The 72,089-nt window shown below is 43.2% G+C and overlaps 1 long non-coding RNA gene across 2 annotated transcripts; it reads right to left on the bottom strand.

Annotated features, from left to right (window-relative positions):
- Positions 1-16,881: 16,881 nt before the first annotated feature.
- Positions 16,882-66,811, bottom strand: LOC142486989 (uncharacterized). 2 transcript variants are annotated; one of them, XR_012799102.1, is made up of 7 exons: positions 64,767-66,811; positions 49,633-49,820; positions 48,878-49,006; positions 27,310-27,495; positions 26,924-26,985; positions 25,584-25,667; positions 16,882-18,355 (listed from the first exon to the last, which is right to left on the bottom strand). It is a non-coding gene; the product is annotated as an uncharacterized LOC142486989 (long non-coding RNA). The 2 variants fall into 2 exon arrangements; XR_012799103.1 differs by lacking the exon at positions 25,584-25,667.
- Positions 66,812-72,089: the final 5,278 nt, after the last annotated feature.

Below are 72,089 nucleotides of genomic sequence, written 5' to 3'. Positions count from 1 at the left end.
GCTCCTAAGCTGAAGCGGGGCTCTCCTGACTACCTGTTGCCGAACTCCTGCTTGAACAACGTTTACCCTGATGTCTCCAGTCCTGACCCTGGCGTGTCCACCGACGATGCTGTCTTCTCCTATCCTGATCCTGCTACGTACGACTACGAACTGCGCAATCCGGATCAGCCTGCGCGGTCTAAGGTCGGTGCTTTTACAACCCCACCTCAGCCACGCGGTCCGACCCAGGTTTGTGGTGAGCACAGTCGTGACACTTTCAGACTCCACTGAACCACTTTCCAACAACTAACTTTTGAGCAGTGCTGTGCCTTATGTATCCTCTGTGGGCAGGCACAACTCTGACATCACTAATCATGGATTCAGAGTATATGGCCACTCCCATCCATACATAGGGCACCTCACCAGGGTGTGAGGGCAAACCTCCATAATTACTGCTGGCATGCCCATAACTTACCAGGCCTTACTGTCAGCAGGAGAGATGACTGTAATCCATTTTACAGCATGGTTACATATGTAATACCCTTCCCCCCCTCTCACGGGAGACGTGCCTGTTACGTGTACTCTGGTGCTGTGTAGTTCACCTGCTCTAGGCCAGGAAGCCTGAGTCTCTGTGGTGGTAGTGGGAATAGCAATGGGACATATAGGTGATTCCTCGGTGCAGTGCCTCCATCCTGCAGGTTAGGCCCTGAAGGGCAGATAGTATTCCCTGCAGGAACTCCCTTTCACAATAACGATACAGACATGGAACCGTTCACTATTTATTTGGCAGGCCAGGTACCCATCTCTTGAAAGAGGGGTACTTCTCACATGACCATCATATTACATCTTCCCTCGCATCTTGCATCTCGGTCATTCCATGACTAGGCACCCCAAGGTCTTAAGGCCCCTGAGGCTAGTCACCACCCGCTTAGCCCCTGATTGGGTAAGGCAGACACCCGCCTCACTCACTGGGATGCAGGCTACATCCTGGAATTGTCTTAGTAAATTTGGGTTAGGAGCCTCTTATATGCCTGGGGAGGAGTTAGTGACTCTGCCCCAAACTGGCATGTTAATGAGTGCCTTACCACACAGATGTCTCTCTCTGTATTTATTTTCAATATATTTCAATTGGATTTAAAAAATGCCTATTGTGTTTATATTGGTTAACAGCTCTGTTAGCCACATAGCCTCATACTGATGAGCGCTTGGTATCACATGCCAGTTCAATATACTGTATATTTCTGTGTTGCACCTGTCTCTCGATTTTCTTAGCAACATCTGCATTCCAAAGAACCCACTTACAATAATCAAAAATAACACGTTTAGAACCTAAGCTATTATATCATGTTATAATTATGCATACAGCCAGCTTTTTAAAAATAGTTGTAATTCATTATATCAAAAAACACTCAGTTGACCATCTTCCTACAAGAGTTTCCAGTGTTTCCTACACTCTTAACTATTTTTTGGCCCAGGCAAAGACAAAACATATTCTGACATGTCATAAAGATATACATATTCCATTCTGATCTACAGACATCAAATTTTGTTAATATTTCATTTAATGTGCTGAGATATTCCAAGTACAGAACAGAACCACATAAGAAAATATTCTAAAGTGTGTCAGCTTACTGGAAAGAAGTTTTATTCTGATTTATCAACCAGTTGCACGAAATGTGAACCAATTCGGTAATGAATTACTGCTACAAATATGATCAGCTATTGTAAGTTGTAATAATCTTTGCAAATACAGTGTAAGATATAGTGCTAAACGTTTCAGATTTCTCTAGCTTTTCTTTAATTTTTTACAAAATAATGATGAGGAACCTAATAGCAAACCTTACAAAGATTGTGATGTACAGTAAGTACATATACAGGTGTAGTGAGTGTAGTGAGTTAGGATCCAGATGAGTAGAGTAGATAGATAGGTGGACCAAGTACATCTCACCCTGCTTAGGGGGTGAGGGAAGAGCTAGTCCCACTCTGGGTGCCCCTGAGGCCCAGAGTGGAGGCAGGGACATCCTGAAGGAGTACAGCTGGCTGGCTGTATACTGTCGGTACCTGATTGTATGCTGATGAGAGAAGCCAATAAAGAGCTGCTGCTAATTGAAAAAGACCTTGTGTGGAGACTGGAATCTCTCATCCCTGGGATGGGATTCTGCAGTAGGGATTCCACCCCGTATCCCTGGGGCCTACTACAGATGGAGGCGCTGCACTATTTAGAAGGAGAACGAAGGCATCCACCCCAGAAACCTGTCCTGTTGTCCCCCATGTCATTGCGGGAGACTCAGGCCCTCCTGTTGCCAGCAGGTATGCACCACACTCAGACATGTAGCCAGACCTTGAGACACCCTAGGGTACCCGATATGAGATTGGGTGGGGGTACATGGGCTACACAGGTATATATCGAAATGTGTTATTCTCATCTAGACATATGCAATTACAGTTGAGCATGTTTGTGCTGCAGAACATATTCTGCTCATTGAATGTTATGAATGAATAATCCTCGCTGAGCTTGTTCATGGAAATGACAAATTCAACAGAAGTGACTTACAGATGCAGTCCAAAATCAATTACAACAACGCACGTGCTATTTATTCCCTTCCTTTCCTATGTGAACCTGAAGGTGGTACTGTGTATCAGGATGTGTGCAATCTAAATACTTCGTTTTTCATTTTGTTTGAGTTTGCCCCTATATAGAGATGAATAAATAGTTATTCTGAAAGGCCTTTGAAGGTGCATGACAATGTGGATGCCCATGGTATGAAGTACCACTTCTTTTTAATTCTCATTCCGAGTACCACTACTTCCTAAAGCCCACATTTACAATCCCAACATTCTTTTTAAAGAAAAAAAATAAAGGATTTATTTGAGAAAATCTCTCCCCCTTTCTATTTTTACACCATAGAGATTACTAACAATTTTTCTAGAATGCACAATAAAAATAGCTTTATTTTAAGCCACTTTGTCCACTGATTGTTTGCAATTTCTCCTTAAAAGAGAGATGACGTTTGTTAGTGAGAAAAGCTGTGGGTAGGAAGCAATGAGACAAAGTATATGTTGTTTGAGTAACATCCCATACTATTCCCCCCAAAAGGAGTTAAGTAAATAAAAGAACATAAAGATCCTTAAGACGATTTAGTCATTTTATTATTTATCATTAAAACATACAAATAAAAAAAGATTATTATAATTAAAGGAGGTAATTACTTACACACAATCCATGAAACATATCAATGCCCTTTGGTTCCAAGATGCACTGCCCCTTTAATGTATCACATGATACAGTATGTTACACACTAAGTTGCTTGTAACTTAATCTTCTTACAGAATTACTTAAGTTAAAAGAATGAAGCATTCTCAAGTAAATGTGTTTTTGTTTTAGTGCTGCTTGGGGGAAAACATGGCAACATATATTTGTTGTAACAGACTCCCATGATGAATAAAATAATAATGCCTTTCAATTACATATGAAGAATACACGCCAAGTTCTCGTGCGGAAAATTCCAGGAAACTGTTATTATTGTGTTTGTGCCTGTTTTTGGTGTCGTTGGCATTGTTTGTCAACTTGTCATTTAAATTTCCCTATGTTTCAATGTTTAGGCACAATAAAATATTGCCAGTGTTAATTCAGCAATTTGGTCGTGGTCGTCTCGCTGCCACAAGTCTCCGCTGGCGTCCAGCTGCAGAGGGACCCTCCATCTAGGCTGCTCCGCAGCAAGGACACTCAACCGCCGGCTGCTTCGCCAAGGGAAATACTTTAAAGCTGCAGTCCAAGCAATATCCTACACGTGTGTGTTTTTTCTAAATAAATCACTTCTGCACTATAAGCAAATATTTGTAGCATTTTTTTTAAACAACTCTAAATTATATTTTTGATGTATTATAATGTAACAAGCATTTTTTTCTTTCTATAGCAACCATTTACAAAGTCACTTCCCCTTCTTCTTCTGAAACAGGCTCTGGCACACCCCTTTTTGAGCTCTGCCTCTCTCTAGCAGTACAGCAATCTAGTGGCTGCCTGGTCACATTATCTTTCCTACAGAACTTTGCATCCTGGGCCGCGCTTATAGTCCCAGCGACGGCGAGCCGCGTCAAAACAAGTTGATGTAATCCATCGCGTGCGCCTATAGTGGGCGCGACCGCGACGGCACAAAGGTGCGACACAGTGACCAAAATCGCTGAAGTCAATAGAATTTGATTTTTTCGCCGATCGCTGTATGACGTCAGCCAATGAGGGAGAACCGCTCACGGCCACGCCTCCGGTCACCCTCTCTTGTCTCTTGTACTATAAGCAAGAATTGCTATTGCAACAACGACGGCTGACGTCACGCGGTCGCGTCGCCAGGACTATAAGCACAGCCTTAGTTGCTCTTCTGCTACACTGACAGCAATTTAGCGAACCCCTGAGCCGATTCTTCTCCGATTAATCACGGGAGAACGGATCAATTGGCAACTTGGCTAATTACTTATCATTGTGTGGATTGTATTGCTGCACATAGTAAAGGGAAAAAGAAATTCATTAAAAAAAAACCTGCAGCTTGGTGAAGACGTCTGATCCATGTTTTGGGGTTCAGGAGTGTCAGCTCTTGGACCCAACTGTTGTAAAAGCATTACCTGTAATCATGCGACATTAAATAATGTTTGTGTTTTTACCTTTCCAGGGATGCCAGCAAGCAGGGATTGCTGTGGTATGAGTTTCAGGGTGGGGTTTTGTGGAGAAACTGTTGTCAGAATGTGCCTAGCTAGTCAGGGCCCAGAGTTGCTGGTTCCCCTAAAAATGTACCCAGGAATCAGGTCGGATATCTGGATACATGTAGACACATTGTCTCTGTAATATCTCCTCTTGAAAATGCTTGCGCGACTCACCATTAGGGGTTCCCTGCTTCAGCACAGACCAGAAAGGTAAAAGGGGCATAGGGATGTGAGGTGTCTCTGAACTAGTCAAGGGGTCACTAGGTTAATGGGGATACCCAGTAAATGCCCAGGTCTCCCAGAACCTGTATAGGGGTTCATGGGTTGGTTCCCTGCTTCAGCACAGCCCAGAAAGTTAAATGGTGCAAAGGGATGTTAAGTATCCTTTTAACTATAAGGGTTTCCCAGGGTAGGGGGGATACCCAGTTACTGCACAGGTAACACAGAACCTGCTTAGAAGTTCTGGGGCGTACTCAAATCATCTATAACAGGCCTGCACAACATACGGCCCGCGGGCCGCATGCGGCCCGTCTGGCCTCTCTGTGCGGCCCGCGATGACTCTGGCCGAACGCCAGTTAATTAAATAAATTTAAAAAAAAAAAAAAAGTTTAAAAAAATGGCGGCGATTCATCCCTCCTCCCTCCTTCTCCCTCCCAGCCCCCAAGTTTTGCGGTGCGCGGGGGCAGCAGCAGCATGAGGAGGATGCGGCAGCCGTGAGTATTTTTTTCTTCAATAGCAGGCTGCCGGGGAGGTCAGAGCATGCCGGGAGCGGGGCTTAGTACCGGGGAGAGAGGATGTGCTGAGCTGATCTAAGAGAGTGGTGTGTGTGTGTGTGTGGTGTGTGTGTGTGTGTGTGTGTGAGAAAAACGGGCTGGTGGGGGGGGGGGGGGGGGGAGGGGTGGGTGTGAAAAACGGGCTGGTGGGGGGGTGGGTGTGAAAAACGGGCTGGTGGGGGGGGGGGGGTGGGTGTGAAAAACGGGCTGGTGGGGGGGTGACATGTGAGGGGGGGTGGGCTGCTGACATGTGAGGGGGGGTGGGCTGCTGACATGTGAGGGGTTGGGCTGCTGACATGTGAGGGGGGGGGAGCTGCTGACAAGTGAGGGGGGGGTTGGGCTGCTGACATGTGAGGGGCAGGGGGGGAAGTGATGCGAGGTGCAGGGGGGGAGATACTGATGTGAGTTGCAGGGGGGGGTGAGAGTGATGTGAGTTGCAGGGGGGGGAGAGAGTGTCATATTGAGGGGAGGGGGAAAGAGTGTCATATTGAGGGGAGGGGGAAAGAGTGTCATATTGAGGGGAGGGGGAGAGTGTCATATTGAGGGGAGGGGGAAAGAGTGTCATATTGAGGGGAGGGGGAAAGAGTGTCATATTGAGGGGAGGGGGAGAGTGTCATATTGAGGGGAGGGGGAGAGTGTCATATTGAGGGGAGGGGGAGAGTGTCATATTGAGGGGTGGGGGAGAGTCATATTGAGGGGAGGGGGAGAGTGTGTCATATTGAGTGGAGGGGGAGAGTGTCATATTGAGGGGAGGGGGAGAGTGTCATATTGAGGGAAGAGAGACATGGGGGGATGCTGACTTGTGGGGGGGGGTGTTGACATGGAATGGGCTGGGGGGATGTGGAGGGGGGTATTGTGTGTTTGATGTGGAGGGGGGTATTGTGTGTTTGATGTGGAGGGGGGTATTGTGTGGGTGAGAGGGAGAGATGGGGATATGAGAGATAGATGGGGAGTATCGTAAAGAGTGATAGTGAGGGGTTCTGGAGGAGATATGAGGATGATGATGATGATGAGAGGTGCTGGAGGAGAGATGATGATGATGATGATGATGATTTAACCCGTGCGGCCCACATTTTTTTTCCTTGGAGCAGTTTGGCCCTTCTCACTTTACGAGTTGGGCAGGCCTGATCTATAAGTTTGTGAGGGGACTTTTAAAAGTCCAGCCTTAAGTTTATTGTATAGAGTGTGGGGAATAAGGCTAGTAAGAAATAACGTGTCTATTTCCCATAACCCACAGACTTAGGATATATTTAGAGTGTATATTGTATTAAACTGTGTGTTTTAAAACATACAGTATGCTTGTGCACAGAGGATGTGTCTGAGGTGGCAAGACCATTTGGACAGGAGGGAAGGACACGTATCCACGTCCTGAGATCAATGAACGCTATCTGCATTTCTATTGATCCCACCAGACTGGCAGGAGCCTGTCACCGCAGGTGGCATTGTGGGAACCAGGGCCAGAGGTGCTAAATTGCCCATGCCCCTTGGTTCATTCAGATTTCCAGGTAACCCTGTTGTCTCTGTAGCCCTGTTTTGCCCTGAACACAGAAAGCTACCGGTGCTGCCCTTTTACCTGTTGGCTCCCAGGAGCCTAAGCCTTTGCCTAGGAGAGTCTGGGGTGATTTACTTACAATACAGTGCAGCGCCTCCACCTGTGAGGGATCCCAATGGAGTGGGAGGAGCCCCTCACAGGACCCAATCTCAATGAACACACACTTGTAAAATGAAACGGACTTTACTGTACATAAACTCTTAATGCGCTATACTCTATTATGACTAAGAGTACGACTGTCCGCGCACTATGCAAGGCGTATCCCAGTATCCCACCACCGTGTATCCCATACCGTGTCCACAGCACAACCCGTCCCTCCCTGTCCTGTGGTCAGCGCTGCCATTATGTGTGTGTATACTTTTTGGTGCACTTCTTAATGATACCTGCCGGACGCTCCAGCACCCAGGCCCGCAGATATCTTCACAAAGGATCTGCCGATCCACGATCTCCTCTGCGATGTCCTAGACTCTGCTGGGGCTGTCGTCCCTTAGGGTGGTCCCACCCAGAAGACCGTCTCTCTTGCCACTAAGTAGGCCTGGTCCCAGACCTCTCACCGGGGTATTTAGCTTCCACTGTGTCCCTCACTCTTCCTTCAGCACTAAAGGGACAGGGTCCCTATCTTAGGGTCTTTCCCTGTAGCAGCCACAAGCTAAGTACTTGAGTTGGGGCCTAGCTGGGGCCTAGGAGTTTTCTGGCCTAATGCAGAGGCTACTTGCCTCTCTGCACCTGTATCTCCTTCCCCTATCCTCTCCTGACACCTACAGACTAGCGTGCTTCCTTGTCAGCTTCCTACTTCCCTTCTGCAGAGAACCCTAGAGCCCTATTGGCTGGCATGGTCAGATGGCCCATTGCTAAGACTCATGGGAATCGTAGTCCCGGCTGAGAGCCTCCTCTGATTGTCCCTGTTTCGCGTGCTGTGTACTGCGCATGCGCGAGGTGTCTGAGGGCTGCCGCGACTCCTGCACTACGGCGCATGCGTGAACCTCACGCAAAATGGCGGTGCCCTGCATCTGATACCGCTGGGAGCCCCATGCGAAGCACCCACCCCCGCAGCTTCCCGACACTCAGCAGAGGTGAGGGGGGGACCGGAGGACTAAGGGGGGAACCGGAGGACCTGGCTACACGTCTACCAGCTTCTTTCTGATTGGCGGCGGATACATTTCTCACACTTTGGATTGGGCTATAGTTTTTTTTTAATGAAAGTCAGAGGTATAATAACCCATATTGCGCCCATTAGATAGAGGGATTTCCAGTGTTCTCCAAGGTCTCTCAAAGTTTTCTAAGATTCTAAGCACCAAGTGAATTCCAGCCCTTTGGAGAGAGAGGGGAGCTGTGGCATTTGGAACTGCAGGTTGATTTCAGTTCCAAGACTTTTTAGGGTAAGCTCTGGATTGATACGCCCCTACACCTAGGAAAGTATAGTTTTTCAACCCCATGTGTCTTTTTGCTGTAGTTTGTGTAACATTGTGTGTTTACCTTTTCCTGTGAATAAATTTACAATTGATTTTATTAACTTGTTTTGCTCAAAGCATGATCCTGGTAAAAAGGTGTAAATGGTCTGGTCTCCCGTGACACTTGGACTGCTACTTTAAGGGCTAATTTAGTGGTTACGGCTGGGGGTTAAGGATAGTGGTTTTATGGTAGGGGTAAGGTGATTTGGGTAAGAGGTTAAGATTTTTAGAGTAGGGGGTTAGGGACTTACCTTGGTGGTGAAGCGGTCAGCGGCAAGATGTCCATGCGGCAAGGTGAGTAACAGCTAAACTCTGGCAGAGATTTGGCTGTGGAAGTCATTGGCAATCCCCCAGGACGTGAACAGACATGTAGGATATTCCACTTCCATTCTGAACATATTTACTGCTCCATTGGAGCAATAAACATGATCTCCACCTAGAAAATTAGCATTTAATGCCCCTATAGTGCAGGGCCTCATGACATGAAGAGTATGTCTTGGAGCACTCAAAGGGTTGAGAAACATAAATTCCATGGACAAAACAGAAGTGCTCGTCTCACCCAACTACAGTACTTGGTCATTTAAGAACTGATGTACAACATTAAATAAGCACAGGCTCTTAGATGCGACAGATTTGGTGTGCCTCATATAAGTGTCAATCAAAATGCTTTTGCACTCAGAATCATAGAAATACTTGCGGGTTCTTAGCTCAAAAGGAAGAATTCCAAATGTCCAAATGCAAAAAAAAAGCAGCACTTCAGGAACTTGAATAAGCAGTATCAGCTTTATTACATCTCCAACATTTCGGTTCAACACAGTGAACCTTCTCAAGGTGAACAAACCATGCAAAAGTGTCTTTTTTATACCCTCTCTGGGTCCCACCACCATAACATAAGGTGAAAATAATCAGTGATAATTGCAACAAAAACAAAGACAAAAACTCTGTTATAATCCATAGTACAAAAATGTATACCTTACCTAGACAGAGGAGTCAATCTGTTGGGAAGAGTTTTTGGGTAGTATAATTAAAATATCTGATGTGCAAACAACATCTATAACATAGCTTTCTTGATTCCGTGTCAAGCCTCAATCTCATATTGCATGTCATCACTGTGTGTCAAGCCTCACTATAACATTGCACGAACTGAAATAAACGTCCCCAAGAAAAATGGCGCTGTGTGTGTCATAATACGTTACACCGATATCTCCATATTTTAAAGCACGGTACGCAATTAATTAGGCAACCTCAACACCATGTTTAACTGTTAATCAACATCATGTCAAAACCCACTCCGATTGACCAACTCATCCATCACCCCATATATAAAATTAGTGGCACACGGCTGGAACAGTTATTCCCCACATTAACGGCTATAAGGCTCTCAGCCTAAGCTGCAAGCCTATAGATTTGGTGCCTCAAAGTGGAGTCACTGACGTCACTGGGGCACGCCAAGATTGCTGCCAGGAATTCTACACGTTTCGTAGACTACCATCTACTTCATCAGTCCCTGATGTAGATGTTGGTTTACGAAACGCGTAGGATTAGTGTTACGGTTTGCTGTGTGACTTTGTTCCCGATATCACTGCCTCCAAGCTTCAATCAGTAGCCTGCATGAGATTCAGTGCTGCTTGCTGGTTGTCGCTCAATCGTGGAGCGCCCCAGTGACGTCAGTGAAGCTGCTTTGAGGCACCGAAGCTACAAGCTTGCAGCTTAGGCTGAGAGAGCCTTATAGCCGTCAGTGTGGGGAATAACTGTTCCAGCCGTGTGCCGCTTATTGGATACTGACCCGTGGACAATATCTCAAGTGAAGGATCCTCTGGATATCAAAAGTGACTGAGTGGAAAGACGTTTCTATCTGGACCGAAGGTTGATGACTGCAGCTGGTATCCACGAAGCAAACAATCTGTATCCACGAGCGGTAACATGTACCCTAAGCAAGCCCTGCCTGTTTAACTGATATTTCTGTACGTGCATCTATTACCACAAATTTGTGTTATATTAATCATTTAACTATTTACACTATGGGAGACGTGCGTTGTGTCTTTTTTTTTATTTTTCATGTTCATCTGTGTGAGGCCGAGCCATCCACTTTGACAAGCAGCAAACCCTTATTTCTTTGTTGAAGGTTATTGTATGTATTTGACACAATTTATTCTGACATTCACATTAGTAACACATTTGTGTTCTAATTACTTTCAACACAGGGGCACTTATTTAGAGAAAGATCTTGGTTATTAAGATTTTTTTGTTCTTTATACTCTAAGTTGAGTAATATTATATGTTTAAGTAGATGATTATTTGTATCATTTTGAACACAGTCGGTGCGCTGTTTTTTTTCTTTTCTGTGTCATCGGCATTACTGGACAATACCACCAGATATGTGCCAAATCTCCTATTTGTCCACAGCCCCTCCAACATCTATCCGAGGTCCCCGGGAATATCTGCTTTAATCTTTTGGGGTGCAATACCAACGTAACAAAATGTTATATATATTCTCTTTTGTTACCATACATATGGAGGTTTTACCCGCATTCTCCCATATATCTTCCCAGTCCTCCCTTATTATTTCAGTCTGGAAATCCAGATCCCACTGATCCATGTATTTATGGTTTGGGGTATCCTTTTATAGGGTCAGACCCTGGCACAAAGAAGATATCAAACCTCTATGATATTTTTTGTTAAAGACGATTTGAAGATCTATGTAAAGCTAGGAAATTTCTCATCATAGAAGCCCTGACACACAAAATGCTGGACCTGCCTATACATAAACAGCTCAATTTGGGGCAGACCATACTTTATCATCAATTCCTCGAAAGACATTAGCTTGTCTTTTCTAACAAATCTCCCACCTCCAGAATTCCTCTATGTCTCCAAATTTCAAAACTCTGACAGCCTGGGGTAAACCCTGAGTTACCGAACAGGGGTGCGAGTCTATAAGGGGTCGACATAACCATATACTTCTTTTTTGCCATCTGCCAAATTTTCAAAGTCAATCCAATTACTCGCAAAAGAGAAAATTGGGGGAACCCGCTCAACCAACAATGTCACATATACAGACAGGTACACTAGGGCAATTGATTACAAGAGAAAGAAAACACCCGTGGAGCATAGGCACTACCAACCGGATAAGTCCCTATAGCGTGCACTCAATATCTGTATAAGCGAAAGTACCTAAACAAAAGTAGGGGAAGCCAAAGAAATCAGTGGTACTGGTCCAGGATGTATTGCGTAATTAAAGAGTTAAAAGCACTATTTCTTGGAATGCATTAAAATAATTGGACCAGACTGGATAAATGAGTACAATAAAAACGTATTAAATAATAGCACAGTGTGCTAATTACTCATAGAGGCAATGGGTAACCAATGCAAATTAGCTAGGTCAATGAATACCACTATATGCCTCTAGAGAGGTCACGCGAGCCAAAATATGCTAAGGTTGTAGTGACCTAGCATGCCAAAAATTGGCTGAAGGCATAGTAGCCCAAAGTGTTAAAACAGCAACCATACGCAAGCAGACAGTGACAATGTTGTGCCAGCTGAGACCGCAATTTCTTCACTAAATAACAGCAAGCCCTGTAATTGTGAGATCACATAAGCACATAGTGTAATGTTAAAACAAAATGTGACAAGTGGGTGTCTGTGTAGAGACCCCGCTTGGAGCTGACCCTCAAAGCAGTAATTAGCTACACACAGCGAAGGGAGAGAAAAACAGACATCCCTATACACCAATCTAAACTGACCCTGCGGGGATATAGCCTATATATATGGCTACCTACTGAGGGAATCACATAAACCCGCTTGCACTATCCCTCAATAACATACCCCTGCGTCACTGGTGGGGGGGGGGGGGGGGGAAGGGATGGGGAGAGGACAGAAAGAGGGAGAGAAGACCCTAATCACTTAGCTGTACTGTCTCTGTGGGAAAAACTAGGGTTAGGGAGTGATCACAAAACCACACCAATTGAAGCAAATAATGAGTGAATAAATGGTAATCCAAAAAAGTGGGTGCAAACTGTGAACTGAAAAGTGAATCAGAAAGGGGGGGAAGGAAAACACAAAATGGATGTGTCTCCTAAAAGAATTCACTATACTGCACTCCTACTTAATTTAAAATTTAACTTTTAATATATTTTCATAAAACATATGTTACCAAAACGTCGTGTATTGTGCATTAAAAATAAATTAAATTGTCTCTGTGGGCATGCATTCTGAAACAGCTGTGTTATTTGCTGCTAGTGAAGCTGCGTGGCTGCTGTGCGCGATGCTCTGTCAGGCTTGCATTCTGTCTCACTCAATAGGCAGTCGCGTGATGCGTGACGTCATGGCGCTACCCTCTGACGCACGTTTCGCTTAGGCTTCTTCGTGAGAGGATAGGTCCCTCTCAGGGTGAGGGAGACAGAATGCAAGCCTGACAGAGCATCGCTATATATATATATATGTAGGTCTAAGAAGTCACTTGATCACAATTCAACTCTGCCCAGAAACAGGTCAATTAACGCATGAGAGGCACAGAAGACAAATGTTATGTGAATTGTAATTAGACAGTTTTCATACCTACAGTAGGATGATAGCAGTTGGTTTTGCTAATATTTTCAGCATGGAAGATGTTAATTTCAGAGACCTCAGTTGAGAGTGCATACCTGAGAAAAGAAAGATCTGAAAGATTAAGTTTGTTAGTGCCATAAAAGCTGAGGAGACCGCTAGCATTTCCTGCATAACTCCATATTGTATGGCACTTAAAATGTGCCGCTTTAAAGGAGCAGAACATGTTAGATTATTTTAAAAGGTGGGAAGCAGGGGGTCTCCGGAGCTGAACCACGTTCATTTCAGCTCTGGGGACTCACTGCTCCTTGAGATACTTAACTGCTTAGTGGGTGCCGGTAGCAGCTCCTGCGGCATAAGTCCTGCTCACGCGGGCTAATAGGAAGCTGCAAGGGATAACGTCTGGCTTCCTATTGGACCACGTTTTGTGGGACATTTAAGTTGCCAGGACTGCCGCTTTAAAAACCAGTACGTAACAATGGTAACTTCTCCAGTAAGTATCTCAGAAAACGGGGAGCACCTGGGGCTGACAATAGCGTTACGCAGCTCTGGAAAACCTCCCAATTCCCACCTTGTAAAAAAAAAGAAAAAAAGAAAGTGAGTAAAAATGGTGGGATTGCTGTGTTAAAGTTAAAAGCTAAATTGTTATAAAGTATACTGCAAACCCATCTGCTCTGTATTGTTTACCAGTACTTTTAATAAAAAGCACAATTATTGAGTTGCCACAGATGAAGAAATGCTGTGGTGGATTACACTGCCACGGAAGTGCAGCTGCCTCAGTCCTGTTTGCAATTTGATTAAGAAAAACACAAAAAAAAGCCTAATTTGTTGTATTACTGCCTAATAAAACCATTTGAAAAAAAAAAGCCTAATTTACCTAACTGACTCCTTGTCAATTTTCTGACAAACCTCACCCGAAAAGCTTTTGCGCAATCAATACAAAACCAATTCACGTGGTACTTTCGTAAAATGATTATGCTTTCAACCAATATGTAGCCCAATAGGTATGTGCTGGGGTAATGCACTCCAAAGTAATTACTTGCATGTTTAAAAATAGCAGTGTACATTTTAAGTTAATATGTTACAACATCATTGATATCAATGAGAGACTGGTAGTCATTTTATTACCAATTGGTGTTAATTGAATATGTTTATACTAACAACAATATAAATTAATCTAATACCCATTTCCAGTGGCATGACAACTGCAAATGTTAGTGTCGCAATGCTTTTTCTCATTGTTTACTGCCACTGTTATCAGTTTAACACGTATTCCCCATTAACTGAAATTCATCGAAGTGAGAGAGCTTTCTGACGTTTGCATGGTTATTACATTTTCGATACCATTCCCCAGTACAAGGTATTTAAGACATTTCACTAGCCAGTTGTTAGTAATTAATGGATGTTTTTTGTGTGTGACCACAATAATGAATGACACTCATATACCAAGTACAGCTCAACTCTGTTATAGCGTGATCCGCTTATAATGTAGTCTGAGCTGGCTCCCAAAAATCTCCTACCTTTCTTTCCCCCGGCACCACCATGTAGGCTGAGGACGCGACCCAGCTCCTCAAGCGGTCCTACGCGAATGACGTCAGCTGGGTTTTTTTGTTTTTTTTTAAAACATCTAGCTTTATTGGTAGCGGAGAAACACAGTAAAAAAACACGTTTGCCAATTTGGATAGGTTTGTCCCAGCTGGCTCCCTGTACCAGGATGATGTCACGGGGTGATGTGATCGGGGCAAGACTGGAGCCGTCGGCAGCAAAAGCTGTATGTGCTGAGAGTGAGTGCTGGGCTGGGCAGAGAGGCGGCCATTTTTCCCCGCGATCCCCGTTATAACACGGCTGCATTATGTGGACCCCAAGCACCTCGTTATAACGGGGATCAGCTGTACTGTATTTTTGTGATTTTAAGGTAATACATTTTGGAGACAAAGTAGCTTGTAATGATCAGATGGATAATATTTCACAAACCACCTGCTTTCATATCAATGTTAGTTCATTCCAGGCTTCATGCTGTGTGCTAAACGGTACATAGAAAAAGAAAACAGTTAATGATGTTTGTAATGTTATTATGGTGCATTTTGTTGATTTTGCATATGAACTTATAATTCGTACAGATATCCTTCGGATACTAAGACATTGTGGATTATGGTCGGTGAATTATGATCACCCATACAGGTTTACTTTTTTTTTTTTTATCCCAAAATTGATATATTGATCGGCTAGGAATAAAACATTTCCCAAGATTTAGAAGTCTGCAAGATGTTCTTTTTAACAATCATGGAGAAAAACCAAGGTTATAAAAACTCATAAACGCAATATGGATTTAAAGTTAGTAACTCTGGTGTGGAGGGCAGGTTTGTCATGTGACCAAACTATGTCATTAAAAAACCCAACAGATATGTATTATCAGGTGCTCTCTAAAGTAGACACTTGTATATGGGTAAAGGATAGATGAATACTGTACTGTAAGTTGCAAAAAAAACCGTTAAAGATGTTGATGAATTGCAGACTTTATTCAGAACGTTATAAAGAATTCAGAAATAGGAAAAATGTGCTGATTGGGGATTGTATACAGACATTTAAAGTTACAAAATAAAGGGCATGTTAAAGGAGCAATCCAAGCCGTGTTTTCTTCATTTTTAATACAGGTTTGAAGCAGGGGGGTCCCAGGAGCCCATTAATTTCAGCTCCGGGGACGCCTTGCTTCCCGAGATACAGACCTCCAAAGGGGGTGCCGGTATCTCTGCAGTATTCAGCTTCCTCGTCACATGGGCAAACAGGAAGCATCACCTGGTATGAGTGGCCTAGCTAGACATGCGCGGGCCCCCGGGCAAAAAAAAATGTTCGGGCCCCATTATAAGTGAACATATTACGTCAATTACGGAGAAAAAATTTGCCTCAATTTAAATTGGAGGATATCTCTCCTCATCCGCTCTCCACCGGACGCAGCTGATTGTGGCATAACAGTATTAGTACATTTATTCAATAAAAATAAATAAAAATCACAAACTGAGAGTTAGAAATAAAATCATATAAAGAAAGACAGTACATTTAAACTACCATAGTCAATATGTATACCATAGATAGTGAATCCATTGATATAATAGTTATGGATTCTAATCAAAAAGTCAATCCTAATTTTAATGCATCCATATATACTTATCTGTTCATACTATTAGTGATATGCCTATCTGTGGGACAGGGTGGTGATAGAGGCTTGCGGGGGAGGTGATGGTACGTGGCGACGGGCTGCCGGAGTTAAGCAGAGGAGCAGCTGGCAGAGGAGTTAGGCCTCGTTCAGGGTGCCAGCTGCAGGACTCGGAGGGAGGGCGTGAGGGAGGCAGTGCTGCAGTTTTCTGGGTGATCTGTGTTTATCCCCCAGCAGACTTTTCAGCGTTGGGGAGGGGGCGGGGTTACACACAGCAGGGTAAGTATCCAAGTTGCAGTCATGAAATCATTCTGAAGAATGATTTCATTGGCTGCCTAAGTCCCTGTGACGCTGCTGCAGCTCCAAAAAACGAAATTTTCGTTTATTGAAACTGTAGTCAGCTTCAACTCCTGGCTTCGGAGACAGGGCGGTTGCTACCCTGACAACCAGTATTCAAACCAATACTTTGTTTCTCACGGCAGCACGCACCGCAGCACGCCCTCCCTCCGAAGCCAGCACCCTGAACGAGGCCTTAGGAGTTGCACTGAGGCAGAGCAGGATGGCCAGGGAGGAGTGCACTGTAGCAGCATAGACACCGGAAGTAAGAAAGACTTCTGGGTCAGACCGCTGGGGCACGCTCCTCCCCGGCTGTCCTGCTCTGCCTCCGTGCAATTCTTAACTCCTTTTCCGGCTGCTCCTCACTTCACTCTTGCGGCCCGCCGCCACATACCGCCATCTTCACCCGTCTGCCTCTATCTGGGGGAGAAGAGAGAGAAATGGTTAGCAGGGCCGCCAACAGGGGGGGGGGAGGGAGAGAGCAGGCCCCCCGGGCTTTGTCTGGGCTATAGCTACACTCCTCCCTGCTTCAATCCTGTATTAAAAATAAAAGGCTTGCATTGCCTCTGGTGCTTTGATATAGTTTGTGTTTTATTTCTTATTTGGAATCATGGATTGAAATATTAGGCTGCAAAATATCTACCTGAGAGAAGACCAGCGGCAATGCAACCCCTGTTGAGCCCTGTTCAGTATTAAAGTCTCCTTCTGCAAAACTAGCGCAGAAGCAGCACTAGAATTATCAAAGAAAGGGAATCCAACTGCAAGCACTGGGAGGGAGCAATGGGGATGCAATTGACATATGTTTACCTGGAATTTTTACATAAAGTCACAGTGTTACTTAAACACCTTTACACCTCAACAAGATTCCGACAGAAATCATTCGGTAAGCAATCGGTGCAGACACGTAGAGCCCAGATCTGACCTTTAAAGTCATTCATTCGCTGCAAGCTGCGAGTCAGGAGCTCCATGCAATCTGAATCTTTCCATTATTTTCCAACATCATTTTCCTTTTCTCTTAAAGGTCCAATAGATCTGGCAAACTCTGTTACTCAAGATAGCATTGGCTGCAACACTAATTAGATAAGTAATAAGTCGTCTTCTGGAAATGCATATTCAAATATTTATACTAATTACCGTCGTAAATAAGCTGTGTTAACCCACACGGTGTGACCTTTGGCAAACATTTTTCCCTGTGTAAAAATGAGCTTCTGTGGCACATTCATTTCTGTCTGTAAAATTCTGTGTACAGGAATATAAAAATAAAATAAAAGAATACGACACTACTATTAATAGTTAAGCCACTTCTTCCATATGCCTTGCAACCAATAGGAGTTATGAGTGGCAATCCTGATAAAGTGCTCAGTAGTCTTTATCACAGGCAGAGAGCACTAGAGGGGGTCCTGAGCTGCTCTCATAGGTACTGTAGCTGTGTAGAGGAAGGGGAATAGTGTTTTTCACATGATTAATATTTTAGGAGCCTGTATCTTAAGATACTAATCGGCTATAAATACTGCACTTGGTATCGTTTTTAAAACTGCTGCTCACTGCAGTATTATGAAAAGTGGCTGAAAAAAATGACACAGACAATGACAGGAAAAAATTAACATCATAGACACACTGACCATACTTATATGCAACCAATGCAGCTTTTTAAATCATAAGAGCACAGTTTCTAGCTTCTACATTTCATAATGTCTCTAGTCTTATACAAACCTTTGGTGGCTTAAATCATCTTGCCATCTGTTCCATGACATTCATGTCACACTCAATTAAGATCCCCTACTTTCAAGCTGTCTTCATTGTTCAATGCGCAACTTCTTTCTAGTTACTTTGCAAGCACCACACGGGAGAAGCTTGCTATCCCTGCTGGAGTCTAGCGTGTATGAGAGAAGAGCATAATGACAGTGAGCTTTCCTAAGAGTTTCAGCATGACAAACGCACACAGTTACTGACTGCAATTATGAACGTGGAAGGAGAAAAAAGGTGCTGCCTTTGGGAGGCTCCTGTCAAATTGATAAGCTAAAGAAGTCACTCATCTCTGCTTAGCATTGTTAACACTGCTTGCAAGTCTAGTTCTAAGCATCGGACATGTTCTAACAAGCCTTTCAATTCTGTGTAAGATGTAATATATATATTCTACTGTGCTATTCAGATGCGAGCATGACGTTTATTTAGATAGGGAAAAACTATTGAGGGAATAAAGAGGCCAATGTGATTTTTTTTTTTTTACATTTACGACTCCTATGTTTACCCCAATTTCCAAGATGTTAATATAATAATTTCCTTTATTTCCTGTTTGCTTGTATGTGTCACAAAAACCAGCATTTAAAAGGGAACTTCCACACATAAGTTAGGGCTATGGTTTATACTGTAGAGCCACAGTGAATTAATGACAATGGCATGTCCAATAGTTAAATGTAGGAGATTGAGGCCTTAAAAGGAAAAAATTTTTTAAAAAAAGCTCACAGCTTTACATATTTTTGAATATTTGTAAAACGGTGTTTTCAATGTTTCCATGGTAACTAGATGCTTTGGAGTTGTTTTTGCAATCTTCACCTAAAAACTGTGTGTGGATGGCCGAATCGATAGGTAAAGTGTCCATCACTTTTTGTTTTTCTTTTACACGCCCGCATTATACGAGAGCTGCAAGTCAGGAAAACCATATCCATTTACGAAGGAATTAATCAAACTGAAAATGATTAAAGTTCGTTGTAGGAGCAGGAGAGGTGGCGGGTGGACTGCAACTGGAGGTAATGGAAGTGCAGTGCAGTGGTAATTGAGGGGCAAACAGGAAGAGTTAAAGACTAGTAAAGGACCAGCGGGTGGGATAGAAGGGCGTATAAAACTCCAAGGGAGTAGAACAGTGACTTTGAACCTTTTTTGCATGTGTAGCTATTCACAAAGCTTCGATAACATGGCAACAGCGCACTAAAGCAGCTTTTTACTGAGCTATAACACTTTGGCTATAACATGTACTATAGTGCGGTAGCTGAAAAAATGCCCAAACTCGTATTTTTTGCCAGCAAACTACCCCTATCCCCCACCCCCTCTACCCATTGATTGTCACAGTGGTAAACCATGCCCCCAATATGGGCATGGATTACCCCAATGGCAATGAATGGGCAAGCTAAACAAAAAGAGGCACAAAATAAAACACATGATATTTAAATATAAACAAGCATTTGACAATAAAGCCATTGATTGTGACCATGGTATACAAAACATTGCAATGAAATAACAACAAGCATTTGCCAAAAAGTGCAATGCTTGTCACTGTGATTATCTATAGGCAGAAATGGGCATAGATAAACACATTGGCAGTCAATGGGCAACCTAAAAAAATACGCAATTAAATAAAAGACAATCAATGTGTTTCTTACCTGTATGTATGTATGTATGTCTTTATTTATATAGCGCTGTGACAGGGTAAATAAAAGCCACCAGCTATATGCCTGGCAGACCTATGTCTAGTCTGCAGTGCAGCAGTGACTAGGTTAACTCAATTAGTTGGATCCCAGCTGCCTAACTATGCACGCAATGTCTTGTATATAATGTATACCCTGTTCATTTATGTAACTGTACTTGTAACCATGTATTATTTGTTTTACTCTGTGCCCAGGACATACTTGAAAACGAGAGGTAACTCTCAATGTATTACTTCCTGGTAAAATATTTTATAAATAAATAATAAATAATCAAGGTGTGTTAAAACCCCAGGCTGTAGACACATGGTGCTGGCTGTTGAGGAGAGAGGGGTAAGCTACTGAAGAGATTACTGATACAAGGTCTGTTAGCAAAGTACATGGTTTATGAACTGTCTGTCTCCTGCATAGAAAAGGGTAGCTGCCTTATTTTTACACTGTCTGCTAAAGAGAAACTGTTTTGTTTTGTCTGCTGAAGAAAAAGCCATTTTTCTTTTGTTTGCTGATGAAAAGCTATTTTTGTTTTGTGTGCTGTATATCTTTTAAGGCTAAATAAATAAGCCTTGTCAAGAAACCCGCGTGTGTAGTTGCATGTACCCTGCAACATATGGTGTTCAGAAGTCCTGGGATTTTCAAAAGGCTCCTGCAGTTAAAGGGCCACACACACACACACAAGAATGGAAGAAATTTTGAAAGCGTTTCTGTGCGAGCAGACCAGAAAGCAGGGACAGTTAATGCAGGAGCAGGCCCGGCTGCAAGCAGAGAGAGATGAAAGACTACAGGCAGCACAAGATGAGCAGATTGCCAAGCTGCTGACCCATTTCCAAGGGTCTGCCAGTCCAGAACTTGCAAACAGACCCCCGATACTCCTGAGGAAAATGGCGCCGAATGAGGATCCAGAGGCTTTTTTACTGACATTTGAAAGAGTTGCCGAAGCTCAGGGCTGGGCTACAGATCGCTGGGCAACTGCTTTGGCCCCGCTCCTCATAGGAGAAGCCCAGGCCTCATATCAGGGTCTCCCAGCAGATCAGGCAATGGACTACCGACAAGTAAAAGCCGCCATACTGGATCGCTTAGGTCTGACCCCAGAGACCTACCGGCAGCAGTTCCGGAACATGAAGTACACCACTAAGATGAGACCCCGGGTCCTCGCTCAGCGATTATTGGACTTGTGTACACGCTGGATACAACCCGAGGAGTGCACTAAGGAGGCAATTCTTGAGCAGGTGGTTTTGGAACAATTTCCACAAATAATACCCCCTTCCGCACGCTCGTGGGTAAAACGCCACGCTGCTGAAACCCTAGCTTTGGCGGTCCGACTCGTGGAGAACTTCCTTGGGGCTGAGCAGCAGCCGAGTGTCCTGGACCCGACTCCACCGGCACTTGCGGACGCCCAAAGAGGGAGGTCGGATCAACGGGGAACCTACGGCCCGTCCATACGCAACCGCCAAGTCCAACGGAAGGAGCAGTCGTTCCAGCAAGGACGGAGTCCAAATGCTGGTCCCCGCCGAGACCCTCATCTCCTTCCAGATGTTGGCTCGTCGCAAAATGAGAGGAACTTCTGAGGACGTCGCCCACAGGACCCACCAGATGCCTGATCTCCAGTATCCGGTCCAGCGGAGCGCTATCCACAGCCCCCTCCTGTGAGGGAACCCTCTCCATGTTCCACCTGCGGAGAACAAGGCCACCGGTATGTGGACTGTCCACAGATGGATTGTTCATTCAGCAGGACCGTCGCCTCGGCCTTCACTGGAGAAAATTACAAGCCCTGGCTACTTCCAGCCCTGATTGGGGGAAAAACCGTCCAGGCCCTTGGAGATTCGGGCTCTGGGAAAACTCTGGTCCTCCAGGAACTGTTACCGCCTAACGTGTGTTCTTTTGACTCCCCATGGAGTATAGAATGTATACACTGTGATGTAAAACGCTATCCGACGGCCAAAATCCGGCTACAGGTAAAAGGTCAGGAGGCTTACCTTGAAGTAGGAGTCGCTCCTTGGTTCCCTGCCCCCGTTGTGCTCGGCCGGGACTGGCCTTTCTTTTTGGACCTAATGGTCCCAGTCTTTCACGAGGTGACCATTCTAGTAGTCAGAGGTCACAAGTGATGGCTGGGGATGGCCAGAGGGAGGGGAATATGGGCCCTGGAGTTTTACCAGACCTGTACCTCCCTGACTTTCGCCAGAAGCAAAGAGAAGACCCAGTCCTTGCTAGACAGTATAACAAGGTGGTGAAAATTGATGAGCAGATTTTAAATGCACAGGGGGTGATAGTATTCCCCCATTTTGAGCTATCAAATGATATCCTGTATAGGGTGAATAGGCAGACACAAACAGGGGAGATCACCAGACAGATATTGGTTCCCAAGGCGTTAGTTAAATCTGTGCTCACTCTAGCCCATACTGTCCCCTGGGGTGGTCACCTGGGCAGGGATAAAACATTGGACCGTATTTCATCCGATTCTATTGGCCAGGGATGCATGGTGATATTGCTAAGCTATGTGCGGCATGTCCGGAGTGCCCGCTAACTAGTCCAAAAGGACAAAAACCAGCCCCTTTGGTTCCTCTACCCTTGGTGTCAGTTCCCTTTGAGAGGATTGGGGTAGACTTGGTAGGACCTCTAGAACCTTCTGCGAAAGGACACAGGTTTATCCTTGTAATAGTTGACTATGCAACAAGGTATCCTGAGGCGTTCCCCCTGAGAACAGCAACGGCGAAGCAAGTAGCCAACAAGTTGTTGGAACTGTTCTCACGGGTTGGACTTCCCCAGGTGATGTTGACAGACCAAGGTACAAATCATGGCTAAACTGATGCAGGATGTCTTAAAGTTACAAGAGGTCAAGTTTGTTCGGACATCGGTCTACCATCCACAGACTGACGGATTGGTGGAAAGATTTAACCGAACTCTAAAAGGGATGCTGAGGAAATTTGTAGATTCAGAGAAGAGAGCCTGGGATGAACTTCTCCCTTTTCTGCTGTTTGCAGTGCGGGAAGTTCCCCAGGCCTCCACGGGATTCTCTCCATTTGAATTGCTCTATGGCCGCCAACCCCGGGGTATCCTAGACCTCCTAAATGAGTCCTGGGAGGAACAGCGGTCCCCTTCTAAGAATACCCTGCAATATGTACTAGACCTTAGGAAGCGTCTAGATGTGGTCGGCCATTTTGCCAGGGAGAATCTTAGATCAGCCCAGGACAGTCAGCAGAGACATTACAATCAGAATGCTCGCATGAGAGTGTTTCACCCGGGAGACCAGGTGATGTTATTGTTATCCAGTTGCGAGAGTAAACTCCTGGCCAAATGGCAGGGCCCATTCGAAGTACTCCGCCGTACGGGTGATGTGGATTACGAGATCGCTCAACCAGGGTCCAGGAAGGGTAAACAAATTTACCATGTGAACTTGCTGAAACCCTGGAAGATGCAGCGGTCTCTATTCATCCACCCGGTGGAGGAGGAAACGGACTTGGGTCCTCAGCCTCCACGGGAGAACATCGTGAGTGACGATAAAATCCCAATGGGTAAACAGTTGTCCTCTGAACAAAAAGGGGACTTGTTAGCAATAATTACACAATTCCATGATGTTTTTTCTAATTTACCAGGACAAACTAACTTAATTTCCCATGCGATCGAGACAGCACCTGGGGTAAAAGTACGTTCCCGTCCTTATAGGTTGCCTGAAAGTCGTAGGGCTCTGGTAGAGAAGGAGGTACAAGAAATGTTACACTTAGGAGTGATTGAGGAATCCTGCAGTGAGTGGTGTAGTCCACTAGTTATGGTCCCTAAACCCGATGGGAAGGTAAGATTTTGTGTGGACCTCCGAAAGGTCAATGCGGTATCCAAGTTTGACGCATATCCGATGCCAAGGTTGGCCGAATTAATTGACGCCCTTGGTAACGCGGAATATATATCCACGCTGGACTTGACAAAAGGATACTGGCAAATACCCTTAGAGGAAAAGTCCAAATGCAAAACAGCCTTTGCCACTCCCTGGGGTTTATACCAGTTTGTGACAATGCCATTTGGACTGCATGGAGCCCCAGCCACATTTCAGAGACTCATGGATAAGGTACTGAGACCCCATAGGACTTATGCTGCAGCCTACCTAGATGACATTGTAATTTATAGTAAACACTGGCGGGCCCATCTAAATAGGCTGAAAGTGGTCCTCAAATCTCTAAGAGAGGCAGGGCTCACAGCCAACCCTAAGAAATGTGCCTTGGGTAAGGCGGAAACCAAATACTTAGGGTATGCAGTGGGAGGTGGAAAAGTAACGCCACTAGCCGACAAGGTGGTTGCCCTGAAAGAAGTTCCGACCCCCCAAACAAAAACGCAGGTACGCTCTTTGCTGGGTTTAGCAGGGTACTACCGGAGGTTCATTCCCAACTATTCGGAAGTGGCAGCCCCTTTAACGGACCTCACAAAAAAGTGTGCCCCTACACAAGTGGTATGGTCAAGGGATTGTCAGAGAGCCTTTGAGGACATAAAAAGGTGTCTATCAGAGGGTCCCATCCTTAGAAGCCTGGACTTCAACAGCCCTTTTATAGTGCAAACAGATGCATCAGAGATAGGGCTAGGGGCAGTGTTGTCTCAACAGTTTGATGGAGTTGAACACCCTATCCTTTTCCTGAGTAGGAAATTGTTCCAGAGGGAAAAAAACTACTCAGTGATTGAGAAGGAGTGCCTCGCAGTAAAGTGGGCAATCGATGCTTTGAGGCATTACCTGGCAGGAGTCCATTTTACTTTGGTGACGGACCATGCTCCACTGAAGTGGTTAAATAGTATGAAGGATTCCAATGTTAGATTGACTAGGTGGTATATGGCCCTCCAACCCTTCTCATTTGAGATTCAGCACAGGCCGGAAAAAGAGATCGCAAATGCTGACTTCTTTTCTAGAGAAGGGGTGGATGGTCGGGCTTCAGCCGTGCATAGCCCCAGCCACACACTAACAGGGGAGGAATGTGACAGGGTAAATAAAAGCCACCAGCTATATGCCTGGCAGACCTATGTCTAGTCTGCAGTGCAGCAGTGACTAGGTTAACTTCAGCTGGGAACCTCAGGACAATTAGTTGGATCCCAGCTGCCTAATCAAGGTGTGTTAAAACCCCAGGCTGTAGACACATGGTGCTGGCTGTTGAGGAGAGAGGAGTAAGCTACTGAAGAGATTACTGATACAAGGTCTGTTAGCAAAGTACATCGTTTATGAACTGTCTATATCCAACATAGAAAAGGGTAGCTGCCATATTTTTACACTGTCTGCTAAAGAGAAACTGTTTTGTTTTGTCTGCTGAAGAAAAAGCCATTTTTCTTTTGTTTGCTGATGAAAAGCTATTTTTGTTTTGTGTGCTGTATATCTTTTAAGGCTAAATAAATAAGCCTTGTCAAGAAACCCGCGTGTGTAGTTGCATGTACCCTGCAACAAGCGCCATTAATGTACATAGTGCTTCACAGCAGTAATACACATGGCAATCATATAAATAACAAATAATATAAATAAAACGAAGGGGAGAAGTGCTTAAAACATAAAAGTAACATTTAGGAAAAGGAGTCCCTGCTCTGAAGAGCTTACAATCTAATTTTTTGGTAGGAAGAACGTACAGAGACAGTAGGAGGGCTTTATGGTAAGTGCGTATGCAAGGGGCCAAGGTTAATGTATGAGGTGTTAATTATCAGCTATGGAGTTACTCTTACCTTTGCTGTCTTCACCCCCGTCCTACTCCCGCACCATCTCTTGCCCCACGACGCAATTCTCCTCAACAGCAGATCCATGATCATCTGTTGATTGAAGAGACGTCTGCGGTAAGTTCTTTTCTTCTTTCCTTCTTTCTTTTCTTCTGTCGACTCTGCTGTACTATCCAAGAGGGGCCGTAGATGTTGCCCCATCGTCTTCTTGGCCTCAAATTTGATGGGAGAGGCCTTATGACAGGCCTGTGACTTCTCATTTGAGTGTCAAATGGTACACTCCCAATCTAATTGGTTGGTGTACCATGTGACAGGTTAATTTTTTTTAAAGGGTGTGACGTCATCAAAAAGAGAGGGAAGCCCGCCAATCAGGTAGTATATGCTTCCCTCCCTTTAAGATGACGTCACTTCAGCAAAAAACAAAATGGCACCCATCACATGGTCACCAACCAATCGGATTGGTAGATATACCGTCTGATTCCTTTCATTTTTTTGGAGTGCTGTAACATCAAAAAATAGGTAAGATAGCCAATCAGGTAGCATTCCTCCCTCCTTTTTTGTGATTGCTGCCATTTTGTGTTTTGCTGAAGTGGCGTCATCTTAAAGGGAGGGAAGCATATACTAGCTGATTGGCTGGCTTCCTTCCCTTTTTGATGACGTCACATCCTTAAAAAAATGGAACCTGTTACATGGTAAACCAACCAATCGGATTGGGGGTGTACATTTGACACTCAAATGTGACAGCACAGGCCTTATATAAGGCCTGTCCCATCTCATTTAAGGCCAAAAAGACGACGGGACAATATCTCCAGTCCTTATTGGATTGTACAGCAGAGGACAAGGTAAATCCAGTGTATCCAGAAAGATAACTAATCCACATATCATAAGACAGTTCATAGAAATTACCTCCTTAATTGTTGATTGTATTAAGGGCTTTTTTTGCCCGAAACGTGTAAGTGAGTTCACTTACTATGTTGGGTTCCATTATGATCCAATAAAGATCTATTTTTTATACATGTGAGCCCCCTCTGGATCTCTTTATTTACCTTTCTGCAGTGCTCTGCCTATTTCTTCCATTTGTATAGCAGAGAAGAGAGAAGAAAGAAAGAAAAGAATATATACCTCTGGCCACTGCCAAACCTCTAAACTTGAAGCTCACCTTTTGTACACACGAGTGTAATGTATTATGTATGCCAAAATTGTGATTGTTCATATAACATGCCAAACAAAATGGCTGTCACCCTTATAGAAGGTGCAAATACAACAAGTAGATATATACATGTATATCCAGGACCCCACCATGGGAGACCCCAATATGATATATGTTTATTTCAACTAAGTGCACTTACCTCAAGGGCTGTTTTCAGGGATATCCCTGCAGACGGGGGACGGACCTCAAGCCTCCTATGTCCTGTAAGGAGTACAGTTTTAAACATGTTTACACTTACTGATGACTCCAACAGCAACAAAAAGGCCATAGAAATGATGAAAAGTGCCACTTGGACATTTACACCTCTCCCATTTACGGGTTGAACAAATGCTGACCCTACATTAAAGAATCATCATAATGCAGTAAGAAGCCTAATAAAACATTAATAACAACGCAACGTACCCAAATCCATGAGGCATAGACACAAACGTGTATCCATGGCAATGAATTATGTCACTGTAACACATTTTGCTGAACCAATGGAATCTGTAGCCTCCTTGGTTACCATGACAATAGTGAACTTACAAAGAGCAGGATCTGATGACTTGGAATCCGCCCCCGCTGAAACCGTGATTGGTGAAACGTATGTAGGGTACGTCAGACGTCACCTCCCAAGAGGCGTCGGCTTATCGGAGAGGCGAGCGCTGCAATCCTAGTCAGAGCATTAGGGAGACTGCACCGTGTTCCATGTTCTAATACTCCAGCGCAAACCTGCGAATTGAATTATATTACCAGACAGTTTTTTGCTCATTGTATTCTAAATACTAGTGCATGCTTACAACTAAAGCGTCCACCAAGTATAATACAGCTGAGCAGATCAAATACACACCCTGCATTAGGGGGAATCTAACACCTCTGTGGCTATATACTACCATACTAAGTGGAACTACACTGCTTAAGCAAAGACAACATAATGCAGTGTATATCTCACATAGCTCAACTGGTCATATATCTATTTAGATTAGGCCAATGGGACACTATTATGTGATGTATTTATTGAGTATATAATTAAAATGTTCTGTGTTAGGTATACCTATATAAGCTACATTGCGATGAACAAGATCACCTGAACATCACATGACGCGACGCGACATCACGCCAAAACAAATACATTGGATCCGTCGCATGCGCTTATAGTAAGCACGACGGAGCTACAAATTTTTTTGAAACCATTGACATTTGATTTTGGGAGAGACAGTCGCCACATGTGACTGTCTCTACACCAATCACAGAGCGCCTCTGCCCGCCCCCATCGTGATGTCACTGGCCTTGTCGCCAGCGACGTCGCTCCAAACCTAAGTGCAACTTTCGCCAGTGGCGACGGCGACGGGTGACGTCATCGGTCGCGTCGCCGGCACTATAAACGCGGCCTTAGTTACATGTATTTAGCCACAATGCTTAGCAATATATAGAAGATTGCAAATGGGACAATAAGTTTACTTCTATTGACTTACCCAAGTATATACTATAATAAAGGGATATAGAAGATCAATTGAACTATTTTAGTTTCCAAGTAGCACTCACTTCTCCATTTTTCATTAATTTTATTGTTCTCATGGTTACAACATATAGACCCACATGTATATTTTTAAATATATTGACTAATAAAATAGATTTTACACTGCTGAGAGTGCACACTAGTGCAGCAACAACGTAACCTATTCCCAGCTAGCACCACACTTATATCTGAGGCTACACATAGCTCATATCTTTCCCTCTGCCGCGTATTGCAGGGAAAGTACCTTACTCCTAGTGGGTTTATTTTTCACATATATTTTCTATTGACAAACTTCCAGGAGCTAACCTGCTCCCTCCGTCTGATCAGAGACTCTGAGCATATATAGATTGTTCATATACAAGCTTGTTGCTGATGCAAATGCTGGTCAATGTAATATTGTGTTACTGACACAATCTCTAGAGCATTGATCTTCAACCGGGGTTCTGCGGGACTCCGGGGTTCCGCAAGCACCCCTCTGGGGTTCCGCAAGCACCCCTCCGGGGTTCCGCAAGCACCCCTCTGGGGTTCCGCAAGCACCCCTCCGGGGTTCCGCAAGCACCCCTCCGGGGTTCCGCAAGCACCCCTCCGGGGTTCCGCGGCTGAATGGGGAGGAGAGCTGGGACAACTCTCCCATTCTGTCCCAGGCCCCCGTGGCATGGCAGCACCCCCACATAGCAGTGACCCGGCAGCTCCGGAGCTCAGCAGCAGCAGCCGCCCGGTCACTGCTATCCTTCCTCTCCCTGCCGGCGCCGGAAGTCACGTCAACTTCCGACTGACGGGGGGGAGAGGGGGGAAGAAAAAAGATCCGGCAAGAGCACGCGCGTGCTGGCAGCTCTCTTAAAGTGAGAGAGGTGTGTCAGTGTCTGTGTAAGAGTGTCTGTGTCTGCGTAAGAGTGTCAGTGTGTGTAAGAGTGTCTGTATCTGTGTAAGGCCGTGTCCATGGTGATTGCGACCGCACGCAGTGCGCTCAAATTGACGTGCCTCTATGAGGCTGTCTTTAGAGCGCGTGACTAGAAGCGCCGGCACTCGTAAAAAAAACATCTGTTTTCTAGCGCGACGGCCGGGTCACGTGAGCATTTCGACCAATGAGTCAACTACAAGGCACACATCTCTCCAGCTAGAGCAATGCGCGGGCGCATGCACCCTCCATGAACGCGGCCTAAGGGGCGACCCCAGTCACTTCTACAGTGCACGCCTCGGCGTGCACTGTGCATTCAAGCCCCGCCCCCCCAGTCAGGCCGGTCCCAGTTTCTACCTTGTCGCACACCTTTCCCCTGCGGTGCGTGACAGGTTTTCAGGCAGGCAGGGAAATTTAAGAGCAGAGTTTGCGACGGAGGCGTGGCCACGCCCCCGCCGGCGGTTCAGCCAATGAGGGCGAACCAGCCGCGGGACGTCATGGCCACGCCCCCGCAAACCCACCACCACGCCCCCTCCCATCGCAAACGTTCCCTCTCCCCTCAGACCGCACATCGCAGTGTAGCGCTGTGCATGCGCCACCCCGCCGCCGGGCACGTGTGCCACAGTGCTGACTGTGTAAGTAAGTGAGAGGGGAGTGTGTGTAAGTAAATGAGAGGGGGAGTGTGTGTGTGTGTAAGTGGGAGTGTGTCAGAGTAAGTGTGTGTGTGTGTGTAAGTGAGAGGGAGTGTGTGTATAAGTGACAGGGGGAGTGTGTGTAAGTGAGAGGGGAGTGTGTGTAAGTAAGTGAGAGGGGAGTGTGTGTAAGTAAGTGAGAGGGGGAGTGTGTGTGTGTGTGTGTGTGTGTGTGTGTAAGTGAGAGGGAGTGTATGTATAAGTGACAGGGGGAGTGTGTGTAAGTGAGAGGGTGTGTGTGTTTGTGTGTGTAAACGAATGGGGGAATATGTGTGTGTGTATGTGTAAGTGAGTGGGGGAGTGTGAGTGTGTAAGTTAGAGGGGGAAGAGAGACGGGGAAGGGGGGAAAGACGGGGGAGATGATTAGGGTTACCGAGAATTTCAAAATCGAATTCTGGGGTACCCCAACCAGAAAAAGGTTGAAAAACACTGCTCTAGAGTCTGACATGTAGGTGCTATGTCTTTCCTTTACAAGTGAAGATTGCAAACTTAGAGACTTATAGGTTTTCTCCATTATTAAGAAATAACACCACAAAGTGCACCCAAGTTGTGGGTCACTGACTCCTATAGGCGAATTTGCTTCTTTCTTTTTATATTGCATCCCAAATAACCACTATTAAAGTAAACTGTACTCCATAGAGATGTAAATGACTCATATGTGATACATAGTCAGATACTAACATAGCAAAGTTGAGCAATTCCATGGCTGAAAACTGCAAGTCAGTGACACGTTAAAGGTGACTGATCATTTCGGAGCCTGTGAACCATATTGTAACAATTTTTTTTGCAATGATTACTTCCTGAAAGATAGGGACCATTTCTTTTGGTGCTTCAATTTAAGATTCACAACATGCATAAAACATATGCAACAGAATTCTTAGTCTGTGATCATATTCTCTTTTCGCACATCTAAGGTATCTGCTGTTTCTACACTGTCTGTCAAAGAGATACATTCTATATAGTCCGAAGCAGCTGTGTGCACAGTTTTTGGCTGAAACCTTCATTGACATTTATTGGGATTTTGGGCAAACGGATGCTTTGGACTACATAGAATTAATCCCAAAGTCTCATCTTCTTTAATAAATCTGATATTGTTTTTGTACCATTTTCCCTTTTAGTTTTTTACTTTTGTAATCAAGAAGACAATGTGGGTGGGAGATGTATCAGCATAGAGAAAGTGTGCATAGAAGTTTGTTTTCACACATTGCTCCATTTTCTACTTGCTTTGCATCAAATATAAGAAAGTGTTTCTTAAACCCAACTCAAATTGTTAAATGTTTATGCCACCTCAAAGCAGGTGGATTTTTTTACTGTACAAGATAATAACATGACGTAGGGAGAGACAGAGCTTGATACTTCTCATGATCTATTCCCTCCCTAACTCCTTTTCTTCTACAGAAACTCCCCAATTCGCCAGTTGACGCACACGGAGCAAAACTTGGAACAAAGACATTGATGTAGAGATGCTGGCTGAAAAGGACACAATTTGTGTCTATTTTGCACCAAATTTGCCCTGATATGTCACCCCCGCATTTGTTAATGTATAAAGACAAAAGTAGAGCAATAAACACAAAATAACTGCACCATATGTATTAAATAAAAAAATCCAATTTACATCAATAGGATATTTTTCTTTGACAAACTTGCCAACCCAGGTTTGCTCCACTTTTGCCATGATACATAGAACCCTTCCTTTCTTCTTGTTTGTTCTTTATCACAAATTACTGTATAATGAATAAGGAGGATCAACACTCCTATAGCAAGATGCCAGTTCTCATTCACCCACTTCAATCACAAGGATACTTGCTCTTTCTGAATATCTTGTAAAACCACCATGTTATTCTCTTTAGCATACTTTGTTGGCATTCTGCTCACACTCTCCTTATCTGCTGTTGCTCCCCTGTTTCACAACCTCTCCACCAATAACATGGGATGCAAAGCCTTCCCTATAAGCCACTGAGCATAAACCCTCTTCCCTCTTGGTTAAGAGCCATGTGACAGATCAACACATTACCTATTGTTTGTTTTATAATTCATGATATGACAAATACTACAGACGTTTACTGCTTTCCTGATGGGTTTGTTAATGGCACAGACAAGCCGAGGAAGGAATGCTGCAGTGATGTTAGCGTTGCGGGGGTATATGTATTAGGGCAATTTTAGAGCAAATCAGTGGCATTTTAATCATGCACCTACAGTATGTATCAAAGTTGTTTGCTCCAATCTTCCCTCACTGCCCCAGCTCGCGACTCGGGGAGTATCAGTAGGAGAAGTTAATTGAGAGGTATTCCATTCTGCGTCTGCATGAGCGGTTTTCCCTTTTATTTGCCCCCCAAATTCCTCCATATCTGAAGTGGGGTAAGTCTACAATTCTGCATCAGATGTAAGAAACCTGTATACGCCACAGCTCTGCTCCAAAAAATAGAAAAGTGCGTCTAAACACACTTTTATCTACATTGCTACATAATACATCAGAGCTTTTATCATGGCAAACAAGAGCTCTGGGGGATTTTCCATTTTTTGGTAATAAAACTCTCTATTTTTCTATAGTAAGTAGGAGCCATCATTAGTCAAACATATAACTAGGAGCCATCATTAGTCAAACATATAAACAATGTAGCTGGCACGCTTGAATCCAGTGGCACAAAAAGAGAGAAAGCACATCCATTTTTACAGGATGCAAATAAGTGAAACAATCTGTAAGGGTGATTACATCTTTCTAAGGAAGTTGATTACACTGATAAATTGTTTAAATCGCAGTGACATGTTGGGTTTAAGCGATGTTGTATGAAACATACTGTAATACAAGTACAAGTATTTTGAAATAAGTTTTGAACATTTTTATCCTGGACAAGATAGCAAATGTCGTACCTAAAATTCAGGGTGAGGTTGACTGTCATGATCACTTCCTTACCTAACTCCTCTTCATAATCATTTCCTTTTAATATTCACAGTTGTAAATGGAAAGAAATACTCTCAACATTTTACATACATTTGAAATATATTTACAATTGCCTAATTTTTGTTAAATACCATCAAGCTACCTCTTTGCTGACCGAGGGGTAAGCCCTTAGCAGTGAAATAGATCACCAGTTCACTTCTGTCCTATTGTAGAATTGTGCATTTTAAGGGATCAAGTCACAGTTTTCAATTCCTGCTCCCACATTTGTTCATTAAATTCCCAAAATATTTTCTAACGTGTCATCCGAGTCGTTAAGTTCTTAAATGTCTTGTATATATATATATATATATATATATATATATATATATAATGTATACCCTGTTCATTTATGTATGGATACCTACAAAAAGAAAAGAAGCACCAGCTCCATAGCATAATAGTGTATGCAACTTTATTATATACATAGATAGCAAGTATAGAGTTTATTTATTTGTACTAAATGTTGTCTATCAGTATAGAGAAATACCGTTATGTAGAGCTGTTTTATTTTATTTATGTAAAGTACAGTATATCATTTCTGTATCATCAAGATCATTTTGATTGGTCAAAAGCTCATTTGTCATACTAGGATGTTAACACTGCATTGGCTACAGCTGATTCATCTTTTTGTTGCTGTCTGTTGCTTGGCAACAGAGACCATTTAAATCCTTTGACACTGTTAGCAAATCATCCCCTGAGGAAGTCACTCACGTGACGAAACGCGTCGGGATGTCACGACGCAATTGATGCACAGCGTGGAGTAACAGAGACAACGTACTAAGGTGCATCTATCCCCCAAGCAAGCCGCGACCTCATGCGACAAGCCTGGAAGAAGCAGGAAAAACTACCGCAGGCATCGGGGAAATTGAGGAGCCTGTCTGCGGCCCTGGATGATCGCAGATGATGGTACTGTGAGGTTGTCCTAGACGATATCGGCATTCATCGTCCATTAACTGATACCGAATCCCCTCTCCAGCAGATGATGTCCATACACAGCATTTTTCTCCAATGCGCTTTTTTAACCCACCATGTGAGTGCCAGTCCTGGTGACTACTCCATTGTCTTCAATAAATTGCCAATAGTATTATGCTATGGAGTGTTGCTTCTTTTTTTCTTTTCTAATTCAGTGACATGTTTAAGAGGTCTCATTTGGGTTAATTGATACCTTTTTTTAACCTAAATTTGACACCTATTAGTATTTAGGTAAATTATACTTGGGAGGGTTTTGATTTCCTCCGGCTGCTCCCTGGGTGTGATGTGACTGTGTGATCAGTGAGTGCTTCTACAGCCAGAAGCCCCCCACTGTCCGCCTCCCATTAACTTTATTGGATCTCTGATGAGGACTGGGTGTGGATAAGGGTAAAGAAAACACTTGATTGCCAACCTCTCACTCATTTAGAGGCCTCTAAGAAATTCAACTGGCTGACTATGTGGGATGGGCCTGACACCTTTACATTACATGAATTCTGTAATTAACGTGAAGGTCCATTATTGTTGGTTAGAGAAGAATATTGTTAGCTCTTGGATTCTATGAGGATTTAAGGGATCCAATCCTTTTCTTAAGTTAGGTACTGGGGGAATATGTGAAAGAACTAAAGATTTTGTAACATTGTAACAGTTATTTGTTGTATTGGTAACTCTGATGGCCCCCAGAAAGGTTGCTGGTATCTTCTTGAACCTTCCAGGTTATAAAAAAGGGTGCTGAGGTTGGGCCACCCCAGTTCAATCCTGAGTTCTTAGATTTTCAGTTGTAGTTGTTGCAAGTTTTAGTTTTCAGTTAGTGTTGTTAACCATGTAGGGCAACTGCTTCCTTGCTCCTGGACTTACCAGCTAGAACTTTTGAGTAGGTTCCCAAGGTTTGTTCAAGCAGCGTTGGAAGGGCGAGTTTCTAAACTGGGACATTGCAGAGTCTTGTCACCGTTCCTACCCCAAGTTTACAGCAGCAAAACACCCTGCACTACATTTTTTTGTTTAGTTCTAGGATTGAATCAGGAATGCGTCACATGAGTCAAGGGATGATGTCATTACAAGTTCCCTGGATGCAGAGATACCGGCAACCCCTATGAAGGTGTGTATCTCTAGAAGCAGGGTTCCGGAGCTGAAATTAACACAGTTCAGCTCCGAAGACCCCCTTCTTCAATTCCAGAACTAAAAAAAAAAGATGCAGTGTAAGGTGTTTTGCTGCTTTAACCCATGTTGTGTTTAGTACCCTCTAAGTGAAGTGCTCCAGGTACTGGGTGGTGCTGGCAACCAGGTTCCGCTGTAATTCATCTCTAAATAAAGGATTCCTGTTTTACTAAGAAAGTGTCTGTGTCCCTGAAGATACCAGCAGCTAAAGAAAGACTGGTTACAGTCAGGAAAGCTCAGTTACAATACCATAGAGCTGGGTAAGCACAGAGCTAAACAACTATAAAAAGGTAATTCACAAACAACGCAAGAGATAAATGGTAATCAGCAATGAATAATTGAGTCACAAAGACTTGTAATTGTATCAAGACCTTTTTGTTTCATATCAATAAAGTCTAAGACTAGGGCTTAAGTGCTTTATGTTGTAAGCACAGGCACAGTGTACAATTATAGAAATCTATTTACTGACAATCAGTCCATTATCTAGGTAGACTAAACACTAAAAGCATTTACAGTCAACTTGGTGACTGCACAGTGCTGACATGCAAAAGCCTGAGGGTCTGCAGAAGCATCACCTCACTATAGCAAAGTTGGTGTTAAGCACAAGACTGAGATCATGTTTTAAATAATAGGCCATGGTTGTATACCAGAAAGAGTCAAGAAAAAGCTGCTGGTATATGTGTATTATCCAGTGAAGGAGTGGCATAACGGAATAGATAGGGACTTTGGGGAGAACATGGTTCACACCCCATGGTGAGCTTCTTTTGATCTTGGGTAAAATTACATGGCAGGGTCTTGAGCAGACTCTGTAAATTGTACTATGATATAACAAGTGGTTGCATCCTGAAACAGTGATTGTGTGATGTTTGTAAGATGTAATGCTGATGGACAAATGCAGCATGTAGGACTACAATTTCAAGGATATTCAGAGAAACAAAATGATGGCACACAGTCACAGTTCTGAATACAAACAACAGACTACATTCAAATATGCAGTTAACCAACGAGGTAAAACTTAACCACTTGAGTACTAAATGTGCCTAAGGAGATTAGAGACAACTGAAAAGGTGAATATATATATATATATATATATATATATATATATATATATATATATATATATATATATGTAGCCCCTTTACCCCCACCCTAAGTTAGATCTGGTCTGCTACTAATGTATTTCGTGTGATGTGGTACATACCTGTGAGGTAACAGGAGGGCTGAGTACTTCCGCGATGATGTGGGGATTATCCAGACAGGTTTACAGGGTACCTTATTCGTTGGCAGCGCCTCCTGTCAGCAAGGATCCTGTGGTAGTAGAATGGTCCATGCTGACATTTTTCCATTTCCCAAGCCAGTGAGTCACACTTGCATATGGTTCCATGGTATTTATTGCATTAGGTAGTTGTTACAGCAGTGCATTCCTTTCTTGCTTCCCCTGGAAGGTTATTTTAAGGCTTGAGGGCCATCTAAGTTTCCTTTTAGTGCTCCTCCTGTATCCCCTTATGGGACACAGGATAGTTGTTGCTTACTCCACAGGGGGAGGAAAGAGACACACCCACTTTTGGGAGAGAGACAGTTTATATACCCTGGGGTTGGGCTTGTAACCCTGCCCCATAACAGGGCAGGTCTGATACTGACAGGTGTCACATCTGCATACATCACCCAGCCAGTACCTCCCCCAGGCTGACACTCTCTAGTTGTTGCTAGGCCCGCCCTTGGATACAGTAAGGGTATCCAAGGCTACAATAGCACACTATGCCTTCTGGAGGAATTAAACCATCCACTACCTATACCTAACAGGACTTACACTGGTAGGGCACAGTGAAATAGATGGAGGGCGAAATACATTTTTAGCAGACCAGATCTCACTTAGGGTGGGGGTAAAGGAGCTACAAATGGAGGTGCTGCTGAGATTCATTCTCAAAGGACAGCTTTTCCAGCAGATGAAACAATAGAAATCAAGTGCATTTACAGTTCCAGTGCTATAGGAAGAGAGGGGGACAGGTGTGGTGTGAAGGGGATTTTAATCTACCAAGAGCTGCAGCCTGCACTGCCCTAAAGGATGTTTTGGTTGGGACAAGAAGCTACAGGTCCTGTTCTAAGGGCTGAGACCCGCTGCGCCCGGTGGCGCGGGTGGACGGCCGCGTGAGTGTTCCCCACCAGCAGGGGAATCCTCCCGAGCCGGTGCCAGGGGATCCAAGAAAATTGTGACCCCGAGCGGTGATGCGTCACGTGGTGCGCTGATGAGCCAATCAGCGGTGGGAGTGGGAGCTGTCATCAGGCAGCTTCCTACTCAAGGCAGTGTGTGTGTTTTGTGGCAGAAAGGGGAGGGAGCTGCTTACCTTACAGCAGCCCAGAGAAGCTCCCTCCTGCAGCCCGTGGAGGGAGGGGGAGGGGAGTAGCGGGTCCCTCCGCTCAAGCCATGCCCCCCCTCCCACTCCTGCCCACCTCCCGCTCCGGCTCCGGCTCCCTACAGACTGCATATCGCGGTCTGTGTCTGTCAGTGCCCCGCCTGTCTGCAGTGTGGGTGCGCTGACTGAGGGAGCGGGGCCTTAGCCTAAGTCACCCTGCAGGCTGGCACATAGGGCGTCTGGAGGGGGTGTGTTGTTGCTGTGGGCCAGGAGCCCTGAAGGAGACTAGGGTGTCAGAGTTCAGATGGGGTGGCGTAAGGGTATTGATAGGTATCGTCCGAGGGAGGGGGAGCCTTGATTGTAGGTCAGGGTTGCCCATAACCTCCGTTTGAGGATTTACCACCTTACTAGTAGCAAGTTTCAAGTACGAAATTTCACAGACAACTCGACTGTTTGTCAGCAAGTGTAATGTGCTTAACGGGGGTTTTGCCTGCCAGGGAAATGCTTCCCTAAAGAGCAAATACATACAGCAGTGTGTGATTACAAAATGGCGGTTCCAGAGAACTGGGAGCCACATGGCAATGGACTGTATAACTCAAAATGGCGGTTCCCGCCGAGACCAGGGATGCTGCATGGTTATTTGCAAAAGGTTGCAAGCTTAGGCTGGCACTCAGTTTGCAGAATCGGTGCAACATGCTGATACGCCGCCCCCTTCTTACTCCTGGATTGGACAATCGTGTTCACCGGGGCAGGAGCTGGGTGTGCTCAAACGGAGCAAACGGGATATGAGGAGCCAGATACATGTGTATTTCAACAGCTACAGACGTGTGTGACAAGCTGCTCTTACTACCTACAGTAACATGGAAGAAATTTACCAAGTTTATGAGCTCAACGGAGGAGTCCTAGTGATCAAGGACAAAGACGGAACTCTCCTGCTGGGAGTTTGCCCTCTATGCAACCATCCGGTTGGACAGCTCTAGGAGATGGGTAGTTGCCTAATCTGCTGTGTGCCTTACCTGCGGCCTAAACAAGAGGAGGTTCATTGGCCTAATCCCAATATGAGTACTGAGGAGTTGCGTACGCTCTACACCTTTTGCGTAAACTGTCGTACTGGCTCGGGGATCTGCCGGCGATCCCACCAACCATTATCTATCAATGGTCTATGAACTGTTTTACCCTGACCTGCAAATGGTATCAGATTACACAGAGACGGACTTTATCATACACTCGGTGCGCCACGTGGGGCAGAAGGAAGGTTCCCTTCCCTATAGCCTGGTAGAGTGCCTTCCAGAACATGTTCGCTGCCACCCCGCCACTGGAGCTGTGCTCTACCATGTCTTCTGCGACGCCAGTGCCAAGCAGTCAACCGTCAGAGCCCCTGTGGAGAAGCACCACCTGCGTACTGCGAGGTGCGGTCTGCTGCCACTCCGCTAAACTGCTCCGAGAGGGAGAACCTTGCGGAGATGACCGCCGTCGGTGAATCGGATGACGAGACTGATGACATCTATGAGGTACCTGCCGAGACTCCCTCCGTGCGTGCTCAGACCTCGGAGCGGAAGGAAGAGAAGGACTTTCTTGACGCTGCAGCTATGGCAGAAGCACAATTTCTATAGGCTAGAGGCCGCGGTCATCTAAGCCTAACCGGGACTGTGGACATTTCTATCGCTCCTCCTGGAGAGACTCCCAAAAGTTTTCTCTTCAGAGGCATTAGAATGGCAGCTTTGCCCACTTTGCCCCAATCTGCCCTGACCGCCCTGACCGCCCTGACCACCAATACCGACCTGTAATGTACGTGCTTGCCACAAACTGGTACCGGACCGTGGGGCTGAGGTGGGGATGCATAAACACCGACCTTATGCCACGGAGTCAGGTCCGGAGTGCGGATTCCATAATCAGACATAGCCAGGTCAGGATTGGAGAAGGTAGGGTTAACGTTATCCAGGCAGGGGTCAAGGCAGGCGGCACAAGAGCGGTGGTCGATGAAACAAGCCAAGGTCATCAACAGGAAATCTTGGGTGAAGGTACTTCAGCACAGGAGGCTAGAACCTTGAGAGAAGCCACTGCAGAGGAGATGCTTCAGCGAAGGTGCTGCAGTGCATCAGGAAAAGGCCAGGAGTACACTCCACTTGGAGGAAGCAGGAACCAGAGGTGCAGACACGCCACAGGAAACGCTGGGGAAACCAGCGTAGCCGCTACAGTGCGGCGAAGACGAAGTCTGCCAGGAAGAAGGAAAGCAGCGCCGGGGCTGCTATGCAAGAAGGCCTTGGGATGCGGGGACTGGAAGCAGGATAAAAAGCACAAGGAGCCCAACAGGCCAAACAGGGAGTCTGTGACAAGCACAGTTACTTGCAACTAGGATTGCAAAGTCTTGTCCAGCACCTTCCTGAGGGCGGGGCAGGCACTAAATACGCACATTTAACTCTCTACTCCACTATAAAAAGGCAAATGCTCTAAAGTGGAGAGAAAACAACTGCTGGGTTAACTAGTAAGTAGCTGACACTAAGAAGATCATAGTAAAGAGGCATGTAATCAGCCTCTTACCAATGGCACCGGCCGGTCTGTGTGAGATACCAATAAAGTGCGCAAACTACAAATAGTAATCCAAAGTGAACAGGCACATACCAAGGGTAGAGAGAACCAGCTAATAGGAAACATGTAATAAAGAACCACAGTCCCCAATGGGCAGATCTAACAGAATATACACAGCCTTTGGCAATAAGCAGTAGTCCCAACGTATTAGTCCATAGTAAGCACACTTGTTGAATAGAGCACCACAGCTGTAGTAAGTAAGGTACAAATAATAGCACTATGCGTGAACATAGATGCAGAGTACTTAGCCTCCGGTGAGTGCAGGGACACTGGAAACCACAGTTGGAACTGCTGACAAAACCGCAAGCACCAAAGATTATTCGGTAAGTCCGGAACACAGCAGCTTTCACCCAGCAGCTGGTCATCTGAACGGAAAGGAACACAGGGAGTACAAACAGGAGGACAGACCCGACGTACGTACGTACCTATCTATATATATATACAGTGGTTGACAAATCACCAAAAAATCTACTCGCCACACAAAAAAATCTACTCGCCACCTAGTACCAAACGTGTGCTGCTTGGGCCAATATTTACTCGCCCGGGGGTTAAATCCACTCGCCCGGGGCGAGCAAATGTATAGGTTTGTCGAACACTGTATATATATATATGCTTACATTTATTCCTGACTTCTGAATTCGTTTATTCTTCTCAGTGAAGCACTTCTAAGCTCTGCTTTATAAATCCCTGCTCTCTAACTATGTTAATTTTGAAAGCAAAGTGGAGTTTGCCATCAAATTACAAGTCATATCACAAAAAAGAATCTTACAGTTTATAGTTTGGAAATATATGTATAAACTTAAAAATATTAAAGTATAAAAAGTGTTGTCATCAGAATTTTTTTTAAAGATATTTGGAGTCTGTAAGAGACATGCGCAGAGGTACAACCAGGGAGACAGATTTGGGGAAATTAAGTCATGGCTTTTATTCAGCCCGTCACTTTAAACAATGCAGGAAACACAAAATAAATAAACCGCCTATCCCTTTGTAAGGGCCAACTCACTTTCCCAGTCACTCTCTGCAGGGCTGGGAGGATACACTTATTTCTAACCTATAACCCCAAAGTCTAAGGAGGTACCTGCAAGTAGGGGGCTGTAAGCAGGGGCCCTGTCAGTCTCTGGGTCTGGGTTGGTGTCCTTTGAGGGGCCAGCCTCTTGCGGGTTCCAGCGTTAGCTGTGTCCTGGAATAGAGGTCAGGGTTGTGGTGCCTTGCAGGCAGTACAGTCCTGTTCTCAAGACAATGTCTCTTTCTGTCAACACAGTCCCTCTGTGCTCAAGAGATCTCACTGCAGTTCAAGCAGGAGGTTTTTCTACCTGTCTGATGAGCCAGGTGGAGACTGGTTAATTGTCTTTAACTGCAATTAACCGGCTCCCTGCTGGATTCCTCAGACCAATACAGGCTTTCTATTGAAGCCTCATTTAGACAGTGGTTCAGGCCCGGGTTACTGAGTCTTGCATCTTTTTACACTAAGTGGATTTTATATTCTTGTTTCTAGACCAGTGATTATCAACAGGGTTTCCACGGCATCGCTTTAGGCAGGGGTGAACAATCGTTTCCCCCTGTGCCCCCTGCCAGCTGTCCCCCCCCTCATTGCGCCCTCCCTCCTTATCTTGGCTCTGGTGTTCTGATGTCACAATGTCACTTTGCCATGGCAATGTGACGTCACATGACCTCACTGCATCATTTAATGCCACATTGCCATGGCGACGAGTCACCAGACGCAGTCTGACCCAAGTAAGCGACGTTACAGAGGCCTTCGCCGCTTGCCCAGCATTTAATTAAAATGTCTTTGGGAAGAGTGCAGGGCCTCTGAAAACGCCATGCCCCCTGCAGAAAATCTCCCGCCCCCAGTTTGCACACCCCTGCCTTAAGTGTTTCATAGCCAACAGGTAGCCAACAGGGCGGGAGAGCTGGTCCAACCTTCCCCCTTCAGCACTGGAGGTGTCTTCGCCCCAAGGTAAGATTCTTGGAGGGGAGAGGTGTGTATGTGTGATGTTGGGATTTGAGAGGGAAGATGATCGAAGGAGTGGGATTGAGAAAGGATGGGGGGAGAGTGAGTAGGGGGGTGTGAGAGGGGAGAGTGTAAGCGGGGAAGAAAAAGAGGGGAGAGTGTAAGAAAAAAGGAAATAATTATGGATAAGGATGAATAGGAGGAGGTCTAGGATAAAGAGATTGTGCTGGTCAAAATGGCAATTCCACGTCTTAAGAAAAATGCTACTGCATCAATGCCCGCCTTGTGATGTATATAGATGTATATAGTGCCTCTACATCAAGACTAGTGAGCAAGGTTTCTTCATCTATAGTGACATAATTCAACCTATTTAAAACATCTTTCGTGTCACGACGATGAGGTGTACTGTTGGTGGGTGCATACCCTTGTGAATTTTATGTAAGCTGAAGAATGTAGCCAACGTGGGTGCTGTCGTGAGGAGTTGATCATATTCTTTTTTGGACAAAACTTTAATAAGAATTCCCTGATCTATAATGGACTTAAGATCTTTTCTAAATTGGATGGTTGGGTCTGTGGTCAGAACAGTATAACAGAATTTATTCTACAGCAATCTCTTATTTTCTTTGATGTAATCCCTCATGTCCACTATTCCTATATTCCCCACTTTGTCAGAGGGTTTAATCGTAATATCTGTATTTGCTTGTAGTTCTTTCAAAGCTTGACGTTCCTTTACATTGAGGTTACCCAGAGTCTAAGATGGTTTAAGACGTTCTAAATCCCTAGAAGATGAGTTTCATTAAAATCTCGACATTAGGGCTTGTTTGCAAAGGAGGAGTGAATCTTGATTTAGGTTTTAAGTTTGTGAAGGGGCCTTCTCCCAAATTTCGAGATGCTTCATTAAGGAGAGAAGTGAGGTTCCTGAGATACATTACATTATATCCCTGAAGTCCAGGTTTGCCAATCCCTGGTTCCTGAATTGAGCCATTTCTCTCCTTTTGAAAAATTTATGGAGGAGAAGTTTTCTCCCAAACAAGTTTGTGTCCTTCACCCAGTCGAAGAAACGGACGTTTTCCGCTCGGGAGAAGAACAGACCTTTGTTAAGTGCCCCAATATGATGTTTGTCAAGTGTAAATGAAGAGAGATTGATCATTTGATTGCTGTCAGTACGTTAGTCCAACTCATCTGTCCTCTATGAGTCTTCCTCGTTTTCGGTGAAAAGAGCGTAATGAGGACCTGAATCTAAAAAACCTGTCCTATCTGTATCTCTTCTAATAGTAGGTGGTCTTGATGGTAACTCTCCATCATTGGAGGTGTCCGTTGAGGATTCCTGATGGTGGGGTATATGTTTCCTGGCTGGAAAGTTATGCCTACAGACTCTACCCTCCTTGTAGTCCTTCGTATCCCTATATAACTTTTTCTGTTTCCTGTCTTTAATTTCAAGAGTGAATTTATCAATATTATGTTTCAATTTAGTTTCCCAATCATCAAATTCTGGACAGCTACTCCATTTATTAACATCTTGTTATTGTGTTGACAGTTCAGTATTTACCATTTTGAGTTTGTTATTCTCAAATTCGGTCAATAGTTTCAACAACTCATTTGATCAGTGGCTGAGAATAAAATCCCACGATTTCAGAGATTCATCATCTAGATATTGATTTGAAGGTGACAAATTAATTCTCAGGCCTCTTGGCAAATTCAGATATTTCGATTAAACCCTCTGACAAAAGAATATGATCAACTCCTCACGACAGCATCCAAGTTGGCCACATTCTACAACTTACCTAAAATTCACAAGGGGACACACCCACCACGAGGATGCCCCATTGTCTCTGGGATAACCAACCTCACTAAACAATCCAGTGTATATGTCGATCACGTTTTAAGACCATTTTTCACCACGGTACCATCTTACCTACGTGACACGAAAGATGTTTTGAATAGATTGAACGATGTCACTATACTGCAGATGAAGAAACCTTGCTTATTAGCCTTGATGTAGAGGCACTATATACATCTATAATACACAGGGCGGGCATTGATGCAGTAGCGTATTTTCTTAAGACACGGAGTTGACATTTCGGCCACCCCAATCTCCTAATCCTAGACCTCCTACAATTCATCCTTACACATAATTATTCCTTTTTGATATGAAGATCTATCATCAAATATGAGGTACGGCAATGGGGACTATGTGTGCCCCAACCTATGCCAACCTCCACCTTGGGTAGTGGGAGGAAGAGGTAGTCTTTTGGGAAGATAATTGCATATATACCTCACACATTCTTCTGTGGGCAAGGTATATTGATGATATACTTATCCTATGGAAGGATACACAACATCTTTTTAAGGAATTTGTGATTATATTGAACACCAACTTCATCTGAGACTCGAAATAAGTGACCAAATTATCACTTCTTTGGATTTGAGAATCTCGAAAGGCCCAGCAGTTCTTTTGGAAACCTCTCTACATCGCAAAATGACAGCTACCAATAGTTTGCTACACTCTGATATCCATCACCCACGTTCACAAGTGGCTGGCATTCCAATGGGACAATATCTCAGGCAGGGTGAGAAGAAATTGCTCCACAGATCAAGAATTTGAAAAAGAGGCTAGTCTTATGAAACATCGGTTCATTGAGAGGGGCTACAGTAAGGGGATAATCTAAGAGGCTTACAATAGAGCCAAGTATACCGCCTGTAGCTCTCTCTTGATTGACAAAACAAACATCGAACCACATCAGAATGTCATCCATTTCATAGGAACCTTTAATAACCAATGGTCACGGATAAATAACATCCTCAGTGACTACTGGCCTATCCTGCTAGAGGATAATGAAGGGTAAAAGGAGTGGATCAGTGAGTAAAGACTGACTTTGAAGCAGGGGAACCTGGTTCAATTCCCAGTGTCGGCTCCTTGTGACCTTGGGCAAGTTACTTTATCTCCCTGTGCCTCAGGCACCAAAAATAGATTGTAAGCTCTACGGGGCAGGGACTTGTGCCTGCAAAATGTCCCTGTAAAGTGCTATGTAAAACTAGCAGCGCTATACAAGACCATCCTAAAACCAAAACCCACACTGGTGAGCAGAGGAGCCACCAACATAAAGGACAAACTTGTGCACAATCACTTCATTACACCAATCAAAGATAAGTGGCTTAAGAACTGATCAGTAGGCAATTTCAAGTGTCAAGGCTGCAAAGCGTGTCGCGTTGCCCTACCTATGAAACAATTGTATACTGGGATAACTCCAAGCAGTTTGTAATAAAACAATTTATCAACTGTAGGACTATTGGAGTCATCTACCAGGTGATTTGCATAAGCAGAAAAAACATATGTGGGCAAGACGACACGGCAGCTGCACCACAGAGTACTAGAACATCTGGGTGCCATTAGGAATCACCTAGACACCCCCATAGCAAATCATATCCATCAAGTACATAATGACAAATATGGTGGCCTACAATTTCTGGGCATTGAACATTCACCAGTAGGCCCATGAGGAGGAGATTGGGACAGAGAAATCCATCAAAAGGAAGCAAGATGGATTTTCAGTCTTCAATGAGGCTGTTGTCTTTTCCCCATTTATTTAATGAATCCAGCAATCCTGGCGTATATATCCTCCTATTTACGTGGCTACTGTCATTGTGCACTGTATCTACTCTCCATCAGGTACACTATCTGACTAGTCTGATAATTTATCATTTATTACCAACGTAATTTCTATACGGTTGGGCTCAGAAATATCCTCACTGACTATCTAACTTTGTATTAACTATCTGTCAGCATGTGCTGCTTATTTAATACCACAAGTTCCAATATCCCTGGAAGTCAGTTTTTCCTCCAATCTTCTCCCTATGTCTAGGCTAGTGGTTTTCAACCAGGGTTCCGCGAGCACCCCTCAGGGATTCCGCATCCGCCAGGGGGGGGGAGAACCCGGACAACTCTGTCAGCTGTCCCAGGACAGGTGGCGCGGCGGCACCCCCACATAGCAGTGACTCGGCGTCTCCCGAGCTAAGCAGCAGCAGCAGCCGGCAGCTCACTGCTATTTTTCTTCTGTCTGCCTGCTCCGGTCAGCGTGCGCTCACACAGGGAGGGAGGGGAGCTGGGGAGGGGGGGGGGGACACACACATTCCAAGAGCTTCACTCCTGAACTGGTCCGGACAGGAGGTCAGAGTGTGTGTGGGTGTGTGGGTGTGTGGGTGTGTGGGTGTGTGTAAATGGGAGATTGTGGGAGTGTGTGTGTAAGTGGGAGAGTGTGGTAGTGTAGGTGCAAGTGGGAGTGGATGTAAGTGGGAATGGGTGTGTGTGGGAGTGTGTGTAAGTGGGAGAGTGTGGGAGTGTAAGTGTGTGTGTGTGTGTAAGTGGGAGAAGGAGCATAGGGGGGAGAGAGACGGGTGAGTGGGGGCAAGAGACAGGGGGCAAGGGTTGGGGTTTCATAACCAAAAAAGGTTGACTAACATGCCTCAGCACATTACACATTAGGTGTGCCGATTTAACTGCTACGCATTGAGTCGTCCATTATACCTCACTATTGTAACTCTGAATCTGCCTGAGATATGGAGTGTTACAAAAACACTGCGCCTCATATATGCAATCTTCCGGTGACCACCGAGCAGTGTGTTTGCCGGCTAAGAGTTGATATATTGGCGCAGATCCGATATTGATACCGATATATACACGGGGGTCATTTTGCTTGCAGTATCCTTGGTAAAGAGAATACGATTTTCCACACTAACCTCCTGACTTTCTGGGTAATGACTGCCTGCCGATCACACTGTGTTTTGTCTTAATATTCATGGGACCTACTTAATGACCATATACGGGTTATTGAAATAATATCAGAGACCATATACCTTTATATTCACTGCTCAGACAACCGAACATAAGTCTGTAACTCCGTGACCTCTTTTTACTGTTGATACATGGCTTGCGTTATATCAGTATATTCTATTAAAGGACCCTTGACTATCTATCTAAGATTCCATTTAGAATACTGATCACCCTGGGTCATTATTCCCTGCTGTGTCCACTACATTGGATACTAGAATTAATAGGCAGTTCTGCCTTATACGATCATCTCTACTCAGCAGGTTCCCTGAGGAACCACATTAATACAGCAGCCGTGTTCATGTTTTTTAATGCAGAATACTAAGATCACCACACTTAAAGTTGACACGTCACATTTTGATACATTACTGTGAACTTGCCACACTGTTCACTATAAGCTATAAACATCCGAGCAATTCATGAAACTATTAATCAATGTGATGGTTAAGATATTTAATAACACCAATCTAATTCAACCTCAGCAAGTAACTTATACTATTACGATACCAGAATTGTGTATTGACATTAATCACTACATTGGTTAGGGTCAGAGGCATATGGGACCATAGTACCCGAGTCATCTGTCCTCTTAATATACTGTACTAATTTGGTGTTAAAACACTCTTTGCTGATTGGTTGAAATGATTGGGTATTTCAGTACAGTATATATCCATTCGTAACTCAACCCAGTGTGGACACTTATGTGCTATAATTTTATACTAGTGTGTAATTTGTATACAGGTAGTCCTTGTTTTTCCGACACAATGCATCCCGAAACCCGCGTCGGATGCAGGACAGTTGTAAAGCGGGACCCATGTTAACCGGTGGCGGTTTCCGCTGTGGATAATGAGTTTTTTTACTGCATTATGCGCCATCGGAAAACGCATCCGAAGGAATGCGAAATTTCGTAAAACGAGGACTACCTGTACGTCCGTTTTGCTTATTGATTGGCCATAAATCTATTCACCAGTCTGTATACTCTCTTTTAATTATCTTTTATAATTATTCATTCTACATCACTAGACGTATAGAGTGCATTCAGAGGGATTCTTTATTTCTGCCTTTGTTAGTAACAGTGCCCAAAGTCATGCAGTAGCTGCAAAGACAAACAAGATGTTACCTTGCATAAAACGGGGAATGGATGGAAGGGAAGTAAAGATAATTATGTCTCTCTATAAAGCTCTCTGTAAGACCACACATTGAATATGGACTACAGTTTTGCGCTCCACTCCACAGAAAAGATATCACGGAACTAGAAAAAGTGCAAAGAACAGCCATCAAATGAATAAAGGGGATGGATCAGCTGATTTATGAGGAGAGTCTAGCTAAATTATATTTCTTTACATTAGAAAATAGGCTTCTAAGAGGGGATATGATAAGTATATATACACAAATATATTCTGGGACAATACAAGGAGCTTTTAAAAGGTCTATTTATCCCAAGGGCAGTACAAAGGATTACGGGTCATCCCTTAAGGTTGGAAGAAAGAAGATTTCACCAGCAACAAAGGAAAGGGTTCTTTACAGTAAGGGCAGTTAAAATGTGGAATTCATTACCCATGGAGACTGTGATGGCAGATACAATAGATATCTTCAAAAAAAGGTTGGACATCTTTTTAGAAAGGAAAGGTGTACAGGGTTATACCTAATAAGTAAACATGGGAAGGATGTTGATCCAGGGAGTAATCTGAATGCCAATATTTAAAGTAAAAAAATAATTTATTTTTCCCCTTATGAGATATCATTAGATGATATTTCACTGGGGGTTTTTGTTTGCCTTCCTCTGGATCAACATACTGTAAATACACATATAGGATAAAGTTTCTGTCATCTAAATTTAGCTTAGGTTGAACTTGATGGACGTATGTCCTTTTTCAACCTTATGTAACTATGTAACTGTAAATTCCTTAAGAGCTGGGCAAGGAGGAATACAGGTGTAAAGCAAGGTGTTGCAGGTACTTTCTGGTTCTTAAATCTCCTGCGGCACGGTGGCCAATAGTCCTTCGGGGCTTCCTATTGACTCCGGTGCTAAAGGAGACTGAAATCTCCATATTGTTTAAAAAGTCAGTGATGCTAACTTTGCAAGTAAGTATCACGAGAAGTAGGGGGTCCCCAGAGCTAAAATGAATGTGGTTCCATTCTGGAAACCCCCTGCTTCTCATCTACAAGAAGAAGAAAAACATCAGATGTGATACCACACCTTTAATCATCATACCTTGTTGCTCATCAAAACTTGAGTTTGTTCCTTTTAACGTTTCCTTCTCTTTACTACAAAATGGCACCGGTATTGCACAGGATACCACACGTGTATCTAAATTGTACCATGTGGGACATATCTTGTATTCTGTAATGAATAGCAGAAAAAGAAACAAGTGAAATAAATGTAAGCAATGACATAAATTAGTTATGCTTTCTTTAACATTAATTTAATAAAAACAAGCTGTACTCTTGTTGATATGTTGCTCAAAGAGCAGGGGTTTTCAACCTTTTTTTGAACAAGGGCACCCCTAAATAATTTTATAAGTCATGGGGCACACCTGCTGCTCATCGCCTCTTCCTCGCATAGACGTAACACACTCACCCTCCTTTACACACACACACACTTTTCTTAGGCTACGCTTATAGTGCCGCGACACGACGGTCAGGCTACGGTCGCTGGAAAAATCAAATAGAGATGACTTCCAGCGATTGCGACCAAACCGTCACTCCGTCGCATTTGTTTTTCCGTGATGTCGCTGTTGCCAGCACTATAAGCGCAGCCTTACATACTCTATATGTATCCCCCCTTCTCGAACAGCACCCTCACCCTCTTTCTTAATTATAAACACAACATTCACCCCCTCTTTCTCTTACTTACACCATATACCTTCCCCCATGCAAAGCACTACCCTCCCTCCTCCTTCCCACACAAAGATTACAATCTCTTCCTGCACAAAGCCCTCACTGTTTTCCTCCCACCTTCCCACGCACCTAAAACATGGGAGCTGGTCAGCGGGTGGTGAAGTTTGAGAGGAGGCTTCTCTCTTTCCTCTGTGTTGGGCTGAGAGAGGAGAGGGGGATCACAGCCTTTACGTCTCCGGACAGCACAGTCTTGTGCCCGCTGTGCAGCCGCTGCACCCTTGGCAGAGGGTCATGGCACTCCAGGATTCCATAGCACCCTGGTTGAGAAACATTGAGTTAGAGGGAAACCTATGAGCTCAATAAAAGTGCAAATAACTCAATAGCTGTACAGGAAGTCCTCAGTTATCCAACAGAAACCGTTCTGGAAGTAGCGTTGGATAGTGAAACCGTTGTAAAGTGAGTCCCATGTTAATCAGTGGCCGTGAGCATTGGATAACGCATTCCGGCGTCGAAAAACGGCCCATAGGGTTGCATTTTAAAGCGTTGGATATGCCATTCATTGAAAAGTAAAAATTGGATAGCGAGGACTACCTGTATTGGTAACATTATTAGTTGCAGTCACAGAATCAAAAGTTAAAAATTAAACTTACTCAATTCCCCTTTTTTGACTAATTGGAGTAATTAAATCTGCAATATCATGCTATACAACTAATTCTCTCCCCTTCTCCACGAGTCCTAGGGGACAAGGAAGGCAATTAGTTTAGGAGTTTATGATGTAATGTTAATGTAGATGAAAGAATAGTTTGTGGGGATTGTTTCCCCAAAATAAGGTCAATATGACTCCAACCTTAACTAGGACACCAGTACCTTTAACAGTCTCAAAGCAGCAATTTCATCAAAATGTCAGCTTTGTCCTGCCAGCAGAAACCCTTTTTTTCTTTTTCAATTCCCTCCCAAAATATTTGTAATATAATTAGTAATTCCGGGATAAAAACATTTTCAGAAAAACAGGTTTTAAGAAAGCAAGACCAGCTTCCAATAGTTCCAATAACACAATATTGTGCCTGGGACATAATCTCATCAAATCTGTGATATCCCACGTCAATCAAAATGAACAAACTCATGTCTCTTAAAAGATTCTACTTGTGAGTCTGTTGTGAGTTGTAAGGTGTACATACACATTTTGGGACAGATACATACATGCTTTGATGTTTCCTGTCATTCTGTAACCCATTGTGGTCATACTGGGGTAAATAATAAGTTGCAGAGCTAGCAAGCTCAATTAATTTATATGTCATTGGAAAGGTAATTGTTTACATAATCGAACCCTTGTATTCCTGCATACCAAACAGAAACATGGATAACGTGCAAACAGTAATATTTCCAAACGTCAGTTAGAGTAGGTGTCACAAATCCAGACTTTATATTAACCCATTACATCCAAGTCATTTTCTTTGTGTCCGTGCCGTCCATGTGATAGATGGGCATCCTTGCAGACAGCTACATGTTGATTATGAATGTAGTTTGTGTGAACACTCTATGTAGATATATTGAGAAGGGTGCTGGCAGTCCAAATCACATGCTTTGTGTCTGCAGACACACTCATACAGTTGAAAAGGAAACTTTGGCCACTCTTAACTAGTCTTCCCTTGTAGCCAAGTCAAAGTTCTAGGATTTTAAATCTCCATTAATACTCTGTAGGTACAAGCATTTGCTACTGCTAACAGAGAACCCAATTGGGGCACAAGGGCATGTACTGTAACGACTTCTTTCACAAGTAGACCTTTATTGGTGATCCAGCAGAAGTTTATTCCATTTGCACTTGATCTCCACACAGTGTTAGTCTTCTCCAGCACAAACACCATCTTCCAAATAGTCATTGTCTCTGAAGGTGGCCAGTATTTGACTTGCACTAGCCTGAAATTCTTATTGTGTCCCATAGAAACATTCTAAACACGTGAAGAAAACTAATTTTGCAAACTATGACCTGCAGTCTCCACACAATGGGGTCACTTGTTTCGGTGTGGGCCATTTTGATTCATTTTTTAAAAATATTTTTGTGTAAGGAATGAAAAATCAAGCAGCTACCAAGTAGATCTCAGGGAGAACAGGATGGATAATAATTAATGAGTTAAATTAGGTGGGTTCTATGTATCACGTGTGTACTGATGCACTTGCATTAAAATAAATAGCATTGTTTTCTGTCTGAAATATGAAGTATATTTCAACTACTTTAGAATTTGGCACATGCTGCGCTCTTATTCTGTGATAAAAAAAATAAAAAAAAGACTACCGCCATCTTTAAGGTGACCGAGAAAGCCAATGCAGAAAACGGTCAAGAAAATACATAGATAGTACATAAACCTGCACCAATATGCAAATGTAACTCTGGCCTCATTTCTCCCAATTGCTCCATAAATCCCCATCACCTTGCAGACGGACACAGACGTACACGAAAATAGCGCAATTTAGATTAATACATAGGTGCTGCCAGGTGCAGGTATATTTCAGCGCGAGTGCGACAAAATAATTACTTTGCGGTGGAATTTTCACTATGATGCAAAGAGCCCAATATTTTTAAACAAGTAAATCATTACTTGCTCATACTGTCATACATTTATGCGTTGCGGCTTCCTATTGGCCTGCGTCGTTAAACAGGATTGAGATATGGACAGCACCTTTAGAGGTATGTGTCACAGGGAGCATTGGGTTCTCGGAGCTGAAATGAATGTGGTTCAGCTCAGGAGAATTCCTCTTCCCATCTGGGGGAGAAAAAAAAAAAATATATATATATATATATATATATATATATATATATATATATATATATATATATATATATATATATATATATAAATGTAAATACAACTGTATGCTCATCTGCATGTCTTAGGCAGGTCTGCAACCCCGCCTTTCCCCATTATCACCCAGCACACAGCACTTCCACTGCAGCAAGGGATTCTGGGAAATGACATGCAAATGAGCACACAGTGCCACTTTTTGCTTCAAAAACCATTTTTAACATGGTTCCCTAAACCATATATATTGTATACTTGTCCACTGTATTTTATAATGTTTGAATTCTTGTAACTTTATATATATATATATATATATATGTATATATAAAGTTTTTTTTTTTTTTTAAAGGAAATGCTTCTTTAAACACAATAATAATATTAAGGAATCAAAGATACTGGTCTTATTAATAACAAAAATTTATACAAATGTACATAGTACTTTTTATGTAGTATTTAAAAAATAATCAGCTATTTCGCTTATCTTTTTTCAGCTGACACACAAAGTTTAACAACCACAATATTCTTAAATGACTCTCTACATGTTTCATTTTATATTCATTTTTGTGTGCCATGGCGACAAAAGACATACTGTATGGTGTCATTTAGAAACAAATGTAATCCTCTTGATCACTGAAAACTATCAGCTATCTATGGGAAAATGTAAATATCTAACTGTAACACGTTTGTGCCTTTTTTATGACTGGAGGCAGCAGAGCATGCAAACTTTTGGTCCTTAAGCTTCACTGTTCAATTAGATTTTGAGACAGAATGTCAGCAGGGATTCCATTACCCCACTGCAAACCCTTATGTCTAGTACTCCTATACCTGCACTTAATCTACATTCCACTGTATTTTATAATGTTTGAATTCTTGTAACATAAAGCAATGAGTGCATGAACAGCACTGTCTAAGAAAAATAATAATACTTAGGTTATATTGTTCTGTTTGAATGCCTCTATTAAATTCCACATTCAGGGTGCCAATAACATGCCATATGTATTTGAGAGAAGAGTATATTATTTGGAATTTTATTTTAATAGTTCTACAAAATTAGAAATGTATTGGGATTTTTACAGAACCGACTTTTTTTAATTCTACACAATTACATTTTAGATGAAATGTTGCTCCATCATCCCATTTACCCTGTGCATACTATAATGGCGAAACATAATCGGATTCTATCATGGTATTTTGAAAACCTGACCTTTGGGTGGCCCTTGAGGACTGGAGTTTCCCACCCCTGTTCTAAATACGTAGGTGTTCCTACTGTATGTAGCATGGGCTAGCTAGCTTGGCTAGGACTGACAAAGGTAGATAATCTTCTGAACTTGATCATCCAATATAAATGTCTCACACTTTAATCTGGTCTGTAACTGTTTCATAAGCTCATAATATATATTTTCTTTAACTGTGCATGCAATGTCTTGTATATAAATGTATACCTTGTTCATTTATGTAACTGTATTTGTAACCATGTATTATTTGTTTTACTCTGTGCCCAGGACATACTTGAAAACGAGAGGTAACTCTCAATGTATTACTTCCTGGTAAAATATTTTATAAATAAATAAATAAATATGATAGGCTGCATACCGGCTGTGATAAACAGTTCCCTTTATGTAGTTCTGCCGTTTGCCCAGGTACTTCGTGACACAGTCTTCTAGAGTTTAATTTGTAGAAAAGTCATACACACATGGGGCACGCAGCCCTCAACCTTCAGCGGTTAATTTTTCCATTAGTGACACTAAACATTTTTAAACAACGTCACTTTAAGAACAAACTAAATCATAAAAACAAACATCTACTCCTGTCAGGAGTCTAACACACATGCATATCCATATCTGCAATGTTGGCTGGGTAAGCCAGTTACCAACTTTAAATAACACACAGATATAGCATTGAGTCGTTAACTGTCAGATGGGGACAGCATCCCAATTGATCCTCAGATGCTGCAACACGTGGGGGGGGGGCATCTACCCCGAACTGGATCCTCGGGAGTAGCGTCCTCCCAGCCTCCAGGCTCTAAGAGAGAGATTGAAGCAGCCAACCTAACTGCAATATATTCCTCTTCCTCAATTAGGAGAGCAGGTGAGGGAAACCAGAACCATTGTAAAGGTATGGATTTCCTATCCACCAGCCTTAGTGACTGTGAATCTGTGGGGCGGATCACATCCACACTATGTCTGCACTTTCTGCTATAAATCAGAGAGAAAGCTGCCCACTATCCTAGGACTATGACACATATCCTCCCCCCAGCTTACACCTTCTGGGGTAAGCGACCATGGATATATTTTACAAAAAGGCCACTACCTAACTTTTTGTACTATACTGTAAACTACCAATACTTTTAGAAGATACAACTCTTGTTATATTAAGGGCCGTCGACCCTGTATACTAACTTGTAGCCTTACCTACATTTTCAGTGAAGAGACAAAAATTACAAATTGCAATATTCACACACTGCATACTCTAGAGCAGGGGTGGGCAACCTATTTTTCAATGTAGCCACAGGTGTGGCGAATTAGAAGTGAAAATAGCCACACCATGTAAAAATTGAGGTATTATGTTGCGCATGTGAAAATTTTAAATACACAGTTTGAACAAGTTTATAAATTCTCAGGGCCGTTCTATAGTGTGCGCGCGCATGCCTGTGCGAACGCGCATGCACGTGACACATGCTTTTTATGTGTATGCTGTGAGCGAGTGAGGTACTGTGTGTATGCGTGTGTATATGTATATGTGTGTGTTATAAATACGTTTGAAATAAATAAATACTTTAATAAATTATTTATTAACATTGTACATGCGTACATACACACACATACACACACATTTCAGCTGAGGTAGCAGCGCAAAATATTTATTTTCCTCATCTTCCCCCGTTGGCTGGTTACACGCTCACTACCGTGCGCGCACGGCACCATTATAAAAAGGCTGACTAACCTCAGCCAACTATAACTGCCGCGCACGCGGTGCAGCAAGCGCATGCACTATAGAATGGCCCTCAGACCGCAAACCCCCTCATCCTCTCACCCCCTTCATCCTCCTCTCACGCCACCACCACTACCCTCATCATCATCATCTCCTCACCCCCATTATCATCATCTCATTTAACCCCCCTCATCATCTCCCCCAGCACCATTGTCCTCCCCCCAGCACCCTTGTCCTCCTCCCAGCACCATTTTCCTCCCCCCAGCACCCTTGTCCTGCCCCCAGCACCCTTGTCCTGCTCCCAGCACCCTTGTCCTGCCCCTAGCACCCTTGTCCTGCCCCAGCACCCTTGTCTTGCCCCCAGCACTCTTGTCCTGCCCCCAGCACCCTTGTCCTGCCCCCAGCACCCTTGGCCTGCGCCCAACACCCTTGTCCTTCCCCCAGCACCCTTGTCCTGCCCCAGCACCCTTGTCCTGCCCCAGCACCCTTGTCCTGCCCCTAGCACCCTTGTCCTGCTCCCAGCACCCTTGTCCTCCCCCCCAGCACCCTTGTCCTCCCCCCAGCACCCTTGTCCTCCCCCCAGCCCCTTTCAGCAGTCCCCCCTCCCCTCCATTCCTACCAGATCGCGGCACAGAGGCGACGGAGGCAGTGGTGGCGGGAGGGAGGGGGGAGGGAAGCACGTCAGCGCGTCAGCTGGAGCCGGCTCGGAGGGGAGCGCGGCAACTTCTGAAGCCGGCTCAGAGGGGAGGGAGCGCGCGCATTTGGAGCCCTGGAGTGGGCGCGCGTCACGTGCTGGAGTGGACGCGCACGGCACGCATGTGCTGGAGCGGCCGGGGGTGAGAGAGGGGAGCGCGTCACACCGCTGAAGTGCGCTCCTTCCCTACCAGGGGAGAAGAAAGAAGGGGGATGCACAGGAAGTCCCGGCGATACCTGTTCGCCACAGTTTAAGTGCCAATTCGCCACAAGTGGCGAATGGCGACAGGGTTGCCCACCCTGGCTCTAGAGGCATAATATATGATATAATTGCACAAGCGAATTATGTTGCAAGGTTAAGTGTCCGTGACATAGTCCGCACTTGTAACCTAATCGGTTACTTTCAACACATTTTTTTTTAACTTCCAGTCCCTTACATCCACAGACTTCATTTTAACGCTTGCTGTATTGCACACAGTCAATGTTAATAACTCAGGATTTTCCATCCACTTTGTATTTGCCGGAACTGCCACCCATTTGGCTAAAACATCTTCTGTGGTGGCCTTGTTGCCTTCCCTAGTTTGATAATCATCTGGACACAGCAAATGAAATTGAGGCTCTGAATTTTTAAATCCCAGATCAGGGAGTTCATTCTCAGTATTCTCAGGAGGGTGCCTATCTGCTTCTGGAATAACAGCAGCACTATCAAAATCAATTATTTCTCCGTCCTCTTTGTCATCAGTGAGGGCATTGAGTTCACTTTCCATGGTTTCCTTTTGTGACCAACGTATCTCTTTTAGCATTGGAATCTCTTTCTCCAACTTCATCTTTTCAGACTTCAATTTAGTACTTAATATCCGTTCTGTCTCATGCCCTCCCGGACCTTGTCCAGCTCCAGCTACAGCAGGGTCCTCTCATTTACCGCGAGATCCACCAATTTGCAGGCATCAGCCATCTTAGTCTCATAGCGTAGTGTCAAGCCGGCCACTTGACTCATTAACTTACTCTGACGGGAGTACCGCTGGACATCCAGTGACGCTTTTCCCCGCGTACGATTGTGGACGCCTTTCCATCTTATTCTTATTAGAGACTCCATCTTTATAGCAAATTGTAATACTGCAATGGCATTGCAGATTCGCTTATAAGAACGCACAGCTTGCTTGGTTAGGAGGTAGTATTGATATCCAGACTGAACCACTCTTGCAGCTTTTCCCACGTCCAACGCGTCTTTGTTGCTGATACTTCCTAACCTTTAACTGTAGTAGAATCACACATTCCTTCAAGTATTGATACTTCTTTCTTTGTTGCCTCATTCGCCAGAATGACTGAATAACCCGAGCTGCTTTAGTCTGGCGAAACAGCAGGCGAGCTTTCCTCCCTGTGAAGGCAAACTGTATGGCGACAGTCGCAGAGCGTTTATGCAAATAGCTTTCTCTCGCCATCCTTCCTTGAATAAACGCTCTGCAGTGTCAGAACACTTTTCTCTCTTTGGAGCTGGTCCAGTGAGAGACCTTTTTTCTTGATTGCATCATGCAATTCTCCTCTCAGGGTCTCTGTCTCTTGCTCTAGTTTCTGGACCTTCTCGTGCTCCCTCTCATACAGTCACCTGGCTTCTAAGCTCCGCCTCCAGCGATACTCTTGTGATGCTCAGCATGACCTTCAGTTGCTCATGCTGTTCTGTGGAGACATACAATAAACTTAGACGCTCCTGTAGCACTTGTACTTTGTAAGATGCCTGGAAACTTTCTTTCTGTAGCATTCGCCCCATCTCCTTGGCCTCCTGTAGATGGGTACGCAGCTCTTGGAGCTGGTTCTGCAGTATATGCTCTGCTTGTGTATGCTGCTCCAGGGCGAGGCATTCTTTTTCCAGCATTCTCTGCATTCTGCAGTGCTGCCTGTACTTCTAAATTTTCCTGACACAATTGTTCTGTCACTTTTTCTGCTTGGTGAAGCTTCTCCTTTCCTTCACTAGCCTGGTCAAACAAATCTGAATTTTCTTCTTTCAGACTTCCATTCTCTCTCTTTACAGTCTCTAAATCACTCAGGGCATTCTCAAAGGCTTCCTTCAATGTACACAGCACTGTGTTTAGACCATGGCCCTCTTGGCGAGAATGTTCCAGCGCTGTGCTACGAGCGTGAACCTCTTTCTGAGAGACTTCCAACTCTCTATGGCAATTGCGAATCTCTTGCAGAGCCTCCCCATATTTCTGTTTCAGGTTAGCAATTAGTCAATCCAACTTGTTCTACTTTCCATCCACAGCAGCTGCCGCAATGTTTGCCTTTTCCAGACTGGTCGTCACCTACTCCAACTCACTCCGTAAGAGACTCTCTGTTTTCTTCAAAGCCTCGTACTCACATATAGCTGGGAATACACACCTCTGCAATTTGGCGTTAGCCTCCTGTACCTTGCCGTTCGCTTCTCGCTCCTTATTCAATTGCTCCCAAAGGACTTCATAATCACGGGCAGTTTGGAGGGCAGAAATAAAGGCCTCTTTACCCTGGTTCAAGGATTCAGCTTCCCTTTGCCACTGTTCCCATGACGATTCCACTCGTCACTCCGGTCTGCAGAACATCTCGGCGCCTTTCTGACGCATGTTGTCCTGATATCGCAGGCTCAAGAGGTTCAGTCACTTCCTCTGTGACTTGAGAAATACTTTTCTTTTTCTTATTCTTTCTATTTGCTTTATTAGCTCCAGAGACATCAGTATTACTGGGCACACACTCACTGGTATCAGCTTCCACATCTTCCTTGCGCTCACAACGCTTTGCTTGCTTTTGCAGCTGTGGGAGACAGAATTCCTGGTGCTGCTCCTGTTGCCACTGTTTGTATTTGAAAATTTGAGGACACACTTCGCCCGTGTGACCTGGTTCATGACAGGCCCAGCATACTGACTCCTTTAGAAAATCACCTGGTTTTGACACTGTTTTGCATGGTTATGTACATTACAAAGCAAACATTTCATGTTGGCCATTTTAAAAACCCGTCAGGGAAAACTTGACACTCAGCACTTTGCCTATGGCATTAGCTTTACACAGCACAGCAATCTTTTCATACCCGCCAGGGCAGTCTTTGCACTCAGCACTTGCTAGAAGCAATTTTCATTTTCTTCAGCAATCATTTTGGTTTTCTGCTTGGGTTCAGGGCCTTAATATATCTTCATCTACTGAGCTCTGGGTGTATTGCATCTACACTTCACACATTCTCTGTGTATGCTGTAAGTACAACTGGTCATATACAGTGGGATAGACAGTAGAGATTTTTACCCATCCCTAGCCATGATGTTGTTCATGGAATAAAGGATTTTTATCATTGCCGGTGTCTAGCCCCTGTATTCTGTTTGCTGTGCTGTGCTCCGCTTTATCTCTTGGAGGATTTCTCTGACCTTAGACAGTGGGATAGACTTCACTCGCAGAGTCTGCACTTTACCGCCATTTTAAATTCCTATGTTTTTTTCTCAAACCCACAGATTTTTCAGTGTCTGCCCGCATTCTCCACGATATGTGACAAACGGCTCCCTTTATGTAGCGCTGCCGTTTGCCCAGGCTCATCGCGACACAGTCTTCTAGGGTGTAATTTGTAGAAAAGGGGGACAGCCCTCAACCTTCAGAAGTTTCTTTTTTCATTAGTGACACTAAACATTTTTAAACACCGTCACTTTAAGAACAAACTAAATCATTAAAAAACAACATCTACTCCTGTCAGGAGTCTAACTCACATACATATCCATATCTGCAATGTTGGCTGGGTAAGCCAGTTACCAACTTTAAATAACACACAGATATAGCATTGAGTCCTTAACTGTCAGATGGGACAGCGTCCCAATAGATCCTCAGATGCTGCAACACGTGGGGGGGGGGGGTGTCTACCCCGAACTGAATCCTGGGGAGCAGCGTCCTCCCAGCCTCCAGGCTCTAAGAGAGAGACTGAAGCAGCAAACCTAACTGCAATATATTCCTCTTCCTCAATTAGGAGAGCAGGTGAAGGAAACCAGAACCATTGTAAAGTCTGGTATGGATTTCCTATCCACCAGCCTTGGTGACTGTGAATCTGTGGGGCGGATCACAGCCACACTATGTCTGCACTTTCTGCTATAAATCTGACAGAAAGCTGCCCACCATCCTAGGACTATGTCACACAGTATATAGCTTAACTTTATTTAATCTCTGAGGCAATTTGACAATCCTATTTGTCTATAAAAGTGTGTAAGCTGTACATCTACTTTTAATTAAAAACATGCTGGTGCAAAACTGGACCAGAACTTTAAACCATTTCAGTATAATATGAATTTTTACATATATATATTTTATCATAATGACGAAATCAGATACAGTACCATAAATGTAGGACATGCAAATTGTAAAATTACTTTGTGGCTTACATATAAAGTGCCGCTAAAAGTTATGTTGTGATAAAACTGACACAAAGAAGAGAAGCAAATTCAAGCATCTTTCTGCTCCACTCAATAAAACCAATTTTGATGTGTTGTTTCACAAAGACAACAATGTGGCTAAGAGTTGGTGCAAATGCTTTGCAATAATACATTACAAGTATTCACCACTTGTGTGCCATCAATGCGTCAAAATTGTTTGTCAAGTTTTTCTTGGCATTCAATATTCACCTTTATGTTACTAGGCTGGAGAGAGAAGAATTTAATGCATTTTGATTCAATCTATTGCAGATTCCCTTTTAGCATATTGGATAACTTCAATACCATTCCAGAGTGTAAAAAGAAACATTATCAATCATATCGGTACTGAGAGAATTGTGACATCTGAAATGTTTTTTTTTTCTGCAACCACTTGACTGTCTTGATACAGCCTTATAAACCAACGTGGGTATTTGTAGTTGGGTTACTGCCAGATTAAATTCAATAGGGTCCCATGGTGAATACCTTGGTTCATTAGTTATCTGGCTGCTCTTCTCATTTTAAAGCCTCACAGGAGTTAACCAATAACCTAAATAACCTGTAAAAAAATTTTTTTTTATCTTTGTCATTGAGAAAACCTAATGTAAAATGAACTTGAATACATTATTTCTGCAATTCCGATTTCTAGAAAAGGTAAATGTTTGAAGCAATGGGTAGTCAATAAACGTAATAAAAGATGCAGCAAATAAATCCTACCAGCTGACATTTTTGCTTTTTACATTCTAAAAATGTGCTGTTCCATTTTTTTTGTCAAATTTGGCATATTACCTAATTCTGTCATAGACACTTGGCATGCCAAAAGACCATGTGATTATACAGTACAGTAGTACAGAAGAAAATATGCTGTTTTTTCACATTCTGTCAATCCCCCTGCTAACATCCACTGAAACAATTTTCTTTCAGGGAAGATGTATATAATAAGACTTAAGAGAAACACACATCACCACCCATGCTTGCTGTAGACTTCAGCGATAAACAGAGTTTTTCTTTGACATTCATGTGTATATTCCTGGATTACAATGCCAATGGAAACAGTATTTTATTGTATGCAAGTATGTTATCAATGGGATGTTGGGGATGTGAACACTTCAAAGTGTTAACATTCATCTAATGTTATTTTCTGGATTAAGATTAAGTAAACGGTCAAATATTGAAACTCTTCCCAATATATGTGAATGGGGTGAACAAAGCGGGTTTGGGGACAGGAGGGAGACATGCAAATGCACTCATGGGTTTAGTGTGGTTGGTAAAATCATTAAACGAAACGGCTTCATATAAGCACTATCATTAGTATCATATTGTAATAACTGGATCTTATGGTGAGAAAGTTTTCATTTTGTAGCGCGTAGCTAAAAGGATCACTAAAATAAATGTAAAAAAGGTGAGGTGAAGGGCCGTGCGCTCCCTAGCGGTAGACATGAATTGGCTGAAAAAATTATTGTGCGCGTCAGAGCTGTTTACTGTATTTCAATGTTGTTGCAATTCTAACTGCACATCTATCTGGTCTGTGGGCCATATTAGCCAAATACTGTTTTAATACCTTTCTCGGTTTATAGATCACGTTTAAAAAAAAAACCTAAAAATAAACCAGATATGGACTTGAACGGAGAGTATACTTCTGAATTAAGTGAAGCATATGCACTTGTAATTCGTGATCTATAGGCAAAGGTCTGTGTATAGGAATAAACCGGTATTGAAAATGTTCTGTCAAATTTGTGTAATAATTTCAGCCACATTTCTAGGAAACAAGCCACATACATGTATATTTGTAACCAATGTAATATGTTGGGTTTCCAACATTTGGAAGAAAAGCACAGCTTATCAAATGCAGTTCAACATTGCAGTCGGGATGCCCGATCTGTTTTTTTTTTTTTTTGCACAAATCGACATGCTTGATTTGTAGAATAAAGCATAAAATGTAATGTAGCATTTGAATCAATCTTATTGGATATTGTGCTGCTGACACCATGCCATGCTAAACGTCCAAAACAAAGCAGAAAATTAAATAGAATCATCGTTGCGTTTGTACATTACAACAGCAAGACTGCTGATTTGATCTGATCCAAATACAGTGTGAGTGCACTATCACACAGAAACCGATTTGTGATTGTACTCCTATCAGCACTATCCCAGTTTAATGAATAACCCCCGGTATGCTGGGGGCCTCCATCCACTATGAGCGTCAATGCCTTTGCTTGTTTTAATACTTCCCTGCCCAAAAATGATATGTACTGTGTGTACATTATGACAGCCCCTTGCTATAATGCAGAGCTACGCACATGATGGGGTAGGATCCAGCTGTGGACCTTAAACCTAGTTGTCAAAAATGTCTTCCACTTCCTGTATCTGCTGCACAGTTCATAAATGAACAAGGGGGCACCTTTATGTCTAAGTCTGTGTGGACCCTATAAATGACAGAAAACAAACCTCTGTGAACAATAATTAAGTGATATTTAAAGAATGTGTCTAAAACTATTTGCTTAATTACACAAATAATGCTGCCACCCAAAAGTAATAAAACAGATGGCCATTCCAATATTCAGGAGTCTTTTTTCAGTAAATGTAATCCCTCCACTGTATTGAGGCCAACAAAATATACAACAGTCCTCTACAGAGCTGAAAGAGAGAAATAGCTAAATATCTAACTATATTAGCCTATACTGTGCTCTATGTTTGGTTAACTGACCAAAGATGTCCATGTGCCATGTGCCATGTGCCATATATGTTATGGTAAAGAACTGAATAACTTTCTACTAACAGAGTGTTTCAGTTCCCTTTCCAAATGTGAACGCCATTACGGAATTATTGAAACGTCACTGTTACAAAGCAATGTTTCATGCATTGAACGAGACATGGCTGAGTCACTGGGATCTGTACCTGAAAACACACAACATTAGGAATACAGCCCATGGGAAGTAGCAAGAACAATTTCACTCGGTATCAAAAACAAATGAGTGTCTGCGAGTGACATTTTGCAGTGGGATGAAAAGAAGACAAAGCATACAGTATCTAGGTCACCGTGCGTAATAATACTATTAAAATGTTTTGTATGTACGTGTATTATAAAAACCACTAGCAAAAACTACCTTTTGCATGTTTTTTTTTCAAACATATCTTTAAATAAAAGTGAATCACTTTTTGCTTACAAAATATGTGAAGTTTTGATCTGGTACTGTACTTGAAAGGAATGTATATTTTCATTGGTTGACGAGGTGATTTTTATTTGATTCTGTACAAATCCGGAGTCATTTATTATTTCACAGAAATTGCTGAAATGTTGGTATGCGTTTAATGCTATCAAAGCTCATTTTTTTTTCCAGCCGCAGCACTTCAGAGATATTTACCTATTTTTAGTCTTTTAATAAGTTCTGAACATGGCTGCATTTCTTCAAAGAAGTAGTGATTTTTCAATCTATGCAATCCACCTAATATGTTATCTTAAAGGAGAATAATAATAAAAAAAAATAAGCCTTCAAGGAACTTTGAACGCATTTATTTTATACTTCATGTATGGATCTAGGTAAGAAAAATATTTGCAAAACCTGTCTCTTCTGTGCTGAAGAGAAATGCTGTACTATCATAGCAACATTGTTATAGCTAATATCAAACATATTGTATGTACCGCACACAGTTCTCTTACACAAATCATAATAGCTAATAATTGTAAGAACAATGCCCCAAAAACTTTATATTTCGGGAGTACAACAAAATGATCACAGTTACAAGATCTTTAATGCAATAAAAACAAATGTCTAGGATTTCAATATAGTTTTATTGTTGATGTATATAGTTTTTATAGAAAACAAATGAGCGGAATATTGGGTAGTGTGTGTATATATATATCGATATAGATATATACAGTATATACACACTACCCAATATTCCGCTCATTTAGATATATATACACACAATTACTTACATATCCAGGTTATCTACTGTTTCACATTGCTGTGTATCTTAATCTCCTTATGGACTGATTTACAAGTGAGCAATTGTTAGTTGGACAAGGTTCCGGTCTATAAATGTTAAGTGCGGGGAATACACTCAAAGACAAAACGATTAAACCAGTTACCAAAAGTTACTCTCTGAGCTCACATGCAAAAATAAGTAAAGATGTCCAAATTGCACACTAAACAAATACATGCATAAACACCCAAAAATATGTTCACGCCATTTACTGGCTATCGTCCGTGACCATTTAATACAACCAATATGCACCTGTGCAGTATTTCAGCCAAAGTATAAAGTAACACAACTGCCAGAGACAGTAGCACATAAAGCAAGGCAGTTTTTGTTTGTTTTGCTTACAGAGAGAAGACTGTCTTTCCATCTATTTAAAAACAGCGAATAAACATGTTGGTCACTGGCATCACACAGTGCAAAGCAAAACAAAGATAATTAAAAACACATCTACCTTACGTTGTGCTTAGATCGCAAACTAGATTATTTGGGTTTTTTTCATAGTTTGAGCACAGAATATGCAACAAGGAAAATGATTTTGTTTTAGTAGAATACTAATCCAAGGTAGGCAGCTTTGGTGTCACAAAGAGCATTGATGCGGGATTGTCAGTCTTCAAAAATTAGGTAAATTAGAGATCATTTGATGGTATTCTATTGTTGCTATTGTAATCACAGTAATTTTCCCTGGTAATGGTTCTTCGTGATGAAGGGGAGTTCTCACAGGATAATCGTGAAAGATATCGAAAGATTCAGGATTCTGCATCTGGTTTCAAAAGCCCTTCAGATTCAAATTGGCATTTTACTTTATCTTGAAAATTTATTAGAGATTCAGATCATGCCGGTTTAAATGGAAAGGTGAAAGCAGGGTAATTTCAATCTATGAATTATTCAGACTCATACTGAAGAAATTGCTATCCATGAACTGATTCTCTGACAGTCTCTTTTGCAGAGCCTCCATTATGCTTGTCATTTTTATTTCTTTATCTACAATCTCTTTCTCAGTTACTGAGCTTGTCCCTTAGGGCTCAGCTTCAACAAACCAAGTATTTCAAATTGGCAATAACCTCAAATGTGCTGCAGTCTCACATCGCAGTCTCCACAGGCTGTATTTCTTCCCCCCCCCCCCCCCAAATCATTATAGCAAAAAACACATCCAAGATGATGTCTGTTAGGTTCTTCGTTTAGATGAATTAGAAACAAAAGAAAGAAATGAAGAAAAAGGAGGTGGGCATCATAGCGAAGAAGAGTTATGCTCCTGTAACAACCCAGAAGATAAAGTGATGCATTGTGCTTCCTCCTTTGTTGTCGGCGTACGAGCCATCCTAGCTGCATAGCATCACGCAAAACAACTGTTAAAGCAGGCTGACTTAGTGCCCTGATTTCCAGCAGGAGCAGATAAGGACTGCATTACAGGCAGACTAATCCACACGAATGTGCATTTAGACCAAGCACAATTAATAGCGGCACAGGACCAACAACAAAAAGACGGCAGCAGCAAATAATCAAAGCTAAAAAAGAAAAACAATTAAATAAGGGGGGGGAAAAAGTAGTGCGTTTCGTTCAGTCATGCTCCAACTAATGCAGATTGCAATCCTAGAAATTCTCCACTTGATGGCTGGTTGTGTCACTGCTAGACTGCTGCTGCCCTGTATCCAGAGAAGGATTGGGATTGATTTAGGTCAGTAAGTCTGGTCTCTTTTTTTTTTTTCTGCCTATTTTTTTTTTTTGCCTTGTTCTTACTCATGTGAGAGAGAAACTGCATCCTTCTATTTTGTCGGCGTTATATGTAACCAAGGACGTATAAAAAAAAAGAAGCTTCAGCTGTAGAATGGTTGTAAAGGCCCCAGATATAGACACAAGCAAGCATCCGATCCTTTGTCTTAGGCTTCTATTCTTTGCAGGTACAGTAGCGTCGCACAGAGAACTACTATTAAGCAAGGTGAGAAAACAGATGTTTCTTCGTTCTTCGGAGGCAGTTTGGAATTCAAGTCTCCAAGCAGTGCTTCCCTAATTGAAAAACGCTGCAAGTTCGAAGTCAGCGTTCCCAATCTCGGCTACTTTCTTGCTCTTAACCAAAAGAGGGCAAATCCTTCTGGTATCCGAAATACACATAATGATAACATCCGAGAGAAAAACACAATGTTGTTCCGTGTCCCGTCCCACGCGTCTGCATTGCCGCACTGCGACTAGAAAACTGCAGCAGAAAGAGCTCTTGCAGTTGTGAAAATGTAGAAAGCAGCAGCTCTGTGACACAGCAGTCAGCTGACTTGTAGTGTTATCATTCAATGTCCTCTGCCAAAAAAAAAAAAAAGACCAATTTCGAGGGGGAGAAAGCATTACGAGGAGGACCTGGCATCCCAAAAACTTAAGAAACGTTCTAAGGAGAAGTCTGACTTCCCCATCCATACACCTGAAGGTCACCTCCTCGTGCTAAGCGTACAGTTTTGCTCACAGCAACTCTGGCCACACGAAGCTGGCTGGCTGGCTGACTGTCTGAAATCTCAGACATGCTGACGTAAGATTAGGCTTTTTTTTTTTTTTTTTTTTTTTTTTTACAAAAAAGCTTTTGTTGCTGCGTGATGATAACTGTTAAGTTGTTTGTTGAATTGATACAGCAAGACTGGGTTCATATCAATATTTTAGTTCATGGAAGAAACATATGTTGGTAAGCTGATATAAAGAGATAACGGGGAAAAAAATCATTGGAGGAGCTGGTGTTATTTCATTTTACAGAATTAGTGGCACCTGCTTCTTGCACAATAGGAAGGTGTCTGAGACTTGGGATTTCATGTATATCACAAGCTGTTGGTAAATCTTTTTATTTATTTTTTTGCATCCGGAAATGTACATTGAGATATGTATCTTGTTTTAAGCACATGTTAGAAAGAGGCTGAGACAATTTGCCCAGGATCACGTTGTGGAATGGGTCTGGTGGGAATTAAAACCAGAAGTCTATGTATGCAGGACCAACACCCCAACCACTATGCAGGACCAACACCCCAACCACTATGCTATACCACCTTCCAAGGAGAGTAAATAATGCGTGTACAAATGTACTGTAGCCAAATGTATTTTCACCACTGACGTGGGAAACCACAGGAATGTGAGCGTGGTACCATGGATAAATGCTATGAGAGGCCCTGTAGAGGAGAATGGACACCATCGGCTAGATACATCAAACTGTGGTACCCTAAAAAGTCGGTATTATCTGCCAAAAAAGTGTGTTCTTTTTATAGTACAATACATTCCTGTTGCACCGGCAAAAATAATTCACTTTTTCTCTGATCCGATAAAAAGAGGCCTAATACTGCATTTGTTTCAAAAGGGATTGATATCAACATCATACTACATTACATAACCCCCTTGGCCACCTTAGTGGCTAGTAAAGCATAACCATGCCATGCTTTACTGACCACTAAGGTGACCAAGAGGTTAACCCCTTCTGACACCCACTGTCCCCCTCCTGGGAGGCCTAACCACCCTCCCCCGGGGCAACTACGTCCATCATCCACCACTCCTACATTCACTCCTCCCAAACAACCCCCCCCCCCATCGAGACTAATGGCCAATAGCCCTAGTCACATATGGCACACCTGTGAGCACGTGACCTACATAGGGGATAGCGGTTAATACACAGCTCTGTCGCTGGCCCACTTCTCACCTTCACAAAGGTCCCTCAAATGAACAATATTTCCCCATATACTCTCTGTCACGAACAGCCCACAAGTGAGCATGTGACTTAGATATGCAACCAGGGTTAATACAGCCTACTCTAGCCAACTCAATTGCAATCATGTCTATCCACTGCCACCACCCAAGAAATATACAACATGTGTAATTAATATATATCTGCAAGGGTGTCAGGTCCCTGTTTATTATAAAAAAAACTATGCACTTAACACACAAAAATCTGTTGTAGCAAAATGTGTCTGAAAATTTAAATACTCTCTCCAGAGCATGCAACAGTTCATTCAAAGCCCCAACGCATTACAGTACTTATTAAATAATGGTTTAATATATATATATATATATATATATATATATATATATATATATATATATATATATATATATATATATATATATAAAAATACAGTGCTTAGAATACCATTCTTCTCCCATTGAAAACTACATAAGACCACCCCATGTCGTAAATCAGCTGCTAGGTTGAGTTTTAAGACAGGGGAAAAAATCTCCTAAAAAAAAAAAAAAGATGTTTAAAATCCTGCCTCAATGTATAAATGCACTCATAACTTCCTTTCTCTCATTCTTAAACACTTGAGTCATATCAATAGATTCAGGCGATTATGGTGGATGTAACAAGACTAATTTTGACCGTCTTGCTCCTAAACCTGAGACAAATGGATATCTGTGTCACGGGAGACCAGGACTATAACACCAGGGATCAATTTACCAGACAGAACAACAGAGTTGATAACATTGAATTTATTGAACAATAGCATATCCACAACTGTTATAGACATACAACATATATTCCCAACTGGGGGAACTGGGGTATCCTTCAGATCTAGGTGCAGGGACCTCCGTGAGAAGATTTTCCCGGTTCTTCTCCCACAGGGTCCAACAGGACCTGGACTTGCACCTTACAGTAGCGACATACTTTATTGAAGTAAATGCCGGCGGCATGCCGGGATCTACCCCAGCTGCCGCCAGTAAAAAACGCGCGCAGCCGCGTTTCCCCCACGCACCCCCCCTCCACTTCGCGCGCAATTACCCCCCCTTCCGGACCACGAACCCGGCTTCTGCTCTGCCCCTCTGCTTCCCCGCACCCCCGCTTACCCTAATTTGATCTCCAGGGGTGTCGGGGAAGCCTAGGGAAGCCGTGGAAGACGGGGAAGCCGGGCGCGCATGTTACTGTGACGTCACAGTGCGCCGCCACGCGCCGCGGCTACCCGCTTCCCAGACGCATGCAGCCGGCGGCTTTTGCTCGAATAAAAGCTGCCGCTGCTGTATGCCCATAACCACCATAGCAACAGCAATAGCTTGAGATTAAGTTCAGCAACCTCTTCTCTCTCACTGGGGCCTCCCTCCCACCTTTTATACCCCATTGCATAACATGGTTTACGTAAAAGAAATTTAAGGCAAGGTATCTTCAATATGACAAGGACCCTGATTGGTGGGTAGAAATACAACATAACTTTGGTTACATAAAAATAGTTACACGGAAAGGTCACAAAACTTTGCAACATTTCTCCTGAACACAAAATGAACCACTGGTCCCTGAAGTGCTGGAACCAGGCTACATAATACATAGATATCTATAACGTAATACAAATGTATTATTGACAGGTAGGGGTAATGGAGGGCTTGACCTTTATTAAAATCATATCGTATCGCACAGCAGATGCTAATGCCAATTATTGACTATGGAGACATAGTATATGGCTCGGCACCTCAAACCCACCTTAGCAAACTTGACACCCTCTACAATTCAATTTGTCGTTTTGTTCTCCAATGCAACTACAACACACATCACTGCGAAATGCTCAAAGAACTAGATTGGTCATCACTAGAGTCTAGGTGCAAAGTTCACCTTTCCTGTCTCACCCTCAAATACTTTCTGGGCAAGCTACCCAGCTACCTGAACAAGCTCCTCACCCCTACCACTTGCAGCACTTATCACCTGAGATCAGACTCCAAAAGACTGTTCATGGTCCCAAGGCTCAACAAAGTATCCGGACGTTCCTCCTTCTTCTACCGTGCACCCCAAAACTGGAACAACCTACTAGAGACTCTCACATCCAACACCAGTTTAAGTTCTTTCAAATCTAAGGCTGTCTCACATTTTAACCTGGTCTGTAACTGTTTCATACGTTCATAATATATATTTTCTTTTACTCTGTGCCCAGGACATACTTGAAAACGAGAGGTAACTCTCAATGTATTACTTCCTGGTAAAATATTTTATAAATAAATAAATAATAAATTAAAAGCAGTCACATCTACCCCTACTGTCCCAACCTGTCCTTGGTGCCTCTTACTCATGTAGTGTATAGTCTTATTGCATGCGTCTCCTTGCAACAATTACAAATATGTGCTTGTTATTATGCAGCGTAAATGACGTCACATGATATTCTCCTTTTTAATAAATTCCTCCAACTAAATCGTGACCTGGGTGAAACTTTTCTCTCGGGTGCACAAGTAATCATTCAAGAATGTTTAGTTTTGTTTGAGGGTGGCAGACTATTATCTGGCTATCGTTTATTGCTTTCTAAACTACACATATGGGGGTAAGTAATGTATTTTAATATTGTTATTTTTTATAATACAGTTTACCATTGATAGCCCATTGAGAGGGCCTAGGTAGCCACAGTAACAATAGTTGTATGGTTACAATGTGTTTTAAATGTATTTTAATGTAGTGTTGTATTTTATTAGACGTGTCATTTTTTTTATGGCCAAAAGCACTATTAGCCAAATATTGTAATAGGGCTATTGCCCATTAGTACAGAGGGTGGGTGTTAGGTTTGGTTGGTGGCAATAGGTGTGATGGGGGTACTTACCCTGGGGTGGGTGGTTAGGCCACCTGGGGGGGGGGTGGTAGGGGATAACCCCTTGGTTAACTTAGCAGTTAGTAAGGCATTGCATGGGGTTGGGTGGTGTATTTATTTAATGTATTATCTTTTTGGTGCCTGTGGTATACCTTGGTAACCACAGGAATCAAACAAATTAATGCTATTTTGATCATAGGCTTCTGTAATAATAGATATTATAGAAGCCTATGATATCGCAATGCGGTAATTAACACTTTATTAACGGTCATGTTAATTTACACATCATGACTTAAATATTGCACCCGATAAATTATTACGGCAATGTTGATGTGAACCATCTTAGCATTGCGGTAATAAGAACCGTTATTTTCTTTTTACTGGGTACGATATTAACTCACTTTTATCGGTGGTTGATGTATCCGGTTCCATGTGTATTTTATGTTCCTCGGAGCTACAGCATTTTTATTTTGTGGCATCAGGGAAGGGAAGTCTGATAACATCTGTACAGTATGTGAGAGGCAGCTCAAACATTGATATCTAAACAGTGCTTGTACACTGGAGAGTGAGGTTCCTTGATAGGTTGACAGCGCATTACTTATTTATAGTATAATCTCCGTTTAACCATATTAGGATCTTTAAACATTTGCTTTTAAGTGAGCAGTAAAAAGAAATTGTTGTTGGAATGGTCCCTGGGTTTCTGGTCCCTACATTAAACTGGTGTGTGCATGAAAAAAAGGGATGGATGGAGGAATTTTTTTTTTTACAAGCAAAAATATTTTTCTGTTCATTAAGCTCTTTCAAACGACATTGAGTTCCCAGAATATTACAAAGGCTGGGATCCTAGTGGCCCTTATAATTAGTTACATAGTTACATAGTAGATGAGGTTGAAAAAAGACGTACGTCCATCAAGTTCAACCTAGGCTAATTTTAGACAACAGATACTTTAACCTATATACTTACTTATTGATCCAGAGGAAGGCAAATAAAAAACCCCAGAGTCATATCATCCAATGATATCTCATAAGGGGAAAAATAAATTCCATCCTGACTCCAAGAATTGGCAATCGGATTATTCCCTGGATCAACATTCTTCCCATGTGTACTTATTTGGTATATCCCTGCATACCTTTCCTTTCTAAAAAGATGTCCAACCTTTTTTTTAAACAAATCTATTGTATCTGCCATCACAGTCTCCATGGGTAATGAATTCCACATTTTAACTGCCCTTACTGTGAAGAACCCATTCCTTTGTTGCTGGTGA

This window comes from Ascaphus truei, chromosome 2, assembly GCF_040206685.1.
Source record: "Ascaphus truei isolate aAscTru1 chromosome 2, aAscTru1.hap1, whole genome shotgun sequence".
Lineage (NCBI taxonomy): Eukaryota > Metazoa > Chordata > Amphibia > Anura > Ascaphidae > Ascaphus > Ascaphus truei.
The sequence above is the reverse complement of the archived record's forward strand: the minus strand, read 5'-3'. Positions and strand labels throughout refer to the sequence as shown.